The sequence below is a fragment of the Gossypium arboreum genome, chromosome 5, assembly GCF_025698485.1.
Source record: "Gossypium arboreum isolate Shixiya-1 chromosome 5, ASM2569848v2, whole genome shotgun sequence".
Taxonomy (NCBI): domain Eukaryota; kingdom Viridiplantae; phylum Streptophyta; class Magnoliopsida; order Malvales; family Malvaceae; genus Gossypium; species Gossypium arboreum.
This window is the reverse complement of record NC_069074.1, coordinates 43,082,297-43,154,385: the sequence shown is the minus strand read 5'-3', so window position 1 is coordinate 43,154,385 and position 72,089 is coordinate 43,082,297. Positions and strand designations below refer to the sequence as shown.

Genomic DNA, 72,089 nt, shown 5'->3' with positions numbered 1-72,089 from the left:
GGCTTGAACCCAAGACTTCTCAGACTCTTCCTAAAACACCTAGCCACTGAAGCAGACATGCATTTGTGTAACACAACATACAAAAATAAATATCAAAGATTTTCTTGGGGCGTTACAATTTTACCCACTAAAAGAAAATTTCAGCCTCAAAATTTTACCTGATCAGAACAGATGAAGATACTATTGTTGCATCGCCTCCTCAGGCTCCCACGTAGCTTCCTCAGAGCTATGATTACGCCAAAGAACCTTAACCAGTGGGATAGACTGTAACACCCCTAACCCGTATCCATCATCGAAATAGGGTTACGAGGCACTACCGGACTTATATACTAGCATTTGTTCAAAACCGAGTCATAAATTTTCATTCCAAATCAAAACTTTTCAAATTTCACCATAAAGACCTAATATAGGCCTACGAGGCCCAATACATGCTTCAGAAGTGATTTGGAACTAAACGGTAACTTTGGAAAACTTTAAAAAAAATTATTGAAGTTAGGGGCACATGCCCGTGTGGCCAACCTATGTGGCTCCCATGGCCGTGTGGCCAGCCCGTGGGCAATTCTGACTTGCAATTTCTTAAGCATCAAAGGGGCACATGGCCTGGGCACACGCCCATGTGACTAGGCCGTGTGGTAAACTGATTTTTCACCATTTCTAAGCCATTTTCACACGATTTTGACACACGACCATGCTTGAAACCCATGTCCTTCACACGAACAAGACACACGGCCTTGTCTTTTGCCCGTGTACTATCTTGACCACATTTAAGGATGCAGGGGACACATGGTCATATCACATGCCCGTGGGCTTACCGTGTGTCACACACGGTCTGATCACACACCCGTATACCAGGCCGTGTGGACTCAAAATGAGCCTTTTGTTTCAAGTTTTACAACCCTGCATAACTTAAGCTTCAAGCTAATAATTTCCTCAACTTTTAACTCAACCAAAACTCGACTAAACACACTTAATACATGTCTAATTAAACAATAAATCATCCAACCAATGTACCCTCATTGGTACCCTAATTCATATCGAAATTATACTACATTATCATACTGATCAAATTCATGTAAATTTAACTTCCAAAATATGTATATTTAGTACCATGCTTCAACATCTTTCATGTTCATTCACTATCATTTACAAAATAACATCTTAACAACTTAGGTACATGCCATTTTACCAAAAGAAAAGTATTTCACCACTTTGAGTCCGGGATTGACTTGGATGTTGAGTCCTTAGCTTTCTTTCGTACCTAGTTCTGCGTACGGAAAACAAACTGTACGCTGGCTATGCACTCAGTAGTATTTCTATAAACTAAGACTTAAACAAATATTAACAACAAAATGCATTTAAGTTACTTAATTCAAATCTATTGGCACTAGTTATATTTAAAGTTCTTTTTCAATGAAACATTTAGTTCAATGATATCAGTTAGAAACAGTCGATTTTTAGTACAATGGAACAATCATTCAATAGTTCAGTACATTAAATTACCCCTATTAACATAACTCGGACCTGAATAGATACACTAATCCAACCCACACACCAGGATAGTATACAGTGTTTCATCGGTAAAGTGGAATACACCGTAATAAAGAATAAAGATGGCGGTACGTAGTACCTTATCGTAATGAATCGAACAAGAATGTGATAGTAGACACTTATAGTGCCTCATCGACACACAGTCAGAATATCCCTGAACACTTCCAATCCTATGGCATGCCAACTATATCCGACTAGCCCGACGGTGTTAATAGGGTTTTCACTTTCAAATTTTCGTATAACAGTTAATACATTTCAAATTTAAAAATGCTTACCTTTAATTTACTTATCATACATAATAAAGCAATACATAAAACATTTAACTTAAAAGCTCAGTTTATAGAAATACAAACCGTAGTTTTCTCGAATTTCTCTTCGTCCACTCTCTCTTTTCCTTTCTTTGTTGACATTTCTAGTACTACATTAGCTAAGAAAAATTAAACAATTAAAAATTATCAATGTACCATTTCTAAATTAGTCTAGCTTTATCCTCGGTATTAGAAACTAGTTCAGGGCCCAGAACATGTCGCTCGCCCAACTCAGTCCAACAAGAATGAGTGCGACACCTACGACCATATAATGCCTCATAAGGTGCCATTTGTATGCTAGACTGATAGCTATAGTTATAAGCAAACTCTGCTAGGGGCAAGTAATCCCCCCAACTGCCTCGAAAATCAATCACGCAACTCTTTAACATGTCCTCCAATATCTGAATCACCCTCTCTAACTGACCATCTGTCTGTGGAAGGAATGTAGATTGTACCCAGAGCTCCATGTAACTTCTTCCAGAACTGAGACGTGAAGCAAGGATCCCTATCAGATATTATCGAAATTGGTACCTCATGCAGTCTCACTATCTCAGACATATACAGTTTACCCAGCTTCTGCAAAGAGTAATATGTACGAACTGGTATAAAATGAGCGGACTTGGTCACTCGATCCATGATAACCCATACTGAGTCCTTCTTAGTAGGCGTTAGAGTCAACCCACTAACAAAATCCATAGTTACTCTCTCCTACTTCCAAAATGGAATCTTAATTGGCTGAAGCAACCCTGAAGGTAATTGATGTTCAGCCTTAACCTCCTGAATTTGCTGGCAAGTCAGACATTTACCCACGAAGTCGGTAACTTCAAACTTAAGACCCAGCCATCAATATAACTCATGAAGGTCTTGGTACCTCTTGCAGTATAGACTGCCTCAAATCAGTATCCTTCGGTACAAAGATTCTGCCACGAAAATAGAGCACCACTTCGTTATTCAATCCAAAATCCACAGTATCCTCATTCTCAACCTGACAAAAATGAAAACCCAACAACTTGTCTTCCATCTGCTTACCCTTAATCTGATCCATCCACATCGGTTTAACTTGAAGCTCAGCTAACAAACTACCATCATCAAATAAGCTGAGGCAAGCAAACATCTCCCTCAGATTAGTTATAGCTCTACGACTCAGTGTATCTGCCACCACATTGACCTTACCAGGATGGTATTTGATCATACAGTCATAGTCTTTAAGCAGATCAATCCATCTACGCTGCCTAAGATTTAGCTCTTTCTGAGTGGGGAGATAATTGAGGCTCTTGTGATCAGTATAGATGATACACTTTTCACTGTACAGAAAATGCCTCCAAATTTTCAGTGCAAATACCACCACAGCCAACTCCAAGTCATGCGTCGGATAATTTGCTTCATGAATCTTTAGCTGACGAAACTCATACGCTACTACCTTACCCTCTTGCATCAACACACAATCCAAACCAACATGTGATGCATCACTGTAGACAGTGAACTCTTTCTCAAACGTTGGCTATATCAAGATAGGGGCCTCAGTCAATACCTTCTTGAGCTTCTCGAAGCTCTCCTGCTACGCATCAGTCCAGTTAAATGGCACACCCTAAAATAACAGCTTAGTCAAAGGTGTTGCAATCAGTGAAAACCCCTCTACAATTGTCGATAATACCCTGCTAGTCCCAAAAAACTGTGGATCTCAGATATGGTCTTAGGCAGTTTCAAATCAAAAACAGCCTCAATCTTTCGAGGATCAACCCTAATCCCTTCAGCAGATACCAGATGGCCCAGAAATGTTACCTCTCGTAACCAGTACTCACATTTACTGAACTTGGCGTACAGTTGTTTCTCCCTCAGAATCTGCAAAACCACTCGAAGATGTCCATCATGTTCATCTTCAATTCTCGAACTGACCTAAATAGGGTGGAACACTCAATTCATCATATCCATAAAAGTTGCTACTGCATTCGCCAGTACAAATGACATCATAGAAACTCGTACTGCCCATAACGAGTCCTAAACGTTGTCTTGTATGCATCAGCTTCTTTGACCTTCAGTTGATTATACCCAGATCGGAGATCAATCTTAGAAAAAATTGAAGCTTCTCAGAATTGGTCTAATAGATCATCTATCCTCGATAGGGGGTACTTATTCTTAATGGTCAATTTATTCAGTTGCCGATAATTGATGCACATACGCATGGATCCATCCTTCTTTTTGATAAACAAAACTGGTGCTCTCTACGGAGACACACTAGGGAATATGAACCCACGATCTAATAACTCTTGAATCTGAGCCTTAAGCTCCACAAGCTCCTTCAGTGCTATTCTATAAGGGACAATGGACACCGGAGCTGTACCAGGCAAGAGCTCAATCCCAAACTCAACTACACAATTTTGAGGTAACCTAGGTAGCTCCTTAGGAAAGACGTCTGGAAAATCTTTAACCATTCTGATATCTCTAACAGAAGAAACCCCAGAATCTGAAACGCTAATGTAGGCCAGATACGCCTCACATCCCTTACGAACCAACTTTTTGGCACTTAATGTAGAAATTACATTCGACAAATAGTTTCAACGTTCCCCAATTACAACTACCTCGTCGTCCTTCACAGTTCTCAGTACCAACCGTTTAGTAGCACAATCTAAGCTCACTCAATGTTTAACTAGCCAGTCCATTCCCAGTATTAAATCAAACTCTCCAAAAGGAAGTTCCATCAAATTCTCTATACAGACAACCCCTTGAACCTCCAAAGGAACATCTCTAAACAATTTATTTACCCTCACCGACTACCCCAATGGACTCAATACAGTAACCTCACTTGTAGTGCTCTCAACTAAGATACCCAAAGTCTCAGACACAGTACAAGCTATATATGAGTGAGTAGATCCTGTATCTATTAGTGCAATATAAGGTGAATCATAGATAAAGAACGTACCCTTGATAACATCCGAAGCATCTCCATCCTCTCAACAACGTACAGTATAAACTAGAGCTGGCTGCCTCACCTTAGTATGCCTAGCACCTCCGTCCGATGCTCTCTGATTACGGCCCAAATCATTACCACCTCTGGCCTAACCACGGCCTCTCAGTGGTTGCTGAACACCCTTCAGCGACTGTGCAGCACCTAAACCTGGAGCTTGCATCGATCGTGTAACACCCTTACCCGCTATCGTCATTTAACAGGTACAAGGTATTACCGTAACATAACACATACCATTAAACATAACTGAGATAGAAATATGTTATCCAATTTGATAGTGCATCGTATAACATATGTCTTGAACAATATTAGCCAACTTTAATGGCTTGTACGAAGTAGTTGGTCGAAATCAGAACCAATATTTTAAACCTAGGCGTTATGACACGTAACAAAATAATTAAGCTTCATCAGTACATGCCATAATTCAAAACGTTTAGTTCAAATACCCTAAAGTATTGATAGTGCGGGTAGATCTTCACGATCCTTAATTCCTGAGCAAGCTGGAGGACACTATAAGACAAAAGAAAGAAAAAAAAGTAAGCTTATAGCTTAGTAAGTAAGTATGTAAATAATAATTGAAGAATCTAATATGTTTACACAACAACTCAAGTATATCTACTTTATCTTCACTATTCATTCCACTTTGATTAAGCTGTCTCTGCTGCATCATATTCACTAAATAAATCATAACTCGAGTTACAAAACTCAAAATTCAAATCCGTAAAATTTCCTTGAATCTAGACTCATAAAGCTTCTTGCTAATTTTTTTCTATAATTTTTGCTTCAGCCGATTAGTACAGTTTATTAGTTAAAGGTTCCCCTATTACACAGCTCGACTGATCTGACCTCTGTTCACTACAAACTGAATTTCTCTCAGTACACAATTCAAACAACCCTGAAGTCTATTTCATTTAAAACTAGTCTCAATAAGGAATTTAGGCATGTAAACTATATTTCTTAATTTGCTTTGTACAATGTTTAATGATTTTTCAAAGTTGGAACAGGGGATCACATATTCATCCTGAGCAAGTCACGTACAATTGTAAATATCTCAAAATATAGAATTCCTTTGCTTGCTCTGTTTCTTTTATATGAAAGTAGACTCGTTAAAATTTAATTTTACATCTCATTCAACCTCTAATTATATTCCTCCTATTTTTTGTGATTTTTCAAAATCACGTCATTGCTACCGTCCAAAACAGTTTTAATGCTAATTTCACTCTTTCACACATTCTTTATGCTAACCTCATTTTATCTTATATATGTATATACCACAAATCATTTTCACCACATTTCATTCATCATAAGTGTAGGTCCAACCACAATGTCACCACAAAACCATCCCGTTGAACAATTCGGATCAATCCTCGATATTTAATGGTTTCAGCACACAGCCCCACCATCATACTTCATTTGGTTCGACTCTCTTGTACACATGGTGAACACTTAGTACCACTCATGCGACCTAGCCGATTTGTCTCGTAGCTCTCTTTTCTACATGGTGTCCTTCACTTGGAATCACGCATGCGACCTAGCTACATTTATCTCTCACGTAGCTCTCTTGTCTATATGGGATACATCCCGTATCACACATGTGACCTAGCTACTACATGGTGTCTCAGTAGCTTTCTTGTACACATGATGTGCACTCAAAGATCATACATGTGACCTAGCTACGCCCTCTATTTTATTCGATCTCTCAATGTTCAACCGGATCTCTCTCTATATTTATTTCCATTCTTCCAATAGTCGATTTATATTTTAACATCAGCTAGTATATTTATATAATAGGTTGAAATATAAGAATGTACATGAAATTATTGTAATATTTACATACAAACTTACCTTGGTGCAAAATGTGGAAATTTTGCAATTTAGTCCAAAACTTTTTTCTTTCCCCGTTCGAGGTCAATTCCATGCCTTTCTTGATCTATAATAACACATTTAGCTCATTTAATACTCATACTATTTATTTCAATCCAAAATCACATCATGGAAAAATTACATTTTTGCCCCTAACTTTACAAAATTACAATTTTGCCCCTAGGCTCGGAATTTAATTTCAGCCCTTATTCTTATGTTTTATGATATGCTGAACATTTTCTCTTCTACGACAACATCAAATTCTCACTCTAATATATAGTTATGAACAATAGGTATTTTTACCGATTATGTCGTTTTACTCGTTTTCACTTAAAACCGAGTAGCACAAGTTATTTAACATGATTTAAAACCTCATATTCTATCATAAAACATCAAAATACAAAAATTTCACCTATGGGTATTTTTCCAAATATGAACCCTAGGTTAAATTATTACTAGCATAAGCTTAATCGAGCTTCCGGATTCCAAAACGTAAAAACATTAAAAACGGGCTTGGAATCACTTACTATGGAGCTTGAAAGTTGAAGAAACCCTAGCTATGGAGAGAGGGAGAATTGGCAGCAACTAAGGAGGATGATGATCAATTTTGTGTTATTTTTCCCATTTTATTTCATTTAATATCCAAATGACCAAAATGCCCTCCTTACTAAACTTTCAAAAATTCCTTCCATGTCCTAATTTTGTCCATGAACTTAAAATTGGTCAAATTGCTATTTAAGACCTCCTAATTAATATTCCAAAGCAATTTCATACTAAAAACTTCTAGGATGCAAATTTTGCAACTTATTCGATTTAGTCCCTACTTTCAATTTAAGCACTTTAGGCATAGAATTTCATCACGAAATTTTCACACAATCATGCAATCATATCATAAACCCCAAAATAATTATAAAATAATTATTTCTATCTCGGATTTGTGGTCACGAAACCACTATTCCGATTAGGCCCTAATTCGGGTTGTCACATCAGGCCTCCGTGGACACTCTCTGATATGGTGCTCCAATGATCTACACCTCAAACGCACCCTAGTCCTTTTCCAGCACTCGCCCTAATGGTGTCTCCCACAATCAGCACAGGGCTATGGTCCAGTAACAGCAACAAGGTCTCCAACTCTGACCGGCCCATCAATTTTGGCTTTTTTCTTAGGCCTCAGAAAGGAACTCGAGGGCTCTGAATCCCTCTTGTTCCTACCTCTCTCTTTCTCACGATTCTGGCACTCAGCGAGTTTCACTTTCTTGGCGATCTTTGCCTTATCAATCAATGCAGTAAAATCTCGCTCCCTCTGTGGAGCTATCAGAACCTGTAAACTATCCCTGAGGCCATCCTTAAAGCGAACACATGGCTTGTACCCAATCGCCACTATTCCTCGTGCATAGTGGCTTATTCGCAAAAATTCAGCCTCATATTCAGCCACTGATCTATCCCTCTAAGTCAGATTTAAAAATTCTCTCCCCTAGGCATCCACATAACTAGCACTTACATACTTTCCCTGAAAAGTAGTCTTAAAGAACTCCCAGGATAGTCGATCGGGCTGAGTGCCCTCTTTAATCGTAAACCACCACTAGTAAGCCTCATCTCTCAATACTGACACTGCACCTTTGAGTTTTTGCTCGGGGGTGTTGTCCAGATCATCCATGATCCTCTCTATGGCCTCAATCCAATACTCAGCCACATTATGGGAAACTCTAGCAATACCCTAGAAAATCTCATCTCCATTAGACCGGAGTTGTTCCGTAACCGACCCTTGGCCTACAGTACCAGTATTGGGCTCGACGACCCTCTCTAGAATCCGTAACATAGCTTGGGACAATGCGTCGTCTCCAACCGCACGATCATGAGACCTAGTCTCAGTCACATGTGAAGTTAGCGTCTCTCTAATTTCCAAATTAGGCATGTGGCCAGATGACGAAGACCCAACTCGAGCACTTCCACGGCCTCCACTACGGCCTCTTGTACCCTTTCTGCGAGTACCTCTAGTGCTCATTATCGTATTGTGTTTTATCTGTATTAACAATTTTATGTATCAATTACAGTTCCAGTGTTTATTAACAAATATTTTATGGAAAACAATGTTAGTAATTCAAAGTTCGTTTTCGTAGATCACAATCACACTATAGTTTTACTATCGTTTCAGTGTACACTATGAAAGTATTTTTAGTATAGTATGCTCCCTATAATAGGATCAGTATTTACTATCTATAGCATTTTAATCAAAAACACACAATAGTTACAGAAAACTTACAGGATCGGCACCGGAGACTCGGTGTACCAAGCATTCAGTAAAACTTTTCAAAACATTTCAAATCATTTGGAAGTAAAAAATCAAGTTTTAAAACCCAAATTCACAGCAGAGTTTTGTAACTTGGCTCTGATACCACTAAATGTAACACCCTAAACTCGGCCCAAATGTTATGGCCGAATTTGGCGATGTCACATGAAAGTATTTTCGAAAACTAAGTCATTGTTAAGCCATTTTTTGTTATCTTATATAATCTCTAAATCAAGTTATTTGTTTTCCAAAACATTACAAGTCGTTATAATTAGCGGAAGCTTTTAAAATGATTTACGTAGCGGTGAGTGTTTTGAAAGAAAACATTTGGAATCTTTCAAAACCCATGTTTTCCTACAATTAGTGATTATGAATCATAAGCAACGAAAAACAAATCCCAAATTAAGGTAAAAATCCATAAAGGCCTTATTACAGTGAAAAATTACCCGAAATAATAATACTTATAATCAAAATCAAATATGAAAATATATGCGGTTGTGTGACCACCATTAAGTCCCTCACAGCTCCGATCCACCTATGTCTGGGGATTACCTGTGCAATGAAACAAAAGGGGTGAGTTTACGAAAACTAAGTGTGTAATCCCTATGAACAAAAACAAATAACATACAGATAATTACAGTCTGGCATAAGCCCTTTTCAGTAACAGTGTCAATCTAGTTTGGGCCTTAGCCCATCTCAGTACTGTAATAGTCACATATATGCAATCACAAGATTCCTACCCAACCAACCTCTACACACCATCTCTATCTAACCCTACACTCCATTTGGGGATATAATCAATCCACCCAACCCTACACTCCAAGTAATACTGAATGCGGTACCATACAATATTATGTAGCTGAGCTGCCAGTAAGTTAGGCTCGAGGCCTATTGGTACACTTCCTCCGCATAATATAACCCCAACCCAATGCAATACAATATACAACATGTCATATCAAATCATAGTATTATACGTACATTTAGTACAGTTTTAGCAGCATACCTTATTTACAGCCATACAGGTGTTTTTATCATATAAGGGTATAACCGTCATTTCAGTCAATCAGGGGTCTAAATACACTTACCGACCCTACAGTAGGTTCACAGTCGTTTCGTGTGACCCGTGCAACCTTAATAGCTTATCAGTGAATATGGGCCCACAAGCCCGTGTCATTTGCCCATGTAAGCCCACATGCTCGTGTGACCTACAAGGCCCAAAAATGGTCGTAGCCGTGTGGATCACACAGCCTGGCCCAATAATGCCACACGCCCATGTGGTTTCCCCGTGTGAGACCCACTTGGCCTAATTCGGACTGGCTCATGAATTGTACATGGCCTGCCTCATCGATTACACGCCCATGTTCGAACACACGGCCTACCAAACCGGCAGTCGCATGCCCGTGTGGCATCGACGATTCTCTTTTTTGACTTTTTGCCAATTTCAGTTTGCGAGGTTGTGCTTACACACACTTGATTGCAAAAAGTGCGCACACCGTTCTTGAGCATTCCAAACCTATATTCAACCATAACACACAATTAATCACATAAAAACTGGAATAAAAAGACCCCTCTACAACACTTCTTCAAAAATTGATTGTCACTTGCCTTGATTGAACGACTGAGGCTTTGCACACTTCAACCGTTGTAAAAGACTGATCACTATCTCCTTAGTGATTACCTGCATTCCAACCGAATCATATTAACCATTACTCACACAAATAGTTTGAACTAAACGAACATCAAACTTACCGAAAAATAGAACCGTGTAAAGAAAATGGGTCAATTGAAAACTAAAATCAAAAAGGAACAAGACCAAGGTAACCACAATTCGACAGAGAGCAAAACTCTTAGATCAGTGGCAATGAAGAAAGAAAGAGATGCACAACGAGAGAAGCAAAAGAAGAAAAAAATCGGCAAAAGAGGGGGAAAGAACGTCTGTCGTGGGAAGTGACAAGGCCGAAGGGAACAAAAGATATAGCAACCACATAACTAGCAATATTTGACAGAGGTTTTGGGGATTAACAAAATACAAACAAAACACTGGGGGTGGAAAGCAGAAAGTCGACGAAAAAGGAAAGTATTTGGGGAAGAAAATGGCAGCAAAGGAAGATAATTTTGGGAAACAATCCAATTTGGCAGAGAGAACTAGAAGGGTGAAAATCAGAAGGAAACTAATCAAGATGAAAAGCAAGACATTGAACAAAATCGAAAGAATTGTGAGATTGAGTGGAAAAGTGTTCGGCCAAAGAAAACAAAAACGGGTCATTTGTTAGAGAAGTAGAAGGAAACAATGTCAGAAAAGAATGAAAAAGAAAGATACCCAAAAGAACCCTTGGCAATATTCGGCCTCCAAGAAGTGAAAAACGTTGATAGAAACCGAAAGAGAGAGAAAATACCATCCAAATCTGAAATCTTGAGAGACAAGAGTTCAAGTCCGGCACCACCTCTCCCACTATCCTCAAACTCCCACATTTTCCTCTTCAAATCCCTCAAAACCGTCCACTCCTCCCTCAACCACATAATTCAAATTCTACTACAACTCTTCAGTAGTTCAGTTTGACTAAAACACCTACACGGCACTAGCAGCAAAATAAAACACTCCATTATGCCCACCAGGACTCAAACTCAAGTCCCCCAGCACTTTGCCACACTACTTAGCCACCAGACCAGCAGTCCTATTCTGTCATGTTATACCCATATTTATTTATAAACCTACTGACTAGAAACAAGGGTTTATTCATTTGAAACAAAACTTTTACACAAGCCAAGGCTTGAACCCAAGACTTCCCAGACTCTTCCCAGGACACCTAACCACTGAAGCAGACATGCATTTGTGTAACACAACATACAAAAATAAATATCAAAGATTTTCTTGGGGCGTTACAAATCTACCCCCTAAAAGAAAATTTCGACCTCGAAATTTTACCTGATCAGAACAGATGAGGATACTGTTATTGCATCACCTCTTCAAGCTTCTACGTGGCCTTCTCAGAGCTATGATTACGTCAAAGAACCTTAACCAGTGGGATAGACTTCCTCCTTAAAACCTTTACATCACGATCTAATATCTGAACCGGTTCTTCCTCAAAAGTCAAATCTGGCCTAAGCTCAATCTCCTGAACCGAAATAATATGCGTAGGATTAGAGCGGTAGCGTCTCAACATAGAAATGTGGAATATGTTTGAATCTAATCTAACTCTGGAGGTAACTCTAACTGATAGGCAACCGATCCCACACGTTTCAGTATGCGGTAAGGCCCAATAAACCTAGGGCTCTACTTGCCCTTACGTCCAAACCTCAATACCTTCTTCCATGGCAAGACCTTAAGAAAAACAAAGTCCCCGACAGAATACTCAATCTCTCTATGCTTCAGGTCCATATAGGACTTTTGTTTGTCTAATGCTGCTTTCAGCCTATCCCGAATCAGTCTAACTTTATCCTCGATATCAAAAACTAGTTCAAAGCCCAGAACACGCCACTTGCCCAACTCAGTCCAACACGAAGGAGTGCGACACCTACGACTATATAATACCTCGTAAGATGCCATCTATATGCTAGACTGATAGCTATTGTTATAAGCAAACTTTACTAGCGGTAACTAATCCTCCCAACTGCCTCGAAAATCAATCATGCAACTCCTTAACATATCCTCTAGTATCTAAATCACCTTAAAATTAATTCACATATGAGTACAAAATACGTACCTTAACATGTTAAATATATAGTACTTACTCGACGGTGGTTTTTCTGTGGATATTCAATGTCGTAATCTTACTTAATTTACTGGCATCAATCCTGACAAGTCTTAGCACTTGAAACAAATTTCTAGGACCAGCCTACGGGAATTTAAACCCGGTATAATGCCATTTCAGAACTGCGGGTCTTTAAGCCGGATACAATTTCAAAGACGGCTTCATGGGTCTTTAAGCCGGATAACATTCCAAAGATATAGCTGCGGGTCTTTAAGCTCGATACAATTCCAAAGGAAGCTCGGGTCTTTAAGCCCGGATAACATTCCTCAAGTATCATGCATATTTAATCATATATTAACACATCTCATTTAACATGTCACATTAGTAATCATTTGCTACATGTGAATATAAGCTCCATATGAACACCATCAATTACATTTCGGTTTAAAATTTATACAAAAATATCTCATATACATTTCATTAATCAAGCTTAACCCGTATTGACCATTCGACCATAGTTCATATACGTAGATTACTTATCACACAACTTAGTTCAAGTGGACTCAAAAGTTCATAATTCATCTAATATACACATATCAAGGCATCATAAATTTTATACTAAAGGTGCTTACTCAAAACTTACCTCGGATATTTTGAACAGTTGTGGATAGGCTACTCGATTGCTTTCTCCTTTCCCCTATCTAATTTAGTTCCTTTTTGCTCTTGAGCTTAATTTAAACAAATGAATTTGTTTAATTACTTACTCAACTTTAATTCTTTAATAGTCACATTTGACAATTATATATAACTTCAATGCATATTATGTTTTATAATATATGCCATGACTCGATTTCATGCTTATTATATCAAAATCTAATTCGCATACACAAACAAAGATTCACATAACTTACCATGCTTTCATATACACGAATTTAACTATATAATATATATATATATGTATATCTGAATGTCTCTATGTCACAAGGCACATACATAAGGCATATATATATATATATACCTATGTGTGACTCTCACAATTTAATCGATTACTCATTTTATGCACAACCACGTATACACACATATATATATATTGCATGCCTTAATATCATATATACCCCATTCGGCCCTAACTACTCAAACTTAGCCTTCATATTCAATTTCCATTTCATGACCAAATGTAGCAAATTGCACATAGGTTTCACCTATGCCAAACAATGACCGAATTACTCAATCACATTCATAGTCGATTCTATCTTGCTCATATTAAGGTTATAACTCACTTAAAATAATCTCTTATCTTTCGCATTCTCATATCCAATATTATAATCAATGCCAAATGCTTAAACTTAACTAAACTAAAAATTTACCCTACATCACATTAATAAACCATTACCTATTCTTCAACACATCGTATGCAAAGTAATTAACACCTATACATCATACCGAATTTGCTAACCCACATAACTATCCATTTTAATGACATTAAAATATCTACTAAGAGTTTCGAGCTTCTTGGCCGAATTTCAAACCTCTTAATAACCTAAATTTAAACTATGGAATAGGTAGAATTCAAACTAATCATCTCAATTATGCATAAATTTTCAAGAATGGCATAGTACATACCTCATTCTAGCCATCATCTAAGCCGAAAATTAAACAAGAATTCTTCTTCTTCCTTACTTCAAGTTACGGCAATGGAGGAGCAAAGATGAACCAACTTTGGTTTATCCTCCCACTAACCCAATATTTTATTACTCTTTATTCTTTAATTCATTTTGTAAATAAAAATGTTAATATAAAAATAAATATAATATATATATTAATCAATATCATGGCCGGCCACTATCCAAAAATGGGTAATTTGACATGCAAGTCCACCTTCTTGACATCATGCATTAATTGATCACTTTAAAATTTACCTATCACATTTCACAATGTCTCATATAAGTCCTATTTAAAAATTTCAGATACAAATGAAAAACTCAAAGCATGAGACTTTCACAAATGCATTTACACATATAATAAGCATAGAATATAACTGTTAATTATTTTTATAACTTGGTTTTGTGGTCCCGAAACCACTTTCTGACTAGGGTCAAATTAGGGCTGTCACAACTCTCCCCCACATAAGGAATTTTTGTCCCCCAAAATCTTACCAGTGAATAAGTTAGGATGTCGATCTTTCATAGAGTCTTCAAGTTGCCATGTAGCTTCTTCAACCCCATGCTTAAGCCACAGTACCTTCACTAATGAGATTTTCTTATTTCGTAGTTCTTTTACTTCACGAGCCAAAATACGAATCGGTTCCTCTTCATAGCTCAAATCAAATTGAATCTCAACCTCAGATGGATTAATTATATGCGATGGATTGGATCTATAACGTCGAAGTATCGAAACATGAAAAATGTTGTGAATCTTTTCAAGCTCAGGGGGTAAAATCAATCTGTATGCGACCAGCCCAACTCGTTCGGATATTTCATATGGCCCGATGAACCTCGGACTCAATTTGCCCTTTCGGCCAAATCTGAGCACCTTTTTCCAAGGTGAAACTTTAAGAAACACTTTGTCTCCGACCTGATATTCAATGTCTTTTCGTTTTAAATCCGCATACGACTTCTGACAATCTGAAGCTGCTTTCAGACTTTCACGGATCACTTTTACTTTCTGCTCACATCTTTAATCAAATCAACCCCGAAGATTTTACTTTCACTAAGCTTGGTCCAAAACAACGGTGTACGGCATTTATGATTGTACAAAGCCTCGTAAGGTGCCATCTTAATGCTTGATTGAAAACTATTGTTGTAAACAAATTCAATCAAAGGAAAATATCGTTCCCATGAACCACTAAACTCAAGGATGCAACATCTCAACATATCCTCGAGTATCTGAATTATCCTCTCGGATTGACCATCAGTCTGGGGATGAAAAGCGGTGCTAAAATGCAACTTGGTACCCAATGCTTCTTGCAATTTCTTCCAAAATCGCGATGTAAATCTCGGATCTCTATCCGACACAATAGAAATAGGTACCCCGTGTAACCTTACAATCTGAGAAACATACAATTCGGCTAGCTTGTCAAGTGAATAATCCGTACGTACGGGAATAAAATGAGCCGACTTTGTCAATCTATCAGTAACAACCCAGATCGCATCTTTCTTGCTTGCCGATAATGGCAACCCAGATACAAAATCCATCGTGACTCGATCCCATTTCCATTCGGGTATCATGATCAGCTGAAGTAATACCGAAGGCACTTGATGTTCCGCTTTCACTTGTTGACATATCAAACACTTCGAAACAAAGTCAGAAATGTCTCGTTTCATACCAGGCCACCAAAACTAACGTTTCAGATCGTTGTACATTTTCGTACTACTCGGGTGGACTGACATTCGGCTACTATGAGCCTCGCTCAAAATCACCGAAATAAGTTCCGAATTTCTTGGAACACACAATCGACTTCTGAACTTTAAACAATCGTTGTCGTCAATTTGAAACTCTGATTCCACATTTGAGACATATTCAGCTCGTTTAGCAACCAATTCATCGTTGACTTTCTGAGATTCACGTATTTGAAGAATCAATAATGGTTTGGCCTTTAATTCTGCTACTAACACATTATCAGATGAAACGGACAGGTGTACATTCATTGCTCACAAAGTAAACAGTGGCTTGCGACTTAAAGCATCGTCAACCACGTTAGCCTTTCCCGGGTGATAGTCAATGACGAGCTCATAATCTTTCAACAACTCAAGCCAACGTCTTTGTCGCAGATTCAAATCTCTTTGAGTCATCAAATATTTGAGACTTTTGTGATCCGAATATACATGATACCTCTCTCTAAACAAGTAATGTTGCCATATTTTCAAAGCGAATACGATGGCAGCTAATTCGAGATCATGGGTCAGATAGTTTTTCTCATGTGGCTTCAATGGCCTCGATGCGTAAGCTACAACTCGACCCTCTTGCATCAATACACAACCCAGCCCAAGTAAGGACGCATCACTGTAAATGACAAACTCTCTACCGAATTCGGGCTACACTAACACTGGAGTTTCAGTCAAATAAGTTTTCAATTGATCGAAACTTTTCTGACATTTTTCTGACCAATCAAACTTAACATCTTTCTGAAGTAGTTTCGTCATTGGTGTGGCTATCATCGAGAAACCCTTTATAAACCGTCTGTAGTAACCGGTAAGTCCCAAGAAGCTCCAAACTTCAGTAACATTTCTCGGAGGCTTCTAATCAAGTATGGCTGAAATTTTGCTCGGATCAACTCGAATATCGGATGCAGATACCACATGCCCCAAAAAACTAACTTCTCTCAACCAGAATTCACATTTACTGAATTTCGCGTATAACTGCTTGTCTCGTAAAATCTGTAATACCAATCTCAGGTGCTCGGCATGTTCAGTTTCATCGCGTGAATAAATCAAGATGTCATCTATAAACACAACTACAAACCGATCCAAATACTGCCTGAAAATTCGATTCATCAAGTCCATAAATACTGCAGGGGCATTAGTGAGCCCAAACGGCATCACTAAGAACTCGTAGTGACCGTATCTCGTTTTGAAAGTAGTTTTAGGTATATCTGAGTCTCGAACTCACAACTGATAATAACCCGATCTCAAATCTATCTTTGAAAACACTGAGGCTCCCTTCAACTGATCAAACAAATCATCAATACGCAGTAACGGATATTTGTTCTTTATTGCCACTTTATTTAATTGACGATAGTCAATGCACATTCTCATGGTTCCGTCTTTCTTTTTCACAAACAATACGGTGCACCCCAAGGTGAGAAACTCGGTCGAGTGAAACCTCTAGCCGTCAACTCTTGCAACTGAGTTTTCAATTCCTTCAATTTCGTTGGTGCCATACGGTATGGAGTTATCGAAATTGGAGTAGTCCCAGGTACAAGCTCAATGCCAAACTCTACCTCCCGAACAGGTGATAACCCCGGTAATTCCTCAGGAAAAACATCCGGATACTCACAAACCACCGGCACTGATTCAAGCTTCATTTCTGATTCTTTACTATCAAGTACATACGCAAGATATGCTTCACACCCCATTTTTACATATTTCTGAGCCAACATCGAGGATATAATTGCGGGTAACCCGTTCATGCTAGCAGACTCAACTCGTATTATCTCATCATTTGCACATCTCAAATCAATAGTCTTTCTATTGCAATTCACAACTGCATCGAGCACAATCAACCAATCCATACCGAGAATAACATCAAATTCATCAAACAGTAAAAGCATCAAATCAGCCGGAAAACAGGAACCTCGGATTATTGGGGGACATTTCCTACACACTTTGTCAACTAGCACATATCGACCCAAAGGATTCGACACTCGAATTACAACTCAGTAGACTCAACAGGCAGAGTCTTACTGGATGCTAAAGTCTCACATACATATGAATGAGTAGAACTAGGATCAATCAATGCAATCACAATAGTATCAAAGAGAGTGAAAGTACCGGTAATGACATCAGGTGAAGAAACATCCTCGCGTGCCCGTATAGCATAAGCTCTAGTAGGAGCACAAGCCTCAGATTTGGTCGTAGCATCTCTAGACCTTCTCTGACCGCCACTAGCATTCCCCGTATTCCTAGATGGTCTACCTCGAGTTGTAGTAGCACCCGGTTTCCCACTCTGATTCACATTCTGTTCAGACAATCTCGGGCAGTCCTTGATAAAGTGGTCGACTGATCCACACTTATAACAGGAGCGGTCATGAAATCTACAACTCCCTGAATGCCATTTCCCACATACTTGCACTCGGTCCTGTCCTGACGATTATTTCCAACACTGGCAACCGAAGTGGCTCGCGTACTCACAGGGGGTCGATCGTGGTCTTGTCTAGAAAAGCCCGAAGTGTTCTTAGATCGGTCTGAATCATCTCGAAATTTCTTCAGTGACTGCCGAAAGGGCTTTCCCAAATATCTTTTACGGAATTCTCTAGCTCCATCTTTAGCTTTTCTTTTTTCTTTACTGAGCTCTTCGGCTTTACAAGCTCACTCGACAAGTACTACAAACTCTCTGATTTCAAGAATGCCAACAAACAGTTTTATATCTTCATTCAATCCATCTTCGAAACGTTTACACATTATAGCTTCTGAAGAAACACATTCTCGGGCATACCGGCTAAGCCTCACAAATTTTCGCTCATAATCAGTAACTGACATGGAACCCTGTTTAAGTTTAAGAAATTCCTTCCATTTCTGATCGATGAATCTCTGGCTGATATACTTTTTCCAAAACTCGGTTTGGAAGAACTCCCAAGTCACTCGCTCTCTGGGCACAACAGAAACCAACGTATTCCACCAATAGTAGGTAGAATCACGTAGCAAAGATATAGCACATTTTAGGCATTCATCAGGTGTGCAAGACAGTTCATCGAACACTCAGATAGTATTGTCCAACCAAAATTCAGCTTGCTCAGCATCATCACTATCGGTAGCCTTAAATTCAAGAGCCTCTGCTTTGAATTACATCAGCCGGGGCTTATTCAACCTCATCTGATCAATTATCGGAGGTATCATAGGTGCAGGGGGTGTATTATTCGGAAGTGGGGATTGTGGAACAGCCGTATTAGTTCGAATGTATTGGTTGAACCAATCATTCATCATACTATAAAAAGCTTGTCTGGCCTCATCGTTCTGATTGCTTGCGATAGGTTGAGAGTCCATCGGTGCTGTCCCATGCGCGGGAGTAGGCGCTACACTCTCTACATAATTAGCTACCACTCGATTGGGATTGGGATCCATTACTAAACGAAAATACATTTTTAACTGTCAGAATTCATCATACTATCGTATTAATACTATAGGGCATGTATAGCTAGACTCAAACACTCTACGTTAGTCCTAGAATCGACTAAACTGTAGCTCTGATACCAATAAAATGTAACACCCCTATCCCAAATCCGATCGCCGATTTTAGGCTAAGAGGTATTACCGAGCTAAACATTAAATTTTTCATTCACATTACCAATCGACATAAACAGAAATCGAGCTGAATACATAATGATTTATAAGTTATAAATGCCATTTTCATATGGCCAAAATATTTACAATACAAAACATAAATATCACCGGCCTAACCTATACATGCCATATCAAGGCCAAAAATATAACTGTACTAAAAAGATCGATAGTATGGTGAACTACTGTTGATCCCCGAGTAGGTGGCCAAAAGCAACAATCTCTAAAACAAAGAAATAAGGAACAGAGTAAGCTTTCGAGGCTTAGTAAGTTTTAAGCATTTCAAACAATTAAAAACTTGTTATTTAAATCGAACATTATGTATCACAAAACTCGTATTCTAATTGTAAATCACTTGACCGAATATACACGAGTACACTAGTTATAAAGCCTATTGGCCGAATATATATGAATACACAAGAAATTTCCAACACATATTTGATTATACTATATGGCTCATACAATTACTTTAAGTCACATACTTTCATATAATGACATACATTGACCGAATAGGTCATTCTCTTATTCTTAGATACCGTATTAATCCACACGTATATATATATATATATCGTTCTTTGATACTAATAATTCACTTTAAAATTAATTCATATATGAGTACATAATACGTACCTTAACATGTTAAATATATAGTACTTACTCAACCGTGGTTTTTCCGCGGATATTCAATGTCGTAATCTTACTTAATTTACTGGCATCAATCCTGTCAAGTCTTAGAACTTGAAACAAATTTCTAGCACCAGCCTACAGTAATTTAAACCCGGTATAGTACCAGCTCGTAGCCTGCGGGTCTTTAAGCCCGGATACAATTTCAGCACGAAGCCTGCGGGTCTTTAAGCCCAGATAACATTCCAGCATATAGCCTGCAGGTCTTTAAGCCCGGATACAATTCCAGCACTAAGCCTGCGGGTCTTTAAGCCCGGATAACATTCCTCAAGTATCATGCATATTTAATCATATATTAACACATCTCATTTAACATGTCACATTAGTAGTCATTTGTTACATGCGAATATAAGCTCCATATGAACACCATCAATTACATTTCGGTTTAAAATTTATACAAAAATATCTCATATACATTTCATTAATCAAGCTTAACCCGTATTGACCATTCGACCATAGTTCATATACTTAGATTACTTATCACACAACTTAGTTCAAGTAGACTCAAAAGTTCATAATTCATCTAATATACACATATCAAGGCATCATAAATTTTATACTAAAGGTGATTACTCAAAACTTACCTCGGATATTTTGAACAGTTGTGGATAGGCTACTCGATTGCTTTCTCCTTTCCCCTATTTGATTTAGTTCCTCTTTGCTCTTGAGCTTACTTTAAACAAATGAATTTGTTTAATTACTTACTCAACTTTAATTCTTTAATAGTCACATTTGACAATTATATATAACTTCAATGCATATTATGTTTTATAAAATATGCCATGACTCGATTTCATGCTTATTATATCAATATCTAATTCGCATACACAAACAAAGATTCACATAACTTACCATGCTTTCATATACACGAATTTAACTATATAATATATATATATGTATATCCGAATGTCTCTATGTCACAAGGTACATACATAAGGCATATATATATATATACCTATGTGTGACTCTCACAATTTAATCGATTACTCATTTTATGCACAACCACATATACACACATATATATATATTGCATGCCTTAATATCATATATACCCCATTCGGCCCTAACTACTCAAACTTAGCCTTCATATTCAATTTCCATTTCATGACCAAATGTAGCAAATTGCACATAGGTTTCACCTATGTCAAACAATGACCGAATTACTCAATCACATTTATAGCCGATTCTATCTTGCTCATATTAAGGTCATAACTCACTTAAAATAATCTCTAATCTTTCGCACTCTCATATCCAATATTATAATCAATGCCGAATGCTTAAACTTAACTAAACTAAAAATTTACCCTACATCACCTTAATAAACCATTACCTATTCTTCAACACATCGTATGCAAAGTAATTAACACCTATACATCATACCGAATTTGTTAACCCACATAGTTCTTGACCGAATGTTATCAATTCAAGCCACAAATATTATTCATTAAGACACCTTCAATGACCACATTCGGCACCTCCCTAAAAACACATACTAACCTCAACTTTCAAGTTAAAAACAATTAACAACTCATCATATCCTACATTACTATCCCTTTTAATGACATTAAAATATCTACTAAGAGTTTCAAGCTTCTTGACCGAATTTCAAACCTCCTAATAACCTAAATTTAAACCATGGAATAGGTAGAATTCAAACTAATCATCTCAATTATGCATAAATTTTCAAGAATGGCATAGTACATACCTCATTCTAGCCATCATCTAAGCCAAAAATTGAACAAGAATTCTTCTTCTTCCTTACTTCAAGTTACGGCAATGGAGGAGCAAAGATGAACCAACTTTGGTTTCTCCTCCCACTAACCCAATATTTTATTACTCTTTATTCTTTAATTCATTTTGTAAATAAAAATGTTAATATAAAAATACATATAATATATATATTAATCAATATCATGGCCGGCCACTATCCAAAAATGGGTAATTTGACATACAAGTCCACCTTTTTGACATCATGCATTAATAGATCACTTTAAAATTTACCTATCATATTTCACAATGTCTCACATAATTCCTATTTAAAAATTTCACATACAAATGACAAAATAAAAGCATAAGACTTTCACAAATGCATTTACACATATAATAAGCATAGAATATAACGTTTAATTATTTTTATAACTCGATTTTGTGGTCCCGAAACCACTTTCCGACTAGGGTCAAATTAGGGCTGTCACACCCAAGACTTCCCAAACTCTTCCCAGGACACCTAACCACTGAAGCAGACATGCATTTGTGTAACACAACATACAAAAATAAATATCAAAGATTTTCTTGGGGTGTTACACTTCCTTTGATGTCTTCACATCTAAAATTTTGTCAAAGGTTGATTCATCAATACCTTGAAAAATAAAGAATAGCACCCTTTTATCCTTTTTATGAGTTTCTTTCAATATTCTTTTTTCTTCATTTCTCAAAGCCACTTCGGTAACTTCATTTCCGGGCTCAACATATCCTTCTTGGACAACGTCTCAACAATCTTGAGAACTAAGCAAAGCCCTCATCTAGATGCTTTAATTGCCATAATTTGTCTTTGTTAATTTCGGGATCTGCTGTTGAATCATGTTTGGCATTGTGACGTCAATACAAACCTAGCTCGGAGACCACTTGTTGGAAGCGTAATAAAATAAATCAAATACTAATGTTTTATTATACACAAATAAACACAACACAAACTCTCTTTTTTTTTCTCTCTCTATACTAGCTGCTGCTAGTTTTTCCTTTTATAACTGACAACACTTTTTTTTTCTCAAACTTACTAACATTTTCTAGCACTCACACATGAACTACTCATACATATATATATACATAGTTTACCGCCTTAATGATTGCTTTATCCCTTAAGTATATCATAAATGATAATACTTATCCATTGTATAGGCCAATAAGCCAAGTTGCAAACCAATTTCTTGACAGCTTGCTATCCACCTTGCAAGCTAATTTCTTTGTCGTTTAAAACTTTTAAAGCTGCTGCCATCATCCTTGACTTTTCATGAAATTTTCAACTTGATAAGCTTTATCATTTCTACAGGCCTATTTTGATAGAAATTCTTTAGCTGCAATTTTTGACTTTGAAAAACCGATTTGTTTTCTAACAAAATTACAATTAAAAATGGTATATGTATAAACCCAACAAACTATAACACAAAAAAAAGCTAACCTGAGATTTGTAGATAAGAAAACTGATGAGCTAAGAATTTGTAAATTAAAAAATCCAGTAAACAAAAATCTATATATCAAACACAGCAACCAAATAGAAAACCCAAGAAAATTAAAGGTGAAGCGAGAAAGTTAACCTATGAGGAGCAACCAAAATTAGCTTAACCTAAAATGGGAAAAACTAAAAAATTAAATAGTGAGTTAAAATGAGAAGATGGGATTAAGAGAGTAGGAAAAGAGAGAGAGAAGCAAAAACCTTGAAAAAAATGAAAAAATAAAAATAAAATAGAAGGAGAACTAGAGAATGAGCTTTGAAAGAAAAAATGAAGAAGAAATTAGAAATGTACCTTGTGTTGTTGGGAGAAGAAAAATGGAAGATAAAAATGCAAATTACCAACCAAAAGTGCTTTTGGCTCAAAAATTAAAATTTTTAATTTTTCCATATGAACAAAAATGTTTCTTATTAAGTTACAATTTTTAAACAAATGGAATTTATTTAACATAGCTTTAAAGTCAAAAGTGCTTTTTAGTTAAAATTTGTTTTTCAAAATAACAGTTAAGCAGAGCCTAGACATTGGCCACATCACCATCCAAGGTATCAAAAAACTGATGAAGATAGGATCAAAACTGAAAGTCTAAGGCTTAATTTGGATAGGCGGTGTGTTTACTTTTGGTAAGGTTAAAAATAGCGGTGGTAGTGAGTTTAGTTACTGTAGTGGTGAGATTGGATACTGTAGCAGTGAGATTAGAAACAACTATGAGGTATATATTTGGATTTAAACGCAACTATAGCGATGAGCTGAAAATAAAAAATGACTATTAAGAACATTAGATTAGAAATAATATATAATAGAAATTTTTAAATCATTTTATTTTTACGAAATTATTAAAAATATGTGAATTTATAATTTATTTAATAAAATATATTTATTAAAATGTTTATTTTAATTAATTAATATTAATTTTATAATGATAATATATAACTACTATTTTAAAAAAAACACAGCAATACAAATATACATTAGATAAAATGTTAAAAATGTAAAAAAAAAAATCAGTTTAATTGGGGTTGCTTTTTTTTAATTGAAAATTGAAGTTTCGTTCAAGTAAAGTTTTACAAACGTGACTACATTATTCCTTAAAATTTCATTACACTGATATTAATTGGTGATTCAAAAGAAGCCTAAGACATCTACCTCCTTCCATGGCTACTGCTATAGCTGCTCAGAGGAGACTCAAGGAATACCCAACTGCGTCATACTGAGAATGAGAGTAAAAAATAATTAACGTCAATCCTTAGTTGCAACCAGTTGGTAGGAAATTTTCATTTGTAAGGCTGTCTAACCAAAGGTTTAGCTTTGTAGATTATGTCATCCTGGATATTTGTCTTTGGGGTTCCAATGGTAGAGACTGAACTATTTCACAATGAGGGTTCTTAGTTTCGTTCTTTTCCTCTCTCTTTTTTTTTTTTTTTTAAATTGGCGTTTTTTTTTCGATACTGTTTAATTAATTAATCTTGATGTTGATTTAATTAAATGGGTGTAGGTGGCAGGTAAAGGGGTTAGTGGGGTAAGAATGTAATTTTAGGTGTATTTTTTATTAGGTTGGAAATAAGATTTTAAATTAAAATTACGTGGACGAAGAGGAACTCAACATCTGGAAATAAAGTTTAATCTTTTTCCCTTTTTCCTGCTAAAATTTTTTAAGGGAAGATGATTATCCTTATTTATTTTCTTCCTCATTTTCAAAATTAATAACGATTAAATTATTTTAATCTTTTTACAGAATCAATTTGCTTAATTTCAAATTTAAAAGAGGATAAAGAAGTTTTTTTCCCAATTTTATAAAACTAGCTTTTGGCCCTTGTTTGCTAACGTCAACAAAATTAACAAATATAAATTTTTTATTCATTTTGCGGTGATTTGATAACCAATACAAGTTTAAAACTCAAAAAAAAAAATTAAATAAAAGGCTAAAATAACTTTTTTTTTTGTAAAATTTGAGGGTCAAATAAGTCACTATTACAATATAGAATATATGAGTATTTCAAATTTTATATAATATAAAATAAAGTTTATTTTGGTCACTTTAATTAAAATAATTGTTCGAATTGGTCACTATCGTTAAAAATTTCGTTAATCCACTAATAGATTGTTGACATGACATCTTTTAACTTTTTACAAAAGCTAGGGACCTATTTATAATTAGTTCAAAATATTTTTTTTTTTGGTTTATTTGCAACATGAAGATTTCAATGGTGACATCATCAACATTTGAATCCTCTTTTTAGAAGAGGGAATCCAATGACGACGATAACAAACCATGACCATGACTTCATCATTTTTAATGAGCCTACCAACCAGCATAACACCACAGACCACCCTACCGTCACTGACAACCACAACAACGTTGTCTCTACTGTTACTTTAAGTAAATCTTCTCTCTTTTACTTCGGTTTTTTTTTGTTTGATAACTATATTTTCCAACAGTTTAGTAACTTTAACACTTAACATTTACACATCGTGTAATTTGGTCTTTTTTATAATTTTGCTTTTCTTTATGACAATAAGGGTTAATTTTAAAAGAATGAGAATATATGAAAATCATTATCATGGATTTTTTGGTGTTTCTATTTTCAGTATTTTTTTTTATCAAATTTAGCTAAATTTTTTTTAGCTTTTTAGGTGAAAAGGTCACAAAGAAAAACAAAACTACAAAAAGAACTAAATTACATAATGTGTAAACGTTGAGGATTAATTTTTTTAAAATCAAGACTAAATTGCACAATGAATAAATTTTAGGGTTAAAGTTACTATTATATCAAATTTAAAAAGCCACCATGTCATCTTTCCGTTAGTCATTTAACAGTTGGTGACAAAAAAAAAATTAAATAGTTGGACGATGCTTTTGTAACTTTTTATAATAGGGTGAAAAAAAATTTTACTAATAATTAAATAACAACTAATGTAATTTTCCAAAGAATGATATTTTAAATTCATATTTAAACTAAAAATTTAAATATCAAAATTGAAAAAGTAGATATACCTCAAAGGTGATATGTGAATTAAACCTTAAAAAATTAAAACCCATTTCTATTAAAATTTATAAAATATGAGTATTTCAAATTTTATATAACATAAAATAATTAAGAGATGGGAGTACAAACAGCTGATGCATAAATTATTTTTCTAACGCTTATTTTCCTCTCACTTTTCTCAATGCACTTGTAACTGATAATGTAGTTCGTCAGACATTGCTTGCGAAACTAAACCATCAAAACTGTAAATCAAAAGTGTTTGGGATGAATAGTTTATGAATAATTCGATTTTCTCGTTTTCAATTTTATTTAAACGAGTTGAATACAGAAAGAGTTTATTTAATTTATTTATCTTCATGAATAAATTTATTTATATTTATATAAAGTTTACTTATTGTTGTATTAATATATATGAATAAAAATATTATGACTTGTTTTTTTAATTTATAATATAATTATTAATATTTATATTTGATTATTTTATACATAAAAATAATATATATTTATTGTTTATTTATTTATTACTTATGAATATTATTCGTGTACCATAAATAAATAAATATAAACACACGTAATTTTAAATAGACAAATGAAATCAAATAAAATTTTAAATTTACATGAACAAATCCGCTGGTTTAAACTCGGTTCATTTACCGCCCATGAACCAACGAAATTCATTTTTTTTTTCTTTTTATCAACCACATTCAATATTCACTTGTAATTCGAAGTTATGTAATTCAACCCCGAGCTTAAGACATGATATATAACGGTATCCACCAATTCCACCAAAACAGCATATACAGACGGAAGATCTAAAAAGTAGCCACCCAAGTTTATCTAATCAAAAGGGAATCAAAGTCCAAAGCATTTTCTCTAAGAGAAAGGGACCTAGAGAAGGGTTTGACTCTAGCTCATATATCTCTAAACCCAACAATGTCAATTATATTTGATTTATATGCCAAAATCTAATATACAACTCTCATTTACATCAAAGACAACCCTGCATTACAATCCAAAGGGTGATGAAAAACGTGAACAAAATGTTGTTAATGCTTGTGACGAGAGCAACAGCATGATTTGGCTCGTTGATGCCTGTTGTTGTTCCTGTTGGGCTAAAGGCGGTACCTGTGCCACCGCCTAAACTCGTTGGAGTCCCCGCAGCTGTTGGAGTGGTGGTCGGGGTTGTGCCTGTGCTACTGCATAACATTTAGCAACAAAAAACTTTTAATATATTGAACATAATGGGTGCTTAAAAAAGAATGAACCATGTATTTTGAGATCTCAGTGCATGGTCAACAAGTTGAAAATGTTAAGATCTAATAACCATACCTTGATGGATAGGTGCAAGTGGAGGGAATATCTACAAAAACAACAAAGAAATTATTTTAAAAACAATTAACTTGGGAAAAAAAAAAGAAAGAAAATTTTGGTAGAAGAAAGGGAGTTTTACTTGTAGGAGGGTTGGCACTAACTGAAGCAGTGCCAGCAAAATCACAGCTTCCTGTAACTTGACCTTTGTTTTGAAAATAACTATTGACAGCATAATTGCAGTGATCTTTAACAGTGTTGGGATTATAGCAAGCACCATTTTGTTGAATTGCAGAACAATCAGCTCCATTTCCACATGCATAATCCAGGGTCGTTTGAAGAGCTTGATCACCCACTCCATCATTACATAAACAATATGTCGCACCTAAACCAAAAAAAAAAAAAAAAAAAACCGTTTTTTGTAAAAAAAAATTACAATGAAGATATAAAGATTTCCTATTGAAAAAAAAAAAAGGGCTTTTCTTTTTCTTTGCATTCAAACCAAAGAAGAGAAAAAGAGAGAGAGAGTGAGCAAGGAACTTACTTGAATGGCCAGTCATGGCTAAGAAAAGCAACAGACAAACTAAAGGAACCATGGCTGAAATTGATTGAAATCAAAGAGAGCAGATCAGAAGAAAGAAAGAAAAAGAGATGTAGATTTCAGAAAACAATAAGAAAAAACAAAAGGATGACGGTGGGTGGTGCTGACAGATGATATTCAAATTCAAGGGAATCGAGGTTTCTTTATTACGGCAAATATACTATGTCTTAAAAAACACCCTAGACAAAAAGTCTATTTCATTGCATGTATGTTTTTATTTTCTGGGAAACTGAGCAAAAGCCCTTTTTTTGTTTAGCCCAAACTTGTCCTATCATTGGGTTCAGGACCCTTTTTGTTCTTTTAGATCTTTTTCTAGATGCGCTGTCGCAGCTTCCACCGTGTCCGTGGGTGTTGCTTGTTTTACTTTCTGGTATTATACTTAAAATGAATATCATAATTTAATCATTTTATGGACGCAAAGTGGGAGATGTGGTTAGGTGATTGGTGTGAGGCTGTGAGCCAAGGGGCAGCACAAGACTTTGGTAAGGGAATGAAATTTGAAATTTTGTGGTTGCTTGGAGAAAGGGACATCAAAACATACGCAAAACTATAATATATATTGTTTTTATTTTCTATTACATTATCTTTTGAATGTATTATATTAATTTGGTGTCGGTTTCATTATCGTAATCAAAATTACATGTTTGGCCAAATTAAGACCTATCGCACAAGTATACAGCTAAATGCCACATGCATGGACTTAGGCCATTAATTTATAACTCAAGCTGACACAAGTATCTTATGATCTGGCGTGCTAAATCATGTTTATATTGGACGCTTTTACATATAATTATGTATTGTTTTGATTTAATGATGCTTCCTTTCGTCACGTATATTTTTCATATATTAAACTTTTCAACACAAATAATTTACATTATATTATAATACATTTAACTTTTCATATAATATAAACGGAATAAATGTATTATAACTGATATATATTAGTTATTGTAGCAAAGGCACATTGTACTCTAATGCAGAGGTAGAGTTAGGGGGTGGTAGGGGTTTTGACCCTCCTAAAATGAAAAAATTTCTATTTAAGCTCTTTTATAATTAATGTAAAATTACATTTTGGTCTCCAAATGATAAAATTTTTATTTAATCCTTTAAAATTATAAATATATAAATTATTAAAATGGTGAAATTATATTTTTACTATCATACAAAATATACAATTTAATTCCACCCCCATAAATAATTTTCTAGCTTCGTCGATGCTCTAATGGGATAATACAAGTTTGAATCTTGGAGATACATTGTTAGGAACCAAAAATTCCCAAAAAGATTAGTTTTTATGAATCGTAAAAAGGACATAAAGGAAATCTTGATTATTTAAACTTTTAAGTTGAGCTAAGTTCAAGCTTTGAATATTAGAGTCCAAACCCAACAAATATTTTAAATAGGTTTAATTTTTTTTAATTAAAAGGTAGGTTTGAATGAAGAAGCGTTTACCTGTGGCAGGGCAAAGCTAGAATAATTTTTTAAGGGGCCAAAGTGCAATTTTAACTTTACTAATTTAAAATTTTTAAAAAATTTTAAGGGCCTAAATAGCAATTTTATATTTAAAGGGGGCTGGGGCCCTTACTAGCCCCCCTAGATTCGCCTTTGACCTATGGTTAGTGTAAAAACAACGACAACAGTGAGATTAGATACTATAGGGTGAGACAAAAAATAAACTAACCGCACCACCCCACACCGCCCATCCAAATCTACCCTAAGTCTATTTTTTATTTTAATATTTTTATTTAAACTCTCTCAAACTTCGAGCCCGCCTTCAAATTTGAATAGATAACCTATCCTTGAACAAATCTATATGGGTTTATTTTTATTATTGAAATCTATTTTTGTCCTAGAACTTTTATCTAAGCTTTTTCGAATTTCAATATAGCCTTCATGTATAAACAAGTAACTCAACAATAGATGTATGTTTGAATAAGCGAGTGAAGCATGGGGAGAGAAGGTGTAACGACCTGATAGTCAGGGGTGTCGGAAAGTATACTCCCGGGACTCCGTTTCCCTAAATTGGATTCGTAAATATTTTAAATAAATATTTACAAAGTTAGTTGTGTAGTTAATTAGGTTTCGGTTAAGCGAATTTACTTGAATTAAAAATAATAAGGTATAAGGATTAAATCGCATTTGAGTTAAAAGTTGAATTATAGATTAAAAATTAATTAAAGGGCCAATGTAGTAATTATACCTATATATATAGTAATTATACCTATACATATATAGTGGACAGCATATATTATAAAAATATGTTATAGTATTAAGAAATCTTAATTATTAAGTTAAATGTATATATGTATTATATAATAATAATTAGACTAGTAAAAGAAGAAAGAAAAGAAAGAAGAAAAAAGAGAATGCACGAGCCTTAGGGTTTCTAAGGTTTAAAGTTAAATTGGTTAGTCAATTTAGTCTATTTTCTTATAATTTTATATTTTTGAATCTTGGTACCTAGGGCTACCCGACCTATGTTGAAATTTTAGCAATTGTTAAGATTTTAAATGTTGTTAATGTTGAATAGTTTTAGTATTAGGGATTAAATTGATATATTTTAAGCTAGAAATAGAAAAGGATTAAATTGTAAAACAAATTGTAAATTTTGAGTAATAGGGACTAAATTGTGAAAATTTTAAAATTTAAGAGTTTAAGTGAAAATAGATAGTTAAATTTATTTTAAAGTGAAATTTGTATGAAAATATAGAATTAAATGTAAAGAATAAAAATTAGTCTCGGTTTGGAAACTAAATTGGAATTTAGGCTAATATTGAGTAAAAATTGAAATATTTAATATGAAATTGAATTGTGTTGTATTGATAAATTTTAATTGATTTAATTCTGTAGCTAACGTCGTACTAGAATTCTTGACTAAAAAGGGAAAGGACGGAATTCATGGTTTGTATTTCTATAATCCGAACCTAGTTGTTAATTGTTGTAATTCTATTTAATGCATATGGTAAGTGTTTAAAGTGAGTATTTAACATTTTGATAGCTGATTGAAATGGATTGAAATGGCATATAAAATTATGAATGTATTGATTATTGAATTGAAAGGAATATATGTGCTAATGTGAAAGTTGGATATTGATTATTATAAATTGAATTGAATTCATGTGTGTAACACTTCTAACCCGTATTCGTCGTTGGAATAGAGTTTTGGAGTATCACTGGAATTTACAGATCAACAGACAAAAAATTCAAATATTTCACAACATATAAAATTCAGGTCAAAAACCAATCAAATTCATATTATCAAAGTATCATTCTAATCCAAATTATAAACATACCAAATTCAATCCATTTTTGCCTAGTTCATAAACACCTAAGCATCAACTTAATTTCACATGCATATATCTAAATTTGGTTCAATTTATCTTGCCATAATATGGCTTCAAAAACAAACACATGTTTATATATATATATACCAAACCAACATTAAACTTATAACCTCATTTACAATCAATCCACCAAATAACTATTATTTAGACACCCTAGGTACATGCCGACACAAAAGATAGACATCACCACATTTGAGTTCAGAATCATTGTTGGATGTTGAATCAGCGATCAAAAGTTAAGTATCTAACCTGCGCACGGAAAATAAAACCATACGCTGAGTAAAATTCAATGGTATTTCTATAATCCAAATAATTAAAGATAATATAATATAATATGCACATATTAATTATAAGCACAATTGAATACTTAAAAACCACATTTATTCATACAATGACATTAGCTATGCAATACTCAATTCATGAATACATCATTATATACATACTCGATTTTCATCACTTGTTATATAATAGCTTTCCATAATTTGTTCCATATATCATTTACACAATGGCACTATCCATTCCATATTTAATTCATGAGTATATAACTCATGTATTCCATATATTTACAACATATTTCACATTCTATTTTCAATTCACTATATCAATTCCATTTCTTATACCATACAATATCAATATCAATTATAAAACTTTATTATTTATTTACCCCTATTAATACGACTCGGACTCGGACGAATACACGGAACAAACAACCACACCAGTTTGGCACGCAGTGGCTCATCAGATAAATCCGAAGTAGTAATTGCACCCGGTGCTATATAAATTGATACCCAGTGTCTCATCGGTTAAATCGAAGTAAATTGGCACCTAATGCCTCATTGTAAAAGTCGAAGAATTCCCTAAACTCTTCCTATCCTATGGCATGCCATCTGATGCGTGCTCGTAATCGTGAATTTGGTTAGTTGAGTTACTCGATCGTCTAATGTTGTATCATTTCGAAATATACTTTAAGGTCGAAATAGGATTAATGGTTATTGATTCGATGGAAACGATGGAAATGAGTTGGATAGATAACTTGCACAAAGTGAAAACTTAGAAATGAACCAACAATATGAAAGATTGTGAACTGATTTCTATAAAGCAAAATAACAAACAAGTCTTCGAAGAAGAATAAATAAACTGTGACCCACTATTTAGTACAAAAGGAACCAGCTGTATGTTAGAATGCCACACTTCAGAACAAAGAAAGAAAGGAAGTGATAAGTTCAAAAGAAAAAAGGTTTGACGCCACGAGGAATACCTTGATAAGTCTAAGTAAGTTCTTTCAAGAACAATGAGATAGAATTCTCACAATAACTTAAAAATATTCATTCAACATAATCTTACCTAACATTGTCCTTTTACAAGCTATTTATAGGCACTAATATGACTATTCAAATTCGACATTCATACCAGCTATTAACAAAATATTCAAATTCGGTTATAACTCTTGATAGCCAACCAAAGAGTCATGTCTTTATACTTGATTCATGCATAGTTGAAAAGCCATGCCTCTTCACTTAATGAAGGCTTAATGGTCCTTTAAATGTGTTTCTTGATGTCCCTTCATTTTCCTCTTAACCAAATGCCTTAATGCTTGTGTATTCATCCCTTTAATTGGCACTATAACTAGCTTTGAGTGCATGAAACCAATCAGACTTGAAGAGTCACTCTTGGTCCTTTTGAACAGCCACCATAATGAGCTTTGAATGCTTCAATATCCACCAAAAACATTCTCTTTATGCACTAACAATTAAGTTACCAAATGCACACTCTTTTATGCCAAAATTGAACAGCCATTTGAATGTAATAGCATTTGATTCTTCCTAGCAAACGAACAGCCCTATTGTAGCTTTAAAATATGTGACCAGCCTTTTGGACTTTCCTACAATAAACTACTGAACACACAATTAATTTATTTAAGAAAAATTAAACACATTATAACTTATTCATTAAAAAGTAACAGCCAAATTATATAACATACTTATATAAACAAACTCAAACATATTAAACAACTAAAATGCTTAAATGCATGGTTTAAGATGTAAACTAAATGAACAAATGATAACTTAATGCATGACTTAATTTAATGATGCAAACTTTAACTAACATGAGAGTTACATAATACATGTCATAATTTATGATGCAAACTTAACTAACATGAGAGTTACATAATGCATAACTTTATTAAATGCAGAACACATAGTGCATGTCACAATTAAAAGATGTAGATCAATAATGCAAGACATTAATTAAAGATGCATATAATAAATAAGACATAATTAAAAGTTGTAAAATTAATTAAACTAAACAAGCAGCCACATGCAAAACATTGTATGGACTTGGAACGTTATTTTGGGTCCAATAAGGGTTAGATATCTCAAGTTTAGGCCAAACTTGCTGAATCAGGCCCATCATCGCCTCTTTAAACTTCTTTGATCTAGCACGTGTTATAAACCCGATCAGGATTTCAGTTGAATCCTCTCTTGAAATGGGCAACTTGGAGTTTGGTCCACTTAATGGACTCAAATACACTTCAATCGTTCCCGTGCATGTATCATCATCTATATTCGACTCAGCCCGATATATTTAATAGGGTTACATTTTATTTTTCAAATATAACCAATATCCAATATCAAATTTTCATATAATCACATTATCACATATATACATATGAATTCAATTCAATTAATATAAATTCAATAAATTCGTCACATACCAAATCAGTCCATTTCAATTGTAAAACACAATAGTTCTTACGTCCACTACTTACCATATACAAGAAATCAAAATGCAATAATTTTACAATTTAGTTCGGATTATAGAAATACAAACCAGGAATTTCGAGCTATTCGACATCGACTTTATCTTTCCCCTTTACAGTCGAGGATTCCGGTATGACGTTAGCTATAGAATTAAAACAATTAAAATTCATCAATATAACACAATTCAATTTCATATTAAATATTTCAATTTTGAATCAATATTTTCCTAAATTTCAATTTAGTCCCTAAACTGAAACTAATTTTTATTCTTCACAATTAATCTTATATTTTCATACAAATTCCATTTTAAACTAAATTTATCTCTCTATTTTCACTTAAACACCTAAATTTCAAATTTTTGACAATTTAGTCCCTATAACTCAAAATTTACATTTTATTCTACAATTTAATCCCTTTTCACTTCTAGCTTAAAAATCTATCAATTTAATCTCTATTACTAAAATTATTCAACATTAAAATTATTTAAAAACTCAATTAATACTAAAATTTTGACATGGGTCGGGTAATACTTAACACTGGGATTCCAAAAACATAAAAATTACATGAAAATTGACTAAATTGACTAACCAATTGAACTTTGAACAATTTGAAACCCTAGTCTTGCATCTTTCTCCTATTTTTCTTTCTTTTCTTTCTAGTTCGTATGGCTTTCTTTCTTTCTTTTTATTATTATTATTTGTTATTCATTCTTTTAATACTTTTGTTTTATTATACATTAAATTTTTATTATTATATAATATAATACATATACTTAACAATTAAGATTTCATATTATAATATAATATATAAATTAAATTTACATATAATATATATATCACTAACAGTCCACTTAAAGAACAATGGTAAAATTGCTTCTTTAGTTGTAATAACTGAATTTTCAAGTGGTGTCAGAACAGTGATTCGAGATCACTAAATCCAAAAAATGAGTAGAAAATATTATTAATTTAGTGAGTATAAGTTAAATGTCAAGTTAGAAAAATTTTTGAAATAGTGAATAGTATACTAGAAATAAATATTAAAATAATTAGAATCGAAAATGAGGTATCGAGACCTCAAAAGTTTAAAGCGAGCCCTAAATATTTATAAATATTTATGGAGTGTTAATAAATTAGTATTAAAGTTTCGTCAAGAAATTTTAAAGTTCCGATAGTTAATTGAACAAAAAGGACTAAATTGTAACAAATGTAAAATTATGAGAAATGATTAAATAGCTTAAATGATAAAAGAAAGAGGGTTTAAAAGGAAATTAGACCCAAGGTATATTTGGGTTGGATGGCAAGGGCATGAAATCAGCAAGAAAATAAGGAGAATTAAGGGAAAATTGGAATATTGCAAAATTTACTTAATAAAGCTAGGACTAAAGTGGAATTATCTAGATTTCTCTTTATTTTTCTGCATTCTCATAAAAACAAACACCACAGAAGGGTTTCCTTAAGTTGGTTTTTCATATTTTTATTGCAAGTAAGTTCAATTCTTGATTATTTTTTGAAATTTTTGTGTTTTTGTGACTTTTACAACTAGGTCCACTTGCTGAATTCATTAGTTTTTGATTCTATGAAAGAAATTGAAAGTTTCTATGAGTATGTGATGGAAGTATATGATGATTTAGCATGGACTTAGAGCTTTAAATTGTTTATATGCTGATTTGATTGAAAGAATTGAATAGAAAGTGAATGTTTGGGACCTAATTGTAAAAGAGTTTGAAGTTAGGTTTTTATGTGGAAATTATAAATTTCAATAGTTGTGAAATAACTTATAATGTCTAGGTAAAGTATTAATTGAGAAAAATTAGCTTAATTGAGGGGTTAGTTGAGCAAGGACTGAATTGTATGAACTATGAAATTTGGGGCAAAATGGAAATCAACATTTTGCACGAAAATAGTTTTGGATAGTAGTAATAGTCCAACTTTGAAAAATCACTAAAAATTTTAGAAATTTAATTAGAGGATGAATAAAATATAAAGTTAAATCTTATTAAGTCTAGTTTCTTATAGAAGAAATGTGTAAGCAACGGAATTATAAATCATGAGATATAATAAATTCTGTGAGACAATGTCAAAATAATTTCGGGTTCCCCCTGTTCTGAATTTGGAAAATCATAAAAAATTGGAGAAAAATAATTAGGTGCTTAAATTTAAAATCTTGAATGAGTCTATTTTCAAGAGAAACAAACAGGAACATCATCTGAATTCCTACGATGAGATAATTAATTTTTAGTGAAGAAGGGTCAGAACTATCAAACAGCAGAACATGGGTGACTTTAAAGAATAAACTGTACTTATTGGCTAAACTAAAAATTCTGAAAATTTTATGATAAGAAGATATATGAGTCTAGTTTCAGGAAAAATTAGCGGATCCTAATTTGGAGTTCTGTAGCTCAAGATAAAAATAATTTAGTGACTGTGACATGAATAGACAGTATTGAATATACATAAGTAAATAGTGAAATTATAGATAATGTTACTTATAAGCGGGTTATAAACATTAAGGATGTGAAATAGAATGAAGGTGAAGTCAATACTGATAAATAAATGATTTTTTAATGTTAGATCGAGAATCCGAAAAAAGTCGAGGAAAAGAAAAAGTAGCTGTTAGTCCCTGAACTTTCACAAATTTTGCCAATAGACCCAGGTAAGTTCATATGGTTGAAATTTAATGATTAAATGTTAATTTTATGAATTATATAATATATGATGAGATATATTTATTGATGAATTGAGAATAAAATAACAATGCGAAAACCGAATAAATGATCAAATTGAGCAGAACGTCGGATTTGAGTACTTTTGATCAATGACAAGTGATAAGTGGTAGCCTCAGCTACACTTATCTGATCAATGACAAGTGACAAGTGATAAGTTGTAGCTTTAGCTACACTTATCTGATCAGTTACAAGTGACAAGTGATAAATGTGATCCATGTAAGACCGTGGCAGGGCTATGGCTTAGGAAAATGATAAGCAATCATACGCAAGATTGTAGTTATACTATGGCAAAGTGGAAGTGAAGTACTCAATTTTCCGTAACTGTTCCCTAATTTGATTAAGAATGGTATGTGACAAATGGACCCAAAAGAATTAAAGTAAATGGATAAATAGTAGTGAGTTTATAAAAGGGAACTCACCAATGATTGTGGTTGACACGTGAACTTAATAATTGTGTATATTGTATAAGTGTATGAATATTTGGTAAGATTTATGTTTTATGCCTATGAACTTACTACGCTTCTATAAGCTTACTTGAGTGTATTCAATGTCTCTTGTAGATTGACGTGAAAATATACGGAGGATCGGATCAACACTTAGGATCACACTATCCAGTTTATCTCCAGTAGCTTTTGCAAATTTTCTTTTTGATTTATATGGCATGTATATGGTTTGATGATTATATAAATGTTAAGACTTGTTTAATGAATAGGTATTAAAGCAAAGAGTGATGAATATGCTAAATGGTATAATTATAATAGAAATATGATTTGGTATCAAATTGGTTGAAATGGATTGGTTGGTTTGGATTAGTCTCGATTTTAAAATTGCAGGGAAGGTTGGATATTTATAAAAGGGTTATATTGAGCTTATAAAAAAAAAAGACTTTGAGATTTTGCAAAAAAATTCCCTATGGTTTCGATTTAATTCCGGTTTGGTCCCAAAGTATGTTTTGGGCTTTGGAGGCCCATTTAAAGGACGTCATGACATGTTTCAGTAAATGAATAGTATTCAACTTGTAATAACGGAAAATTAATTTAGTAAACTCTGGTAATGCCTCGTACTCTATTCCAGCGACGAATACGGGTAAGGAGTATTACATTAGTCTCTTTAATTATTCTTTAATCTATGATTCAACTTTCACTCTATATGCAATTTAGTTATTATACCTAATTACTTTTAATTCAAGCAAATTCACTTAACTGAAACCTAATTAACTACACAACTAGTTTTGTATATATTTATTAAAAATATTTACGAGTCCGATTTACGGGAATGGAGTCCCAAAAATGTACTTTTTTTTTCAATTTGGTCTTTTTTAATTAATTAACTATCGAAACGTTAAAATTTTTCAATGGAACTTTAATACCACCTTAATGACACTCCGTAAATATTTATAAAAATATTTATGGCTCGGTTTATAAAAATAAGTCCCAATACCTCATTTTCTAAAACCACTTGAACTTAATAAATCACTTATATAACATAAATTATCAAATCAAAAACCTTTTTAAAAAAATCACATTTAACTCGTAAATATTAAATAATAATATTTACGAACTTACTTGTTGGATTTGGTGGCTCCGAAACCACTGTTTCTGGCACCACTGAAAAATGGGCTATTACAATGTGTATATGTGATTATATGAAAAATTTATGTTGGATATTGGTTGTTTTTGAAATGTAAAATTAAACCCTATTAACTGTATCGGGCTAAGTCGGATATAGATGGCATGCCATAGGATAGGAAGAGTTTAGGGATTTCTTCGACTTCGAGTCAATGAGGCACTAAGTGCCAATTTGCTTCGGTTTAACCAATAAGACACTGAGTGTCAATGTATATAGCGCTGAACGCAGTTATTATTTCAGATTTATCTGATAAGGCACTAGGTGCCAAGCTAGTGTGTTGGTTGGATCTGTGTATCCGTCCAAGCCCGAGTCGTGTTAATAGGGGTAATTAAATAAAACAGTTCTATAATTGATATTAGATAATACTGTACGTGAATTGAAAATGAGATAGAGATTTGAAACATGAAAATGAGATATGTTGTGACTAAATGAGATACATGAGTTTTGTACTCATGAATTAAGTATTGAATGGCTAATGCCAATGTATAAGCAATTGTGATTTGATATGTGAATAGCTATTTATATAGCAATTGTGTGAATTGGGACATTGTTAATCAAATAAAAAATGTAGCACCCCAAACCCGGCCCAGAAGTTATGGCCGGATCCGGCATGCCACATCAAAACGTAAAAAAAATTTCCATTCTAAGTCCAAAAAATCGTACTTGATGTTCAAAAGATTAATTCATTAAGGGTTAAAGTGAAAGGAAGCTGTGCACCAGGTAGGAAACCGGAAAAGAGGTGGTGAGTCCATCGGACTGCTTAAGTACCAAACTCCCTTCGAATCCAATCCTAGACATGCAAACCGCCATTGCCATACCTTAACGTCATGTATATTTCTAGGAAACCAATTTGATTAAGTCCTTTTTAGGAAAAGTGATTAATTTTGGAAAATATCTTCATTACGGAAGCTTTGCTTGTTTTCGTGTTATTTTGAAATCCATTACTGTTTTTGAAAACGCGTCCTAAAGCTATCCAATTTCAACAGTTAAATATAAATATTACCTATCTTAATAAAACATATAAAAACCATCAAAAATAAATAAGCGGCCTTATTACATTTAAAAGCCTAAAACCTCAAACGTAATTAAAAGGATGTCCAGTTCACGGAAGAAAATCAAACTTTCGAGCGGGTGGCCACTCCAATTCCCTCACGACTCAAGCCCACTATGGTTGGGGATTTCTGCGTGGATGAAAATAAAAGGGATGAGTTTGGGGAAACTCGATGTGTAAGGAAAACCCATTCAAAGCCCAAGTCAGCTCAAGCCTATTGGGCCTAAGCCCATTCAGTGCAGTGGTCTTGGGCGAGCCCTTTTCAGATTACAATAAACGGGCCTTAGCCCTTATTGAGATAATGATATGGCCCATAGGCCAATTTCAAAATACATGCAACATCGGTAAACATATGCAAGCCCATTTGGGAGACTACTCAACCCACCAACCACTACACTCCACCCGTACTAGCCATACACTCCATGTGGGAATAGCTCAACCCACCCACCCAACACTCCACAGATGCACCTGCCTTTGCTTTCGATTAACGATAAATTGAGGCAAAGCCTCCGATCGTGGACAAGCCACTTTCGATACTTCCTCCGTCAATATCCGGTCCCATGCATCGATAATAACAACATGGCATGCGATAAATAACAACGATCAAACATGCATTTAGGTCAATTTAACCCTAGGGGTATTTGGTAATTTATCTCTTAGGGGTAAAATTGTAAATTTTCCACTTTTAAAGGTATTTCATAATTTATCTATTTTAGGGTTTTCATGCATATTCCTACTTTTCACGTACTAACAGAATCACGTACCGAGGGTTCTTATCGAATTGGGCCCGTTGGCCCATCATTCCAATTTTGGCCCATTAAGCCCAAAAATATCGAGGGCACAGAAATCATGCACTTTGTAGTCCAAACATTTCAGCTTACCAAAAACATTAATCGATTTACCTCACGAGCATTCGCACACTCGCAAATCTACAAAATACCGGTTTTCGGCATTTCGGCTTTTCGACTTTTGCCGATCTAGACTAAGAAAGAGGGTGTTAGTTACACACCTGTTTGCGACGATATGCTGACGAGATCCACACACGAACCGCCTACAATTGGATTACTAACACGTTAATCTAACTATTCAAATACAAACTACGATTAACCCCTTACAATATTCGCCAACCACACCTACGGATCATAGTAAGCTTATAAGAAAACAATAAGCAACTCATTAACAAATTTTTGTCAATGTTTACCACATAATCATAATTTCACTGCAAGCTGTCTTCCTGAGCAACAGTCACTAAATCATTTATAACTGGAGCTACGAAACTCCAAATCAAGTTCCGTTAATTTTCCTTGAAAATAGACTCATATATCTTCTATCCATAAAATTTTCAGAATTTTTGGTTTAGCCAATCAATACCAGATTTTTCTCAAAGTTTCCCATGTTTCACTGTTTGACTAATCTGACCACTCTTCATTACGAATCAAATTTATCATTGTACAGAATTTAAAATATGTTCTTGTTTATTTTATTAGAAACTAGACTCAATAAGCTTTAATTACATAATTTATTCAGCTTCTAATTCATCTCCCACAATTTATGGTGATTTTCCAAAGTCACGTTACTGCTGCTGTCCCAAGCAGATTTATTACCAAATCACTCTTTCATACACCTATCTTGCATGCATGTTATTTAAACATGTATATCACCAATCAATCATCACATATCTATGATTTTTACTTAAGCATAATCTCCATTTCATCATTTCAAAGCACAACATGTTAGCCGATTTTTCCTTTAGCATCTAAGGCACATGCATGCTCATTTGTTTGGCTCAACTTCACATATCTTCCATTTTCATCAAAAGAACATGAAACAACAACCATTTCCTTCATTTTAATTCATGACCAAATGCTCACAACACAACTAAAAATCAAAATATACTTCAAGAGTTAAGGTAGAATCAAGAAGAACTCATGAACCTCAAAATAGAAGCAAGGTACCAAGAACTTACCTTCAATTTTCCTCCTCCTAATGACCGAATACTCAAGAGCTTTCTCCTCTCCTTTCTCTTCTCTAACTTTCAGCTATGATGAACAAAGATGGACAAAACTCTGTTCTTTTCACCCCTTTTTCTTTTAATAAAACTTCATATTTCATCCATTTAATTCTTTAATACAAAAGACATGAAATTCTTATCATGAAACATTTACCTAACCCATTATCATGAAACATTTACCTAACCCATTATCATGGAACATTTAATTAATCCATTATCATGAAACATTTACCTAACCCATTATCAATTTGTATCAATTTGTACCATAAATTATGAATATCAAGTGTACATTTTGTCTACAACAACATGATGACTGGCCACTTCATGTAAAATGGGAGGTTTGTCATGCAAATCCTCCTATTTTGCACTCCTATTTATTTGTCCACTTCAATTTAGCCTATAGCATTTTCAAACATTTTCACATAGGTCCTATTTCATAATTTCACCCCCTTTTTCTTATGGAACAAAAATTAACTAAAATTGCCGGGTTCTATCTTAAGTTTGGGCTTTCTAGAGGCCCACTAACATAATTAAACCTATGGCAACATTCACAGAATTCCCGAAAATTGGAGCGTTACAAAAATGTTAGCATGTGCAAATTTGAGTATAGTACAAAATGATGTTGTAATGATGTGCTAATATGTATGAAGTCAAAAGGTTGACATATGATAGTTGTGATCTTAGTCATTTATACGTGTTTATATTTCAATTGTGCATTTTGTATTCTTTTGTCTTTAAATGATCGGATTATAGAAATATTACTGAGTTTTACTCAGCGTATGATTTTGTTTTTCTGTGCGCAGGTTAAGTACTTCACTTTTGATCGCCGAATTAGCATCCAACAACGATCCTGAACTCAAATGTGGTGATGTTTATCTTTTATGTTGGCATATACCTAAGATGTTTAGTTGATAGTTATTTTGTGGATGGATTGTAAATGAGGTTATAAGTGTAATGTTGGTTTAGTATTTATGTAAACATGTGCTTGTGTTTGAAGTCATAGTATGATATGGTGAACTGAAGCAATGCTTGATATATGCATGTTAATGATAAATTATATTATGATTTTTTTAAATGTTTGAAAATGAATTATTTAGATTACGGTTACTCGATAATACTCCGAAACTCTATTCTGACGACGGATACAGATTCGGAGTGTTACAGAAGGTCCGCACCAATGGCGAATCTAAGGGGATTGGTAAGGACCCAGCCCCCTCCCCCAAAATATAAAATTGTTATTTAAGCCTCTAAATTTTTAAAAATTTAAATTAGTAAAAGAAAAATTACACTTTGACCTCTTAAAATTATAAAAATTTGGTTTATTTATTTAAAAATTATAAATATATAAACTATAAAAAATTAAAATTTCATTCAACCCCTCAAAAAATTATTTTGACTTTGCCTTGGTCCGCACATTACAGAATTTTGTATCCATTGATCATTCATGACAAAAACAAGTAATGTGATGAATTCAGTTACGAAAACACTTCTTTTAACAACTATAGGTTCATTTCAATGAACATTATGTACAAATTCTCAGAATCTTCCATTCCGAACTCCTCAGCTACATATGCCAACATATACGTATAGAATCAGTCAATCTAGTAATATGGTTCTTTGAACACAAGCACATAAACGATGCAACAAATCGCAAAGATTATGACGAAAGCATCGAAGGTGAGGGCCGACAAAGCCTGATCGTTCAGCTCCATGTTCCTTCCGCCCAGGCGGTCGACCTTATCCGGTTTCGGTACATAGTTCCTCACGTCTTGCTGGTACGGATCATCCAATCTCATCCTCAGTTTCTCGGCTTTACGGCTGGCGGCCTCTTGTGCGAGCGTCCAGTCGTAGAAACTGCGGCTCTCTCCGTCGCTCAAAACGTTGTAAACCTCCCTTAACTTTACGAATTTCTCTGAAGCTGCTTTCAATGGTAGCGAAGTTGTGTCTGGATGATACTCTTTTGACAGCCTTCTGTAAGCTGCTTTTATGTCCTCCAAATCGGCTTCTGCTGAGACTCCTAAGAACCTGTTCATTAATGATCATTGTTTTATTGGACTTAAGACATATAGCATCCAAAGAATAATCTTAAGTTCCAGATTTCCATCAATGGCTGCATTATATAACTTGCTAGCTCATAATTAGGTTTAATTATGCCCAGTTTCTGTACTTTTCAAGATTTTGATATTTTGTCCCTCTACTTTTTATTTTCAAGAATTTAGTGGAAATTAAAGTCCATCTGAAACATCTTCATTTTTAAGAGAAGTTAATTACCAATGTTATCAATTCAGATTTAATTTTCAAATCAAAGAAACTAAATTCATGTAATTTAAAGTAGAGGATTACATTTCAAAAGTCAAAAGAATATAGGGCTTGGTGACAAAATTAGACCTTTATTAATTCCAATGGGGATTTGCTCGTAAACTCAGACTCAATTTTTAAAATTTCTGGGATATTTAAGTTAAAATTATATTTGGATCGAGTTATCTTGAGTTAGGGTCTTTTCGAACTACTCGCTTATGTTATTTCGAATTTAGATTTTAGATATTTTAAATTCGAATAACTTGTGATTTAGATATTTTTGAGTTCTGGTTGAACTCAAATTAAATCGAATTAGATTCCATCAATCACACTTGAGCGTTTGGATTCTTGAATTCATATTATTTTTCTGATATGTTCAATTATACTAAGCCTGGGAATCTTAGCTACTTGTGGGAGGAAAAATGGGAAGAAAAGACTCACTGGTAATGAGAATCAGAGGAGTCATTGAGGAAATCAGCAAACTTTTCACCCAGGAGACTCTTTTGTTCTTCTTCAGGATTCAGTTTCTCCTTGGTTTGCCGGGAATTGGATGACTCCCCAATCCAGCCTTCATCTTCATTATCCCAGTGGATTCTGGTATCGACTCCTGGAGGAGGTCTTTGGGGTTTGCTTGGACCCGTTGTTGCTGCAAAAACGCCCGCCCCACTGTACGTTCTCCTTCGGCTCCTGGCTCTCGTCGTGGCGGCTCTCGAGCCATGTAGAAGGTGGGTCACGTTTTGGGGTTTGAGGGAGAGAGAATATGGAGCTTGGAGAGTAGAGGTGGACGCCATTGGTGGGGAACTCTGTAACTCGGATTGCAGGAGTTTTCAGAATTTGAGAGAATGAAAGAAGCGAAGCTTTGTTTGCCATTGGCCATTGCCTCAGGCCCTCAAGTTTTCTGTGGCTTAGAATTCCCAGAGCTCTTTAGGGATTTGGCATTTACTTGTAGAGGTTTACATGGTTGGGCTGCTAGTGGTAGGCCATGTTTGGATTGGTTGCTTTTATGGTTAAAATTTATTATAACTCCCTATACTTTTTCAGAAATTTGAAATTTAATCCCTATACTTTCATTTCTAGAAATTGAGCCCCTCTATTTTTCAAATTTAAAATCACTTCTCTCTTTTTATTAAAAAATAAAAAATAAAATTATTACAGACAAGTTGTAATGAGGATCGTATCATAAAATGTGATTATTGTTATAATGTCCGTAACTCTGAATTAAAATCAGTCAAGTCCGTAAAATGTTACGGGATAAATGCAAGTGAAAATTTGGGGTCTTATTCTTTCCCATTTCCCAAGCCTACCATCCAAGCTTCTCACGATGCAGCACTTAAAGCAGCCTTCTGAAATGTGACAAAAAAAATAATAATCAGCGGTCCATAAGCAAAAGGGGTAAAATTAATGGCTATCATCAATTTAAATCAGCGCCATTAAATCCGCATTTTATCAGAGAAGTAAAAAGGAAAAATGGTTGGGGAAGAGCTTACTCTTTTTTGTTCTTCCATATTAGCTTTAATGAGGGAATAGATGGCCACTCCTGCAATTGCTATTGCAGTTCCAATCCCAGTTTGGGTGGAGATCTTATTGCCTGCATTCCATCAATATCAGTAAAGAATTCAATCACATCTTATTGTTTTTGAAATGTGTTTTTGTAAAATTTTATTTATAATTTAAGTGTTTAGTATTATTTTTAAAAAAATTTGAGAAATAAAATGTACATCTTAAAAATATCCATTTAAATAATTTTTAATTTATTAATATTACTACATTTTAGTAAAAATATAAACAAATTTATTATAACTCATTTCTTGTGTGAAATATTATAACTCATTATTAATAGTTTAATATATAAATTATAAATTTTCAATATTTTAAAGTAATTATTATTAATTTTTTAAATTTTAATTTAAATATATAAATTATATTTTAAATATTAAAATATAACCATTACAAATTTATTTGAAATAATATTCAATAGGAAAATGATTTTATATCCCATATAAATATTACATAAAATACATTGAATTATAAATAAGAGTTAAAAAATTATTTGACTCTAAAATGCTTTTCTAAATGAAAACATTTTTCAAAAGCAATTTTAATTCAAAAGTTGTTTATCCAACCTTAAAACTTTTGGTTATAGTTTTGAAAGCACTTTTGACCCAAAGTAATAAGAAGCAAAGCCTAATTCAACCAACCATATTGTAAATTCAAAAATATAAATTAATCATAATTAACAAAAATCATAACAAATAAAAATCAGAAAAATAGAAAATTTACATTTACAAAAACCAAAGATGAAATTGAACCAAAACATAATTAATTTTTTTAAAATTTAAAATTAATTTTAACCTTTTATTTAATTTTTTGCCTTTTTAGTTTTAAAATTTGTGTTTTTTTATCAAATCAGCCTAAAATGGAAGAAAAAAATAAGGTTCTTAAATTTTGCTAGTGTGGCATACATGTAGATTGCCACATGAATAATATATCAGCATTTAATTAAAATATTGTTAATTTTAAAAATTTAAAAACTATAAAATAATTTTTAAAATTAAAATTTACTAAAATTATTAAAAAATGTGTATGACCTCAAAAAATTAACAAACCTTTTAATTATTCCATTCATTTTGAGTTGATTTGATAAAAGATGAAAGTTCAATGGCTAGAAAAGGTAAAAAGTTTAATAGAAGGTTAAAATATTTTTTTTGTAAAATTAAAAGGCCAAAAAATTCGTTTTTTGTAATTATTAAACTATATGATTGAAGTGTGAATGAATTAGTTGTTGAACCAATTAGATTGATTGATTCCATGATTCGGTCAGTCTAACTTTAAAATTTATGTACGTCTTTTATATATGTGTCTTTAACAAATACAAAATATGATACTCCAAAATATTCAATTATAGTCGTGGCGAAAACCTGTATATCAGAGAACATAAACATATGATATGTGAGGAAAAAACTTACCAAAAACGACGATGGAGAAGCCAATTACAAAAACTCGCTTCAGTACGTTCCCAACTGCATGTGTAAGTGGTGCAACCCTTTCCAAGGTATTAGTAGCCAGCTGCATTTCACCTCATTGTGTTACTTCACTATATCAACCCTTTGTTTCTTTTGTTGGAATATAACAAAAGTAGTAACTACAAGTTGACTAATCAAACTCGGAATTTAATTTAGTTGATTCGTATAATCATTTTAAAGAGATGTGATTGAGTAAGTTATGGGGTTCAAATTCTGACTAAAGGAAGGAATGAACCTGATGACATTCAACCAATTTACGGTTCGAAACCCGACATTAGTTTCCAACAATTCGACGAATTTACGGTTTGAATTCCGATGCTTTCAGCTATTTCCTTCATTCTCATACTATAACAATTTTTTTATGCAATACATACCTGATTGTAGAGATGATAAAACATTCCAATCCAAAATAAATCACACAAGAACTTGATTAAGCCAACTTTGGCAATAGCATCTCTGAAACCATATTGCATCAGCTGAGGGCCCTCAATCTGGATTCAAATCAGCTCCATGTTACCAAAATCATTAGTGATAAAATTAGTTTAATCAAAGCGGAAAACATGGTGAAGACCCTTTTTCATCTTTGATTTACTTACAAATATTGCAGGTGGGAGACAGAAGAAGAGGGCAATTATAGAAATATATGCATAAACATTTGTGCTATCCATCCCTGTCTGTCAAATATAAAGGCAAAGCTATGTTAACTGGGGCGAACGTCAAATACAGGTGCATCCTGACTACGAATATGTAATTTTAAGAAAAACGAGGAATCCGGGGTTATATGTATAAAGATGAAGTGAAAGCTCCTTCTCTTACCATTGCTTTCTTTGAGTATATGCTTCTGTATGTAAATGCAATGTTTGAAATCATTGCACTAATGAAACCGGTCCAATTGAAAGAAAGTTCAGTGAGTGAAGCCATTGATACACCTAAAGGTGAAGCAGGATATAATATCAGATAGCAAAGATAAATAACAGGTAAGGCTATTTCACATGAAAAAAAAGAATCTTTACCAATAACAACTGGAGCTAATGAAAGCCAAAGAGAAAGTGGAATCTGATGGCCCAAAACAAACTGAGAAGCAGCAGCATTGAAGAATGGCTCCAAGGCTGTGGGAAAAAAAGAACATGAGATTGAAGTTAGGAAGTATGGATTATGAATTTAGATTACAGTTGAAGATGTTGGGCTACTTATAAACAATTTCAAATATTAGAAACAACAGTATGTTAGCAGCACATATTCAAACATGGATTGATTATAATCTTACTGAACATATATCCTTACTCGACACTCACACTGAGTAAGACTTAGATACAGGGGCGAAACCAAAAATTCAGTTTTGGGGGGCCAATCCCCTTCCTGCCCCCTCTTAGCTACACTCCTGCTTCAATAGCAACTAAACTAACTGTAACAGCATCAAAGGAAAAATTGTCACTAGTTATGTCTATCTGCAGTGTTAATTGATCTCAAATGTGAGTGTTAGTTACAAGTATGTCTCGAGTTCAACCAATTAAGTTACTCCATGTATTTGAAGGGTTATATCATCATACCTATATCAATATTGTTGAACATTGATACTAGAAACATTTCAAGAATTAAACCAATATAAACTTTGAGACTTGTCAAGTTTGAGTTTATCCACAAGTACAACTCTTTTGAGTGCAAAGACACGTTTAATCCTAAAGAAAAATTAGGTTGATAACTGATGTCTTTGCCATTTTCAAAGAGGATTTTACCTTTAATAGTGTGAGTGAAGGACACCGCAACAGCTGCAAATGATACATTGGACATGACATGTCCAAGGGCATGGCAGAAAGCCACTGGAGTCAGTACAATCAAGAGCTCCTTATCTATTGGCTGGTAAAATAGGAAGAAATTGTGTTTGTTTTAGAGGAAATCAACCATATAATCTAATATCAAACAGCAAAGAACTGAGAAAACTAAGCTTACTGCTCTTTTTGGCAGGCCAACAGACCAAGAAACCAGACAGTAACCCACTCCAACTACCAGATGTATAACTGAAACAAAACTGCAGAAGGGAGAATATGAAATAACTCTTCACAATTCTGAAAAGCCATATATAATTAGCTATGTTACTCGTGCTCAGTTGAGTGTCATATGGATATGTATCTGACGAGGATTCATTCAATTTTTTCTTAGTTTGTCCATGTAGTTGGATGGTCACATCCCCATACACATATCCGAAAATGTGTATAATACAGATACTTAGAAAAAAGTGAAGAGTCCGAACAACATAACGTAAAAAAACTGCAATAAACTCGCATCATTTATACATACTATGGATATGGGAAATAGTTGTAGACCTTCTTGTTGAGAATGTTGAAGATTACATTTAAAAAGTACCTGCATACATAGATTGAGAGAGAACCATGAAAATCAATACGAAGGGCACCATTTTAGCCACATATAAAGGGTGTCAATTTTAATTTGTTGAAGCATTTTATCATATTTCTTTGGGACATAAGAGGCAGGGGAAGGAGCTTAACTCTTTCAGTCAAGAACCCACCATGAAATACCAGATAATTCATGGGGAGCAAAAGCAAAAATTATGGTTCATTCATCCTAGTATGAACTCAAAATTAATCAAATCCCAGATTTTGGTTTCTGAATTTTAATTACATTTAGATACATACGCACATACATACAATTTCCGCTTTTCAAAGAACAAGGATGGATTTTCTAGGATAGCTTACCACATAAAGAAGAAGAAACCAGTGACTAGAGCAGGAAATCTCTCGGCAAAGCTCTTTGAAGGCTTTGCATGGCTGCAGTTTTATGTCTCAACAAGAAAATAAGTCATCAGCCAAAAGAATTTCTTGGAAACCAAACAACAAAAACAAGTGACTAACCCTTCAGAAATCTCAGTTTCAAGGCCATCACTATCAGCATCTGCAGCAGCAGCAGAAACTACCGGGAACTCAACTTGGCAACGCCGCCTCATGTTTTGATTCCAACCGGTAAATGTCAACGGCTTCGCTGACAACATTCCCATAGGAACCCAAGCTTCCTTTTTGTCCCCTAAAGATGAAAACGCCAGACATGAGGATCTCGAAAATGGTGAAAACCGATTCTTGAGCAGCTGGCAACTGGGCAAAAAGACCTTGTTTGTGGACAGGTATAGAGAAGAAAACCGAGAATTCGTGATCAAAGACTGAACCGGGCTAGTTGTTGAAGCCATTGAAAATTCACAAAAAAAAAACAATTATGAATCAAAGGGTATCGAAAAAAGGGTGTTATTATTGTAGTACAAACAGGGACAAAGAAGCGCGGACGTTGAAAACAAGATCAAAAACGTAAAGGGAGCGGAGGAAACAAAGGGAGAGACACAGTTTTCACTTTATATATATAAAAATATGGCGAGTAAGCTTATATGGAAATTGTTTAAAAGCTAAAATGGAGTCATTTTGGGGTTCGATTAACAACTGGAAAACATCCAAAGCAGAAACAAAATGGAAAAAAAAAGAAAAAGAAAAATGATTATGCGATTGGGAAAATGATGAAAGAAATGAGTCAACAACGGTATACGTCAAGAACAACAATAATAGAGCATAGTTGGCGAAAAAAAGATAAAAAGAGAGGTTCCATTAGCAAGAACAAGTATCAGTGACGTTTTTGATTCGTTTTGTCTTTTACTTCTCCAAAAGATCAAATACTGCTTTTTTCTCTGCACTTTCAATCTCTTTCTTTCGTTTTTTTCTTAAACAAATTCTTCATCTTTGTTGACGTCCATTAACTATTTACTATGAAAAGTTCAACAAAAAAATTATTATTCGTAATGTAATTAGGAGATTCCCTTGATATTTTTGAGATAGTTAAGGTCAATTTGCAGAGGAATTACGTCGACTATTTTTTCAGATTTTGATTTCCGACAGAAATTATGTCAAGGAGGAGGCTTCTGCTGACTGAAAAAGAAAAATAATTGAGAAACTAAACATGCACAATGACATGAGATTTAACTTCATATAATAATAATTTTAATATTTTAATGTAATATTTTGTTGAATTCTTCCTTATTTTCTTTTTAAAATTTTCATTCTATTGAAAAAGAAAGACTTAATATATATTTTGTCAGTAAATTTGAATGTTTTTCTAATTTGATATTTAAGCTTTTTCTTTATTTAATTTGGTATTTAAACTCGATATTTTTTATTAATTTAATATTTAAGATTTTTTTGTCCAAGTTTATACAAATTATATTTCAAAACACTAGTAGTGTTAATCTTTTATGATGGGATAGAAATAGATAATGTATAATGGGCAAATGAGATGGAATTAATTGTAGGAATGATTACATTTATTTAGAGTTTCTTTTATTTGCCAAATCACTTTTTTTATTGGGATTGATATTACTTTGATTGTTAATTATAGAGATGATTCAGGAGGAACAACATCTGCATGCTTAAAGCATAACATGGTTTTCACAAAGTCCTCAATTCAACAAAAACATTGTCAAATAAAAAAAAATTGGTGTTAAAAAATTGCGCTTTAAGCTATTGGATATCAAATAAGAAAACAGGAATTTTAAAACCCAAAATAAAATAAATTCATTATGTTAAAATAAATAAAACTAAAATTAATTGAACATTTAAAATACAAAAAAAAAATATTATGTTACACGCCACTTGTTGGTCATTCATTAAATATTTTGCTAACTCATAAAAAACATTATTAGTATATTGGAGTAATTTGTATAATATTTGACAAGTTTAGGTACCAAATTGAATAAAAATTTAGATACCAAATTAAGAAAAACTGTCAAATTCAAATACAAAATGAGATTTAAAAAAAAAAGCTTAAGTGTCAAATTAGAAAAAATGTCAATTTCATGATCTGAATTGAAACAAGTATCAAATGGTCAAATTTTGTCAAAAACAGATTGTGGCATCCCGACATCAATCTTCCCTCACCGCAATGTCAGCCAATATATTGTGACATCCAGACATCAAGTGGTTCGATGTCGTGACGTGACATACTATTTTGGCGACATCACGATGTAGAGAAAATATTGTCACGATGTCGACCCTATATTTTTCAAACTTTGCAATTTGGTCATTTTCCAATCTCGAGTTGACTTTAGAGCTCATGTAAGCTCGTATTAAGTTTGGGAAATGTTTAAATTTGTTTTGAATGATTAATACAATGGTAGATAATGATTTTCGACGTGAATTATCCGTTAAAGGTCGGTAACTATTTTGTTTTGTACTGTAGCATTCTATAGCTCAATTCCGTCGATCTGGACAAGCTAGTGTTAGATCTGATGCCCTAAGTATAGTATTTTCATCTAATTACACTTATAATTTTTTCGAACATATTGGTTAATAAAATTATTCAAGAATTACATTAATACTTTGTATATTTTCCTCAAATGGGTTTTGCACGCAAAGCAAAATGAAAGTAAATATTGCTCATTGGTTGTCTAACGTTTAAACTAATAATAAACGGTATCACGTGGTAGAATTGTAATACAAAAAGACAACTTCTATTATTAGACAAACCTAAACATGTCCTTAGTCTAATCAGAAATGAAAAAAATAATTGAAAGGCTAATATGTCATCTATCAAGTCCTAGATGTTTTATCTTGGACATTGAAGTAGATGACTCCCATAAGATAGAGACATAGATGTGTTGACAGTACATTAGGCAAGATTCAAGCAAAATAGATTTTGAATCCGTTTATGGATTTATTCACTTGCGACGTTCATAGTGTGACCTACCTAAATCTTGAGTGGATGGTAGACTATGTATATGTGACTCATACACTTTGATGTAAGTAAAAACCCGAGTTCATGTAGATAAGGAACCAAAAGTTGGTGCGTTGGACGTATGACTTCTATAGTATGTAGCATCATTCACAATAGTGAAATTCATAGCTGGAGACATGGGTAAATGATATCCTATCATTAGCATTACATGGTTGATGAAAAGTAAACGTGGCCATGGGTTGTTCATCTTAATGATGAACGACTTGATTGCTATTTGATAGTGATTGACTTTTCATGAAGAAAGATGTAATAGTTTCCATGAGATAAAATAGGGTCACACTGGGAGAGCGAATATTATCCCAAAGAGATCAAGAATATCCTATGAAGGTAACACAATTATGATAAGGTCACTGGACGAGCACTAAGTAGTTGCTTTCGTAATAGTATGTCATTAGGGAGAGCTCAGTCACAATACTATAGTAGAATGACTTCGTGACTAAATGAGTTTATAATTAATAGGCGAAAACCCAAAACTTAATTATAAATCATTTGAGCCCTAATTACATATATCCAATCAATCCTTCCACTATCTCGTTGAAATCAGAAATGAATTGCGAGTTTGAATAGAAATGAACAAAATGAATAGGAAAAGATAAATAGAAAACATTCAGGAATGATTATGGTTTTTTTTTCTGAAATGGAAAAATTGAATCATTTGAAAATGAATGTAGGTTTCCAAAAATGGAAATGGAAATGGAAATGATCCATTTGCAATTTTAGATGGATTACTTAAAAATGATCAGAAGAATGAGTTTATGTTTTTAAGTTGTTTTGAAGCCTGAAAATGAAAACAAACCATTTGGTCACAATGAACATGTTAAGTTATGAAATATTAAACATATTTTCTCGAAATTTTACCATGGTAAAATCATCAAAAAATTTATTAGGGGTAAGATCGTCAAAATTTTACTAGAGGTAAAATAAGGATGAGAAAATTGTTTAATATAGAATATTAAAGTTTATTTGGGGAAATATAAAAATCAAATCAGGGTTGGATCACATAACAGAGTACTGGGTCAAAAGGTCTAGGAAGTACTTGTAATTAGATCCAATGTGAAAGAGACCCAAAACCCCTTGTATAACATGAAGGGGGCGGCAACCCTAGTAGAAATACTAGGGTATGTCATCCACCTCACTCCTACTTTAAGTAGAAAGTTGTTTTCTTTATTTGAAATAAACCACTACAACTCAACAAGGGTTCTACCTTCTCTTTTTATAAATAGATAGCACCAGTAGGGCATAAAGCACAACTTTGAGAGATTGTTACTTTGTCGAAAAAATAGAGAGAATTTATTCTCAACTGTTACATATATTTTTCTAGAATTCTATCGGTTTCTATTAAGAAGAGAGAATTTCTATTTTCACCCTAAATAAAAAAAAGAAAACTTTTTCTAATTTTATGTTTCGTTTTAATTGGTTTGAGCCCATGCTCGAAGCAGTTCATGGTACAAGAATAGCAGAGAAGATCGTTTGGTTGAAAGCCGAGAACAACGAGCATCCGCTAAGCTGAAAACACAAGTATCAATCGGTTAGGGTTTATTACTATAAATATCACAAACCGGGTCTGTTTTCAAATTTTTAATTTTCTATTGTGCAAGAAAACCATTTTCAAATCGGATTTTTTCTAGCAGCTAGAGGTGTTACATTGGCTGAAATTGAGAGGAGGTAGGAGGGGCTTTGTTGTAGGTAGGTGGTAATGGGGACAATGTGGGGAGTTGGGAAAGTGGTGGTAAAGGTTGAGAAATTGATATGATCGTAGAAGATGGTCGAGAGAACAAGAATGAGGATTAGAAGGAATAAGTAAAGCGTTGAGTTGAAACAACATGGTTTTAGTTTAAAGAGAGCTCAAGGGCGATGGAGTTGATGGGGTTCATTGATGCAAAGGAGTTTGCTGGGTTGGTGGAGTTAGTTGGGTTTTTTGGGTTGAGAGGAGCATTGTTCTTAGAGAAAGTCATGGTTCAGTCTATGCTCACCGCACTAATTGTTGATACAAAGTACAACAAGGAGGAGAACAAGTAGGAGGTTGTGGTAGTTTGAAAGAGGCCGGTTCACCGTAACAAGTGGAGAACCAAAAAAGGCAAGAGGACATGTAGAAGGCTTTAGAGGCTAGGTTGCAAAGTGTAAATGCTCAAAGGTTGCTCAAGGTGCTAAAAAAATCATTTTTTTTCATCGTTTAAGAGGGTATTTTTGGGAGAGGCCCTCTTATTTGCTACTGTGATTGGTAGGTTGTTACAAAAGAGGTCGCCATCATGGAGTACGAATAAGAGGTCCTTTTATTTTTTTTCATTGTTTAAGAATGTATTTATAGGATGTGCACAGTAGGCCCTATTTTGTTATTCCTTTATATAATACAATTATTATGCCTTAGTGGGTCCTATTTATTGAAAGGTGTGTTCACACTAAGAAGCAAGTTGTCAATCTAAGTAGAAGGAGGAAGTTGTTTATAATAGATGGTTAAACCAAGAGGCCGATTAGCTGAAGACTACTAGGTGAACAAAGGGTGTGGGTTACTCTTTGTTGTCCACGTGGAGTCTCTTGAATGTGCCACAGGTCTAGCCTAAGTCTTCAACTAATTTTGAGTCAACTCCAAAGAATAAAACAAAAATAAACAAGATCTCTTGATTTCTTTAAATCCAGCACAAACTATTATTATAGGAAAGAGCTCTACTACAATAAAATAAAATAGTCGATTGTATCATGACAAAATACACAAATACAATAAAGTACACAAATTACCTAGTTACATGATCAACTTTTGCATTAGTTCTACCTTGTGGTAATATTCTTAATGTGTACTATTTTTAATGCATTGAATGAAAATTTTAGGCTTAAGGGTGTTAAAAGCTCTCAAACTTTTTCAAAAAAAAGTAATTAAGTCCCATCCTTTTTTTTTTTTGCAGTTAATTGGGTACTTGAATTTTTTAAATGCATCAAAAAGGCCCTCAAACTTTAAAAAAAAAAAGAAGACAATTAAGCCTTTTTGTTTTTTGCACTCAATTGGGTACTTGAACTTTCAAAATGCATTAAAAAGGCCTTCAAACTTATAAAAAACAATTAAGCCCTTGATTTTTTTTTTTGCACTCAATTAGATATTTGAACTGTAAAATTACTCATTGATCGTTAACTTTAACAGTTGACCGTTAAAGTTAACTACCCCTAATTTTTTTCATTTAAAGCTACCTCGTGTCACAGCCACGGCATAACATGTGGCAAAAAATATTAAAAAAATCAATAAAAGTTATAAAAATTATTAAATTTTAATAAAAATACAAAAATATTTAAAATTTATTAAAATAGAAAAAATATGAAATCTTAAAAAATTATAAAATATTTTTAAATTTTATAAAAATCATAAAAATTATAAAATACATCAAAAGTCCTTTAATAATTAACTTTAACCATTTACCGTTAAAGTTAATGACCCCAATTTTTTTCAAGTTAAAGCCACCACGTGTTACAACCTCAACGTGACATGTGGTAAAAATGATAAAAAATAAAAATCAATAAAGTTATAGAAAAATTATAAAATGCTTCTTTTAGAACGATAATTTTTATAATTTTTTTATGAATTTTATATTTCTTTATATTTTTATAATTTTCTTACGACTTTATAAAATTTATAATTTTTTTCGTATTTCTATATATTTTATAAAAAATTATGATTTTTATAAAATTTTACAATTCTTTATGGTTTTATAATTTTTTTCTAAGTTTTAATAAATTTTAAATTTTTTATTAAAATTTATTCAACTTTATAATTTTATTGATTTTTATTTTTATCATTTTTTCACATGTTACTCTGTGGTTGTGACACGTAGTGGCTTTAACTGAAAATTATGGGGGGTTCAAGTACCCAATTGAGTGAAAAAAAAAGTATGGGCTTAATTGTTTTTGTGAAAAATGTTGAGGGCCTTTTTGATGCTTTTTAAAAGTTTAAGTACCCAATTGAGTGCAAAAAAAAAGGCAAGGGCTTAATTTCTTTTTTTAAAAAGTTTAAGGATCTTTTTGATACATTGTAAAAGTTGAAGTATTTAAATGAGTGCAAAAAAAAAAGACTTAATTGTTATTTTTGAAAAATTTAAAGAATTTTTACCTTCATAAGTCAAAATTTTATTATATAAGATTAATATATTATTTATCTTTCAAAGTTCCACCCAATTATCATTTTAATATTTAAAGAATTTTTATATCAATTTAATATTTGAAGTTTCCAACTAAATGCCACTTTACCCCAGCCATTAATAACGTTAAAAAAAGATGAAATGGTGCGGTCCCAGCGTGCCGCATCATCTACTTTCTAATTTTTTGAAATAAATTTAAAAAATTGAGAAAACGGAAAGAAAAAAAAGTAAAAAAATCTCAATTTAAAAAAGCGGAAAAATATAAAAAAAAAGTAAACAAAATTTCTAGAAATTAAAAAAACATTTCCTTTTATTTGAAAAAATACATAAAATACAAAATTATATGTTGAGAGCGCACCAATCATGTTTTTAAATATTGGTAACGAGTAGGATTGAAAAGTTGAAGTATAAAAATAATATAAAAAGAAGTGAAAATTGGATGAAAAATATTTGAGACATTCATAAAAGAAAAGATGAAAAGGAATGCGAAATCACATTCACATGAGATGCCAAACATAACCATTTGATTATCTAGCAAATACCCTTTTAATGGAAGGATTAAAGATTTTTTTTGGGTTTTGGCTCATATTATTAGCTATTGCACATGATGGCATGATTTATATTGTCTAATTAATGACTCTCCTATATTAAGTTTATACCCAAATATTTATCCAATGTTAATGAGATTGGATAAATACCCAAAATAGAATAATAGCAAGCAAGTTACGTTGTGTGAGCTTGTAAGCAAGACAAAGTAAAAGGCATATATAGTTTGGATGTTGCTGCAGCTACTTTTAACACTCCTCATTCGTTGGGATCTTCAGATCAGATCCTCAAAAAATGAAATTACATTATAATAAATTAAACCCCAGAAATCTTAACCATTCAATCCATCACCGAATGCTTCTCACTTGACTACACGTGCTGCTTTTATCTTTTCTTTACTTTTTTGAATCTTTTTGCTTTCATGCATGGAATTCTCCTTCAACTACAACACAAAAACAAAGGAGAAAAGAAACAGTCATGGCTTTTTTTATTTCATTGTTCATCTTATAGGCCTCTTCATCGCCACCGTTAGCGACCCATCTCGTTTAATCTTTTTCCTTTTCTGATTTACTTTTGATTTTTTTTTTTAAAAAAAAAATTCAATAATCATTAGAACTTTTGATTGGTTTGTTTTTTGTTATTCTTGAACCAAGGAACTGTCACATCTCAAGTTCAAAAGCAAGAAACTTTGTGATCTGTTTTCATTGCCTCCTTGATCTGGATTTTGCTTCTTCACCTTTGAAAGATGTGTTTTTGGTCATATCAAACATCATGAAAATTGTTTGAATATTGGAGGTAAGAAATAAGCTGCTAATCTCGTTTCATTTACTGGGTATTCTTTTTTTTTCTATTTTCTTCAGTGATCTTCCTTTTGAAAATTTAGAATCTTAAATGGAACAAACTCAAGAGAAGAAGTTTGTTTGCAAGTTTTGCAACAAGAGGTATCCCTGTGGGAAGTCCTTAGGTGGTCACATAAGGACTCATATGAACAATGATAATCGTGGTGAATCAGAGGCAGCAGCAACATCATCACCAGCTGAACTGGTCTCAATAAACAAGCTTCTCTCCAATGGAAGAATCGTCAAGAGAGTTGCAGAAGTTGAATCAACTGAAGTTGATGGCCAATCTGCAGCTTATGGTCTGAGAGAGAACCCCAAGAAGACCAAGAGGTTTTCTGATTCAGGCAGTGCTTCATTGCTTAAGGAGATGATTTGCAAAGAATGTGGTAAGTGTTTCCATTCATTGAAAGCTCTTTGTGGCCACATGGCTTGCCATTCAGAGAAAGAGAGGGTTTTTTGTGAGAAACAAAAGCTAATAATGGATAGTCAGTCAGACACTGAGACATCATCAACTCCAAGTAAAAGGAGGAGATCCAAAAGAATAAGGTACAAAGCAAATGGTGTTTATTCTAACAACTCAGTTTCAATGGCAAATGGTTCTTCATCTGTGTCAGAGATTGAGCAAGAACAGGAAGAGGTGGCAATGTGCTTGATGATGCTTTCAAGGGATTCTTCAGGCTGTTATAAGAAAGGATTGAATTCAATTGCTGACTCTTCAGATAACAATTCTGTCATTTTGCAAGCCAAATCATCCTCCATTGATGTGAGGATTACTATTAACAATGGTGAGTTCTTGAAGATGAAGAAACAAAGGGACAACAAGTTGCAACCTGCTGAGTCTGGTCCTTGTTCTGAGAGTTCAGGTTCTTTGTATTTCAGGGATGGCCCCAAGAAAGTGGAACCAGATACTTATGCATCTGGTTTTGAGGACTTCGATTCAAAATATGGGAAGGGTTTGAATAAATTCAAGAGTTTGAACACTGAATTCCCGAAGGATAATAACCAAGCAACAAATAGAGCTTTGAACAAGTATGATTTGAGAAGACCAAACCCCAAGAATGATTATTACAACCATGAAGTTCTCTGCAACAATGCTCCAAAAGCAAGCAAATATGAGTGTTTGACTTGCAACAAGGCCTTTGATTCCCACCGGGCACTTGGGGGACATCGAGCTAACCATACAAAGGTCAATGACTACAACGAAGATAGCTTAGCGAATGATGGTTTCATTGTTCCAACGACTGATAACAAAGTAACCAAGTCATCACATGGCAAAACCCTAAATACTCATCGTGGCTCTTCCTCTGGTAATGCTGAGAAAAGATTGGGATCAAAGAAAAACAAGGGGCATCAGTGCCCATTTTGCTTCAGGGTTTTCAAGTCAGGCCAAGCTTTGGGTGGTCATAAAAGGTCCCATTTTGTTGGGGGTTCAGAAGATAGAACATTGGTGATCAAGCAAAACTCACCAGAGATGCCCACTGCCACTATAATTGATCTTAACCTTCCAGCTCCTGTTGAGGATGATGCAATGGGTAATGTTGGGTTCATGCCATGGGAGATTTAAAGGTCCAAAACCATGGCTCATGCAGGGGGGAATGATGAGTTTAGTCTCTTAAATGAGCGAAATTTTGGGCATAGGTTATTTCATTATGGTGCAAGAGATTTTATAGTGTAAAGAAAATTGAACTTTTTATGTTTGGCTTCAAATTCAAAGTTGGGTTTTTTTCTAAGGTAAATGTGCAGATCTTGCATTTAGAACTTGGATTTCTTTTGATTCTGTCTATGTTCTTGGATTAAATCTTCATTATAACTTCATATTATATGTCTGTGTATATATATATATATATATATATATATAAACAATATTATCTGGTTTACTTGTCAACTAGGAACCGATGAAATGACAAATGATTAGTGTTAATTAAATTTTTGTGTTGAGTTCGTCTTTCTTTTACCCTTAAAAAAAAAAAAAAAAAAGAGGCTATCTCGTTTTCTTCAAATCTATCGTATAGCATTTTCTAGGAATCAAATAACGAAAGCTTCTTTATATTATCAAACACATACTTGATACCAGTTTGAACATAATATGAGAGTAGGAATTTTCAATCCAAGTTTGAGTACTGTAAATAAAATTTAATCCAAACTTTTCATTTGATGTAAACAAATCTTGCTTTGAACTTGATATTGGGTTAGATCAGCATTTGTTTTTGAATAATATTTGATTTAGAAAAAGTTATGTTAGAAAAGTGCAATCAGTGTTATTATTATTATTATTGTTATTTTGCTTAAAAGAGAAAACCTAAAAAGATTACATAAAAGTAAAACTAAATCTCTAAGGGGAACTTCAAATACTTGAAGACCTTCTCTCTTTTCTTTAACTAGTTTATTTACTTTATTGGTTTCTTCATTGTCTTCCTTAGGAATATGTCGAATGACCCAATGTCCTATCTTTAGACAAAACTTGATGGATTCTTTTGATCAAGGTTGAGTCAGAATCATTACCAGCTTGGACTTGAATTGTTAAGACTGTCTCCATGCTATCATATTGAATTATCAGGCTATCATAACTCCGCTCCAAAAGAATTGTTAAACCATCCAAGATGCTCCACATTTCAGCCTCCATAAAAAAAAATCCCAAATATTTGTTATAACCTAAGATCTATTCTTCATTTTGATCTCTCAGTACTCCTCCAGTCATAGCAAAATCGATTCCCTCTTTGACTGTGCCATTTGATCTTAAGTAAACCCAATTGTTGTCCATGGACGAAAGTGATGGAGAGATTTGCAAAGCCTCCTTTGTAGCCTTATTATTAGAAAGGGTATAATGTTTAGCCCAATTATAAAAGACTTTAATAATTACATTTGCGCTGCATGAACTACCCAAAAATAAAAGAAAATTACAACATATATGCCACACAGTGAGACCAAAAAAATATTGCCTATCAACATCTCCAAACTGTATTTGGTGATGGTTTTGTAGGTTTTTTACTAGCCACTCAAGTAGACCTCCTTAGAAGAATAGGGGCAACTTATCAGCCGGGACGACGAGCTTCCAAATATCTCTAGCTGCATGACAATCTCTTAAAATATGAGCCACATCTTCAAACGCATAGTGACAAAACCCACAAAAACTATCCATACTATTACGCCTCTTCACTCTTTCTATATTAGTAAGCTAACATTGCTAAAGGGCAAGCCAAATAAAGAATTTAACCCTTTGAGGCCCTGAAAATTTCATGGGAGTTGCCAAACTATCTCTAACAAAAGTGTTATTTCAGAAACTCATAAATGTGTGTGACATTACAATAAAAAGTGTAATAAATTATTGAAATACCAAAAGAAAAGCATATATAATGAACAAAAATTCATGTGTGTCTCTATTTGTGCCTTTTTGTTTATTTCTTATCGCGTGTATTAAATTATTTCAACACTAACATCTTTTTGTCTTTAATGTTAGTATTGTTTAAAAAAAAAAACGGTCTATTTTACCTCTATCTTGGGTTTCTTAATTGTCCTATGTCGATCGTCGGCATATTTACCGAGAAAGTACTTAAGCAAGTTTATGATTTGAGAGGACATGAGTTCATTGGACCAAACTAGGTTGGTCAGTGTTGTTCCACTTGCCCCACGGTCGATAACTTTCAAGGAAAATTTTGTTCTTCATTTGTTAAAATGATTTCTGGTTTTTTTTTTTTGTTCATTTTCTTACATTCTTGCAACTATTAAGAGAAACTCTAAATCAAAACTATCTATGTATTCTTCTTCTTCTTCTTCTTCTTCTTTTTAAAAAAGAATCGATGTATAAATTTGGTTGAAATTTTGAGTTGATTTGTTAGCATTTTAGGTTTGAGCTATCTTCAATTCCAATTTAAAAACATCTTTTATTGAAGCAAATTGAGAAAAACAATGAGAAAAAAAGCATATTTAATGTTGGTTATTTTATGAAGAATGAATTGAGATAGAAAGTAAAAGATATATCAAAATGAAGTAATCAAGTTATGATCTTCAATTTCATTACTACACACCAACTTTACATGTACAACAATGCTTAAAATAATATTAAATAATTACAACTTGGCAAGTCCTGAACTTGTACAGTACAACTTGCCTCTCCATTGGTTGATTTTAGTCTAATCAGCAACCAAAACATCTTGTCAAAATTTTATCGTTTCACAACGAGTTGGCAACTTGCAGAGTGAGGGCTCGCCTAATAGAGCTCACACCTTTAGTGACTTCACAACTTTGGTCAGCTCGTTGTAACACCCATAACTCAATTTTTTCATCGGATTTAAGATTACGATGTATTACCGTACTTTATAGAACAATCGAAAACAGATAGTATCGAGTTGTCAAATTAATTAACAGAATTTTATCATAATTCAAATTGGAGTAATACATACATTTACAAACATTAAATCGAGCCTATGAGGCCTTAAAATTAATTTAGAAATAATTAGAGACCAATTCGAAACAAACCAGAAAGTTGGAGAAAAAATTGAAACTTTTCAAAATAGAGGTCACACGGCTGTGTGGCCAAGCCATGTGACACAACCCAGGCCGTGAGGTGCAGGAACATGGCCATGTGGCAAACCGTGTGATAGATCGTGTACCTTTCAAAATAAATCCACAAGACCGTATCGCAAGTTATGTGCTAGCCCGTGTAGCATTCAAAATACCCTCACATGGCCGTGTTGCGGACCGTGTGCTAGACTGTGTTCAATTCGATGTTAGGTCACATGGTCATGTCACAAGTCGTGTGCCAACCCATATGAAAATTGCATCTAACAAAGTTCAGGGCACACGCCCGTGTGGGTTGTTCGTTTGTGACATACAGCGGTGTGACTACCCATGTTCCAGGCTGTGTATATCCAAAAATGACCCAAACATGCTTAATTCACATCCAAATGCTTAGGTACCTAAATCAATTCTTAATACAATATTATAAGACTTCAAAATGCATTTCAATGACACCCAAAACATGCCAAAACAAACATTTTAAGGTCTAACCAATATGTCAGCCATGACACCATATTTCAAGTACTTTCACTTCATTTCCTTAATTAAGTACACAAGCTACAAGCACATTCAAATAACTTATTTTCTATCTCAAAATGCTATACCATAAAATCAAATATGCACCTCACTTAGTTATTTATACCATATCATCATATGCACATTAACAACAACACCAATAAGTACTTATGAACCATTACAAACATAATCAATTTCTCCTATTACATGCCATATAAGCAAAGATGTTGTGATAGCCCTAATTTGGCCCTAGTCGGAAAGTGGTTTCGGGACCACAAAATTGAGTCATAAAAATAATTAACCGTTATAATCTATGCTTACTGTATGTGTACATACACGTGTGAAAGTTTCATATTTTAATTTGGTCAATTGTATGTGAAATTATTAAATAGGACTTATGTGAGAAAATTTTGAAATGTGATAGGTTAATCTTAAGTGGCCTATTAATGCATGTGACAAAGAGGATGGACTTGCATGTCAAATATTCATTTTATTTAGGTAGTGGCCGGCCATGATGATATGTTATATAGAATATATGTATTATTTAATTATAATGGCTTTATAATTTTAATTTAGTAATGAATTAATAAAAAGAAAATGGGTGATGAAAACAAAGCTTCACCTTTGTTCTTCTTGGCCGAAATGTAAGAGAGGAAAGGGGAGAAAACTTCATTCGGTTACCATAAGCTTAAATCAAGGTAAGAATTTTTATTAGCTTTTTAAAATTTTAGTTGTTTTTGAGTTAGTTATCAAGTTCTTATTTCAACCCATGTTAAAATTTTGAGTTTTGGGAGAATTTGAGCTTTCGGTCATGGTGGGAATAAAATAGAATACATGGTTGTCTTCTAGTTAAGGTACTTGTAAGTAGTTTGGATGAATGAAGAATAATAATTTAACCATTTTGCGTACTAGTGTAATTACCGAGTTTGAGTTAAGAATATCCTTGAGTGATGTTGTTTTTAAATGTCAAATGGGGAGCAAATGCCGTTTGGATGATTGAATAAATAAATAGAGAATTAAGTAATAAAAGGTTCGGCATTGTATATGAATTAAGGGTATAATTTTGAATAAAATGAGTATATGTGTTAATTACCTTGTATTTGAAGTTTTTAAGAACAGGTAGTGATTAATTAAAACGTTGAAGGTTAAATCTTTAAATTTAGTTGAATTTGAACATTCGGCATTACCTATGATATTAGATATGAGTGTATGAAAGGTTGATTTTGAGTAGTTAGGTGTGTTAAAATAGTTGATGATTGGGTGATTCTTATGGTTGTTTCGATTATGGTCTTGGCATGAGTAAAAAAATTTATATATGGAAATAGTTGTTATATTTTACGAAAGTGTTAATACAAGCATTTATGCTAAGGAATATTCAATTATGATACAATATATATGAGATGTTTATAATGGAATATATGTCGAGTAATTTCGGTTTGTTAAGTATGCGATACGTGTATGGCAAATTGTATATATAGAATGCATTGAAGTTACCCTATATGATCGAATAAGTAATTAGAATATTGGTGATATATATGTATTTCTATTCATGGTTAATTGGTATGTGAAATGGGTGTATGTTAGTTAAAAATATATACTTAAAGTGATGTGTTAATATAATTAGTTATATAGTTGGGTTTCAATATTGAGTATAAGGGATAAGAGCTTTAAATTGCCTTTGATGTTCGAAATGATTAAACAAATTTATTTGTTGAATTAAAGCTAAAGAGCATAGGGGGGCAATTTTGAATAAGGGAAAAGCGAAAGTAACCGAGTAGCCATTTCGCAACCGTTCAAATATATCCAAGGTAAGTTTTAAGTAGTTTCATTTAGTATATAATTGACGATGCCACTATAAGAGTATAGTAGGTAAATTGTGATCTTTGGCTTGCACTTAAATTAAGATGTAAAATAGATAATGCATGTATATGACTTATAGTTTGATGGCCACTTTGAATTTAGGATTAAATGATGAATAGAATGAGTGATATGAGATATAACCATTGAGCTAAAATGTGAATGATGATGTGCGTATCGAGTTTATATTCGAATGTAGTATACGACTATTAAGTGATAAGGTGACTGACATGTGTTATGATCAAATGTGTATGAGATTAAAAATATCCGGACATGAGGTCCGCAGGCTATATGCTGGAAAAATATCCGGACATGAGGTCCGCAGGCTATATGCTGGAAAAATATCCGGACATGAGATCCGTAGGCTATAGGCTAGAAATATATCCGGACATGAGATCCGCAGGCTATATGCTAGAAATATATCCGGACTTGAGGTCCGTAGGCTACGTGCTGGAAAAATATCCGGGTTAAAGACCCGCAGGCTTACGCTAGTAATGTATTCCGAGCTCTAAGATTTGACAGAACCGATACCAGTAAGTTAAATAAGATTTCAACTTTGAATATCAGTGGTAAACATCTTTGCGTAAGTATTATATGTTTTACATGTTAAGGTTCGTGTTATGTGCTTATATTTGAATTGATTTTTTTTAGTGATTTAATAGCATCATGGCACGAAATATATATATATATATGTGTGTGAATGAATTCGGTATCTGAGGATAAGACAATAATATAATTGGTTAATGTAAGTCACCATATGAAAGAATGTGATTAAAGGTATTAGTATAATCTATGTAAATAGTGAAATATGTGCAAGAAGTCTTGTGTATTCATACACACATATTCGGCCAATGGGTTTTGTAGCTAATGTACTGGTGTATATTTGGTCAAGTGAATTACAATTAGAATACAAGTTTTGTGATACTCAATGTTCAATTTTAATGATAAGCCTTAATAGTATGAATTGCTTAAAACTTACTAAGCCTCGAAAGCTTACTTTGTTTCTTATTTCTTTGTTTTATAGATTGTTGATTTTGGCTATCAACTCGGGGATCGTTAGCAGTTCTTCATACTATCGATCTTTTTGGTACAGTTATATTTTGGACTCGATATGGCATGTATAGGTTAGACTGTTGACAAAAATATGTTTTGAAATTGTAAATATCTTGGCCGTATGAAAATGGCACTTATGACTTATAAATCTGTATGTATTCAGTTTGATTTATACTAATTAAATGTTTAGCTTGGTAATACCTCATAGCCTATACCGGCAATCGGACACGGGCTAGGGGTTTTATAGATGTATTCAAAATCTATCAAATGATCCCCGGATAGTGTGATTCTACGAGTTGGTCTGATCTCCCGATCCACAAAATGTATCTACAAGAAATAAGACAAATAACACAAGTAAGCTTTCATAAAGCATAGTAAGTTCGTCAATTGAACGATAAATCTTACCAAATTTAATCACAACAAATCAAATAGTAAAATTAAAGAATAGAGTTCTTGTCACAATATTATTATAAGAATTCCTGTCAATCACAGCTCACAATAGGTGAGTATTGTGCAGCACAATAATTCAAATCATATTCCATATTACTACCATTTCAACTTTCCAAAAACACTTATACTTGGATAATTCATATCAGTAAAAATGACACATGATAAACGATTATAAACCAAGTCATCATTCTAATTATATCTCATTTCAGGTAATCTAAAGGATATAACATATTCGAGTTAACTTTAGAACTTTGACCGGCCCACGATGCTGCTCACACAAGCTGTAGAGAATTTGCAACACATGCAAAATCTCAAGTCATCGTTACGGTCTGTATCATCGGTACATAGTACCTACTAATTAATCCTTGGCTCACGATGTTGCTTACACAAGCTATAAAGAATCCACAACATATGCAGGATCTTAAGCCATCGTTATAGTCTATATCACCAATACATAGTACCTACTAATTAATCCCCGACTCACGATGTTGCTCACAGAAGCTGCAGAGAATCCGCAACATATACAAGATATCAAGCCATCGTTACAATCTGTATCATAAGTACATATCCTACTAAATAATCACAGGCTCAAGGCCTCATAGACAACACTGACACAAGGCTTGCTAAGAACAAAGCCCGATAAATAACAACGTCACAAAGCCTGATATTCAAGTACATCACGTACTCACAATATTCATTTGTTATTATTCTCAATTATTCAATAGTTAAGTACAAAATTGGATCTAATTATAATAAACATGTAATATGTAAGAATCCTTATAAACATATAATTATAGTACGAACCTACAAAATTGATTTATAGTAACGGTTCAAAGTACTTCAATCAGTGATCAACGTTGTATCAATTCATTATTTCCATTTTCATTTACACACATCAATATAATCCAACATTATGTAATTAAGTTCATATAATATCTTTAAAAATGTACTTAAATTAAACTAAACGAACTTACCAGACTAAACTACAACAACGACAAAGTACAAGGACTATTCTGTAATTTTTTCTTCCTCGATTTTCCATTTGTTCTTGATCTAAAACAATAATTTCATTCAATTCACTAATTACACAACAAAATTAACTCATTTTATGCAATTTAGTCCTTTTATACATTTTTTTACAAAATTTCCCCTAACATTTTACTTTTATTCAATTTAGTCCTTAAGCTCAAAACTTGCAATTTAACCAATTTTCATCAGAACCAAATTCATCTGAACGTATTAGGTCTCATTAAAGCCCATAATATCAGTTATTTCACCTCAAGTCCTTACCTTTTTATCACTTTAACTTTTTAGTCCTTAAACATTAAAATTAACAAAAACTACTTTATAAAATAGTCCTATTTAACAACCAAACTTAATATTCCATCATAAAAATTCAAGAATATACAAAACACATCAATGATATAATCCACAATGTTTAACAATTTTACAAATTAGTCACTGAATTAGCTTGATTGAGCTAATATGAGCTCAAAAACATAAAAATGACTAAAAACGAGTAAGGTTTACCTAACAAACAAAGCATCACAAGTGTCGAAACGAAAAATGGGAGTCGCCACCAATCATTTTTGATGAGGTGTGATCGGGTCACCTTAAATTAATCATTTTAATAAAATTAAGATTTACTAAAACGATAATTTTAGTCTACGAAAATCGAAAATGAGTTCGGAGTCGAGTTACATACGAGGAAGGATTAGCACCCTCGTCGCCCAAAAATTGGTACCTAGTTGATTAATTAGTGTCTTAGTGTCGAAGATTGAAAACTTGAAAGACTTTGAAATACGATCCCTCTTTGTATTAATGCTAATTTAAAAATGATCGAATAAATTTAAGGACTCTCTCATCTCGAAGTAATAAAATGTCACGCCCAGTAAGTTAGGACACGACATCTCGAACTTTGAGAATGAACTTGCTTTTATTTAAAATTAATGTATTCTAATTTTTTAAAAGGATGTTTGGCTATTTAGGATAAACGAGAAAAGTCGAAACCCAGTAAGTTAGGGCACGTTTTCTCGAATTTCTTAATACCGAATATTGCCTTTATTTGCAAAAGCTCTTATCTCGAGGTAACAAGATGTCGTATTCAATAAGTTAGGTCACAACACCTCGCATCTCCGAGAGTAAGCCTTTATTTCAAAACTCATATTGTGATTTAAAAGAATATTCCGTTATTTAGATTAAATGAGAAAAATCGAAACCCAGTAAGTTAGGGCACGATTGTCTCGAATTACCAAATACGGAATATTACTTTTATGAAAGAATTATTTTAATGTATTGAGTAAAAAAAATATAACGTGATTTATAGTAAAACATAAAAGCAAATTATGGTATTAATTCGTATAATAACATAATAATAGGTGCGACAGTGTCAAAAAATAATTATATGGGCAATTATAAAAGATGAAATAATAGCAAGGCTAGTAATATGTAAACATAAACAAATGTATGAGGAAAATGAAATGATCGAATACATAAGTAAATAAATAAATAAATAAAATAAATAAAACATGGCAAAATAAAAATGACAATGACAATGATAACGAAAACGATAATAATAGTAATATAAATAATAATAGTATAAAATGATAATAATACATATGGTATTAAACATGATAATAATAGTAATAATGTAAATATGATATAGTAGGGAACATATATATGTAAAACATATAACACTAGATTAAAATATATGCAATATTTATTGAAAACAATAATAATATATAAAAAATAACTAATAATAGCGATATATAAATATATACAAATATGTATTAAAATATATACGTAATAATAGAAATAAAAATATATACATAATATATACATACTAGAAATAATAATAATATTGAAAAACAAATATTACATAAATATACACATATATATATTGAAAATTTATATATAATAATGATATTAAAAGTATGCACAAAAATAAAAATAGTATAATATAAAGTGGAAAATAATGATAATAATATATGAATAAAGAAAATATATATATATATATATATACATACATATACAAACAACATATTCATAATAATAGTATTGAGTATTAAAAGTATATATATAATATAGACAAAAATATATGCATAATGTAGTATTGAAAGTATTTACTTGGGATAATATAAAAAATATATGAATAATGTGATATTAAAATATATACATAAAAATATAATAATAAAAAATATAAAATATATACATAATATAGTATTAAAAAATATATAATACATACACATTAGAAATAATAATAATAATAATGTTACAAAACAATTTTAATAATACTTCATAAATATATACATATATATGTTAAAATAAATACATATTAATATTAAGATGATGATAATATTAAAATAACCATTGATAACTTTACATATAAATATATATACATATAAGTGTAATAATAGCATTTATAATACTAATACTAATAATAAATATAAATAATGTGTACATGAAAAATAATAATAATATGATAATAAAAAACAAAAAAAGGCAGTGCGATATAATAATAACGTAAGGAAAATAAAAGAATAATATTTATAATAAAAGAAAATAAAAGAGTGTATTTAAAAGTGTATATATAATATTATTGGAACTAATATTAAAAATTAAAATAGCAAAGATAATATAAAAATCAGCTTAAATTAAAAAAAAAGACTAAATTCAAATTAAAAACGAAGTTTTGGGGAAAATTTGAAATAAAAAAAAGAAGAAAAGGGGTTATTTAAACCGCGTGAAACAACGGAGGGCCTAAAGTGTAATAACCCCCTTCCTAAAACGCACAGCATCAGCTAGGATTAAATTGAAAATCGCGACAAATTTCGGGGCCAAATTAAAAATAAAAAATGACTTGATTGCAAAGTAATAAAAAAGTGGAGGGGCTAAATGTGCAAATAGCCCCTCCAATGAAAACACGCGGATCCTAAAGTTGGAGCGGGTCGGGTCGCGGGTCGGCCATGGGTTAAGGGCCAAAACGACATCGTTTTGGCATTAGTGACTTAAGCTTAAAATGACGTCGTTTTGATGGGCTATATAAGTCAAATTTCTTAAAAAAAAAACTCATTTTCCAGCCAAGGTCCGGCCAGTCACCACCGTGGGCTCTGCCGCCGGCGCCACCGCCGGCCACCATGCATGGTGGCCGAAAATTCAGAAAAGGGTATTTTTTTGTATTTTTTATATGCTTTTAAGATATATGTATATGTAAAGAAAAGAAGAAAGAAAGAAAAAAAAAAGGGAAGATTTGAAAAGAAAGAAAAAAGGAAACGAAAATCACCTTTTTTCGGTTTTGATTTTGTTTTTCATTTCTTTCTCTTTTTGATGTTCAATCTCGATTATGTGTTTGAGAAATATGTTGTTTTTATTGATTAAAAAAAACCTTCTCTACATTTGGTTCTTCCCTTGGCTTATAAAGCCATTTACAAAATTTATTATAAATATTTTGCTGTCTTTTCTTCTTTTTGGCTTTTGCAGGTGCAAGTGGAGCAAGTGGAGGTGCTGCAGGGCGATGGAGTAGGTGGCGGTGCAAAGGCGTCAGAGGGCAGGTGGCCATAGGTGGCTAGGGTTTTGTCTTTTTCTGAAAATAGGTTTAGGCTGTATTGGGCTAGGGTTTTTATTATTTGGGCTTAGTTTGGGCTTAGTTTGGGCTTGTTTTGTAATTGGTTTTTATTTTATTGGGCCTGGCAAATTAAGGGTCTTACAGCTGCCCCTCTTTGCTCGTTGTCGTGTAGGGAACAGAGCAAAGACATTTAAGAAAGACCAAATTTGCCCGGTTTCACCGAGTCTTGACTTCTTTGGTGCTCCACTTCTTTATGTAGCCTTGCTCCAGTCCACTGCATCTTGATGCTTCGATCCATTCCACTGTAACTTCAAAAAGGTGAGATCTGTGATTTATAGCTTCGATCTACTCGGCTGAAACTTCAAGGAGATACGAATGGTGGCTTCGAGCCTCTCAAGTGCCATTTCAGGGAGAAGGGATTTATAGATTCCAGCCTGTTACCCTACTGTTTAGGGGGTTAAGGCTTACCGTCTTCGATCTGCTCCACTACTGCTTAGGGAGACAAGATCTGTAATTCAACTTGTTTCCCTACT

The 72,089-nt window shown here is 33.2% G+C and overlaps 4 protein-coding genes across 5 annotated transcripts; 1 reads left to right on the top strand and 3 right to left on the bottom strand.

Moving 5' to 3' along the window:
- Positions 1 to 27,372: 27,372 nt before the first annotated feature.
- On the bottom strand, positions 27,373 to 28,991 carry LOC108452441 (PLASMODESMATA CALLOSE-BINDING PROTEIN 3). Its single transcript, XM_017750230.2, has 4 exons — positions 28,412 to 28,991; positions 28,010 to 28,252; positions 27,889 to 27,919; positions 27,373 to 27,755 (listed from the first exon to the last, which is right to left on the bottom strand). The coding sequence occupies exons 1-4, from the start codon at positions 28,461 to 28,463 to the stop codon at positions 27,548 to 27,550; spliced, it is 534 nt and encodes a 177-aa protein (XP_017605719.1). The 5' UTR covers positions 28,464 to 28,991; the 3' UTR covers positions 27,373 to 27,547.
- A 14,486-nt stretch (positions 28,992 to 43,477) lies between these two features.
- On the bottom strand, positions 43,478 to 45,233 carry LOC108451996 (NAD(P)H-quinone oxidoreductase subunit T, chloroplastic). The gene is made up of 2 exons (XM_017749723.2): positions 44,730 to 45,233; positions 43,478 to 44,015 (listed from the first exon to the last, which is right to left on the bottom strand). Exons 1-2 carry the CDS (start codon positions 45,077 to 45,079, stop codon positions 43,592 to 43,594), a joined length of 774 nt encoding a protein of 257 aa, XP_017605212.1. The 5' UTR covers positions 45,080 to 45,233; the 3' UTR covers positions 43,478 to 43,591.
- Positions 45,234 to 45,381: 148 nt separating this feature from the next.
- LOC108450712 (triose phosphate/phosphate translocator, chloroplastic-like) lies at positions 45,382 to 51,104 on the bottom strand. Of its 2 annotated transcripts, XM_053028488.1 has the most exons (13): positions 50,433 to 51,063; positions 50,182 to 50,350; positions 50,026 to 50,097; positions 49,610 to 49,675; positions 49,262 to 49,340; positions 49,048 to 49,168; positions 48,325 to 48,420; positions 48,128 to 48,240; positions 47,908 to 47,985; positions 47,686 to 47,802; positions 47,255 to 47,354; positions 45,776 to 45,876; positions 45,382 to 45,631 (listed from the first exon to the last, which is right to left on the bottom strand). In XM_053028488.1, the coding sequence occupies exons 2-13, from the start codon at positions 50,322 to 50,324 to the stop codon at positions 45,605 to 45,607; spliced, it is 1,113 nt and encodes a 370-aa protein (XP_052884448.1). In that variant the 5' UTR covers positions 50,325 to 50,350; positions 50,433 to 51,063; the 3' UTR covers positions 45,382 to 45,604. The 2 variants fall into 2 exon arrangements, with proteins under 2 accessions (XP_052884448.1, XP_017603938.1); XM_017748449.2 differs by having other exon boundaries at positions 50,182 to 51,104.
- Positions 51,105 to 58,653: 7,549 nt separating this feature from the next.
- Positions 58,654 to 60,165, top strand: LOC108451335 (uncharacterized). The gene has a single exon (XM_017749036.1). The coding sequence runs from the start codon at positions 58,654 to 58,656 to the stop codon at positions 60,163 to 60,165; it is 1,512 nt and encodes a 503-aa protein (XP_017604525.1).
- Positions 60,166 to 72,089: the final 11,924 nt, after the last annotated feature.

What these genes read in the sequence shown, in the direction of transcription:
- LOC108451335 (XM_017749036.1), top strand. Translation starts at nt 58,654, where the DNA reads ATGGAACAAACTCAAGAGAAGAAGTTTGTTTGCAAGTTTTGCAACAAG.
- LOC108450712 (XM_017748449.2), bottom strand. Translation starts at nt 50,510, where the DNA reads ATGGCTTCAACAACTAGCCCGGTTCAGTCTTTGATCACGAATTCTCGG. An exon ending in GGTTTCTTCTTCTTTATGTG is followed by an intron (nt 49,676 to 50,025) that starts GTAAGCTATCCT and finishes CTATGTATGCAG; the next exon opens with GTACTTTTTAAATGTAATCT. An exon ending in CTTCACTCACACTATTAAAG is followed by an intron (nt 48,421 to 49,047) that starts GTAAAATCCTCT and finishes TTTTTCCCACAG; the next exon opens with CCTTGGAGCCATTCTTCAAT.
- LOC108451996 (XM_017749723.2), bottom strand. Translation starts at nt 45,079, where the DNA reads ATGGCGTCCACCTCTACTCTCCAAGCTCCATATTCTCTCTCCCTCAAA. An exon ending in TCCTCTGATTCTCATTACCA is followed by an intron (nt 44,016 to 44,729) that starts GTGAGTCTTTTC and finishes ATTAATGAACAG; the next exon opens with GTTCTTAGGAGTCTCAGCAG.
- LOC108452441 (XM_017750230.2), bottom strand. Translation starts at nt 28,463, where the DNA reads ATGGTTCCTTTAGTTTGTCTGTTGCTTTTCTTAGCCATGACTGGCCAT. An exon ending in AGCCATGACTGGCCATTCAA is followed by an intron (nt 28,253 to 28,411) that starts GTAAGTTCCTTG and finishes TTTTTGGTTTAG; the next exon opens with GTGCGACATATTGTTTATGT. An exon ending in ACTTGCACCTATCCATCAAG is followed by an intron (nt 27,756 to 27,888) that starts GTATGGTTATTA and finishes AATGTTATGCAG; the next exon opens with TAGCACAGGCACAACCCCGA.